The 57,699-nt window shown below is 41.4% G+C and overlaps 2 protein-coding genes across 4 annotated transcripts; one reads left to right on the top strand and one right to left on the bottom strand.

Annotated features, from left to right (window-relative positions):
- Positions 1 to 17,596: 17,596 nt before the first annotated feature.
- Positions 17,597 to 38,214, top strand: spata1 (spermatogenesis associated 1). Of its 3 annotated transcripts, none has more exons than XM_029677055.2 (12): positions 17,597 to 17,889; positions 18,098 to 18,204; positions 18,441 to 18,558; positions 18,666 to 18,719; positions 18,986 to 19,349; positions 19,576 to 19,702; positions 19,829 to 19,886; positions 20,309 to 20,411; positions 20,506 to 20,631; positions 36,722 to 36,900; positions 37,485 to 37,628; positions 37,888 to 38,214. In XM_029677055.2, the coding sequence occupies exons 1-12, from the start codon at positions 17,830 to 17,832 to the stop codon at positions 38,026 to 38,028; spliced, it is 1,581 nt and encodes a 526-aa protein (XP_029532915.1). In that variant the 5' UTR covers positions 17,597 to 17,829; the 3' UTR covers positions 38,029 to 38,214. The 3 variants fall into 3 exon arrangements, with proteins under 3 accessions (XP_029532915.1, XP_029532916.1, XP_029532917.1); XM_029677056.2 differs by having other exon boundaries at positions 18,666 to 18,695; XM_029677057.2 differs by having other exon boundaries at positions 18,137 to 18,204.
- ctbs (chitobiase, di-N-acetyl-) lies at positions 37,195 to 51,506 on the bottom strand. Its single transcript, XM_029677058.2, has 7 exons — positions 51,282 to 51,506; positions 49,570 to 49,708; positions 43,613 to 43,821; positions 42,875 to 43,046; positions 42,618 to 42,715; positions 39,272 to 39,433; positions 37,195 to 38,965 (listed from the first exon to the last, which is right to left on the bottom strand). The coding sequence occupies exons 1-7, from the start codon at positions 51,390 to 51,392 to the stop codon at positions 38,762 to 38,764; spliced, it is 1,095 nt and encodes a 364-aa protein (XP_029532918.1). The 5' UTR covers positions 51,393 to 51,506; the 3' UTR covers positions 37,195 to 38,761.
- Between the last annotated feature and the right edge of the window lie 6,193 nt (positions 51,507 to 57,699).

Raw genomic sequence — 57,699 nt, forward strand, 5'->3', positions numbered from 1 at the left:
CACTAGCTACTCTGTTGACAATTTGACAAGAACATGTGGTAGCAAACTAGCTCGTTTTGAAAGTTAAATCATCATATCCTTTGAGCCTTTAAAAGTGTTCTTATACTATGATTTTAAACATTCAAAGCAACTGGGAAACGTCCATGTCACCTGAGCTTGCAGCATAACTTCTGAGTGATAGGAAGCTCGAGCACCACCACCAATCAGCCTACACCACTGTACACACACCCACCATTTCTATAACAACTAGCATAGCCATGTCAGCAAATGACTGTTGTCTGAACACACACAAATCAGATTGTGTAACCTGTAACTTGCTGTTTGGACAGTCAGTAGTCCAAAACGGATTTGAAAAACAAAACTGATTTGCGCATTAAGGCCTTCAGTGTGAACAAGGTTTAAGAACTTCTTCATTCTTCAAGCTCTGTCAAATTAGTTGTTGATCATTGCTAGACAACCATTTGCAGGTATTACCATAGATTTCCAAGCAACATTCACTTTCTTCTTGGTAAGCAACTCCAGTGTAGATTTGGCCTTGTGTTTCAGGTTATGGTCCTGCTGAAAGGTGAATTCATCTCAGTGTCTGTGGGAAGCATACTGAACCAGGCTTTCCTCTATGATTTTGCCTGTGCTTAGCTCCATTCTGTTTCTTTTTTTTTGTCCAGAAAAACTTATGTTCTTAATGTGGTCTATTGGATTGGCCCCAAACATAACACGTTGTATTCAGCACAAAAAGTTAATTGCTTTAGTGCCTTTTTGCAAACAGGATGCATGTTTTGGAATATTTATATTCTGTACAGGCTTTTCACTCTGTCAATTAGGTTAGTATTGTGGAGTAACTAGAGTGTTATTGATCCATCTTCAGTTTTATCCTATCACAGCCATTAAACTCTAACTGTGAAATTCCTGAGCGGTTTCCTTCCTCTCTGCCAATTGAGTCAGGAAGGATGCCTGTATTTTTTTAGTGACTGATCCGAAGTGTAATTAATAACTTCACCCATCTACCAATAGGTGCCCCTCTTTGTGAGGCATTGGAAAACCTCCCTGGTCTTTGTGGTTGAATCAGTGTTTGAAACTCACTGTTCAACTGAGGGACTTTACAGATAAATGTGTGGGGTACAGAGACGAGGTAGTTATTCAAACTGCATTGTTGGTTAAAGGGCTTGTAAGTAAGCATTTCACTGTAAGTATTTGTATTTGGCATATGTGACAAATACAATTGGATTTGATTAAACACTTTTTGCACACAGTGGGATACCATGCAACTTGTACAAATGTGCTTATTTAGGCTAGCCATAACAAAGGGGTTGAACACTTATTGACACAAGACATTTCAGCTTTTCATTTTTAATTAATTTGTAAAAAAAAAAAAAAAAAAACATGATTCCACATGATTCCACCATTATTGGTATTGTGTGTAGGCCAGTGACATATCTCAATTTAATCTATTTTAAATTCTGGTTGTAACAAAATGTGTAAAAAGTTAAGGGGTGTGAATATTTTATGAAGGCACGGTATATACTGTATGTATAAGCTCTTTAGCCCTTTATTCCATTAAAATCATAGGTTCTAAAGACTCAATGAACTGCACATAACCATACTACATGCACTCAATGTGATTATTTTTAGAATAGTATAACATTCCCCCAAGAATATCACTGAATTAAGCTTGCCACAATGTTGTAAAACATTTTTCTTGAGAAAAATGTCTAGAACATTCTAATATCCACAGAGGTATTCCCTTTCCAGCAGATTCTTATCCAATCACTTCCCCCGGCTACTTGTAGGGATCCACACTGTCAAGTGACCCCAGTGATAGTGTCAAACTACTAGTGCTGAGCGATTTTATTTAAACAATTTAGTCATTTTTTTCTGTGAGCTCAATGCGCACATTGTGCTGCAGTTTCTCTAGAGATTAATCAATCATGCTCCAACTGTGTAATGTAGTAGGGAGTTGTGGTTTCCAACAGACCATGTTTTACATAGTTCAGCGCAGAAAACGCGATAATTAACTATGACTATAATCCATTGCACGGCTACTTGTCCAGTCTGTTTCTTTTATGCCTGCTACATAAGAGACAAGAATGTGCGAGCAGTTGCTTCTAGGTATAGAGCCCCACAGTGGAGGTGCTGTAATACCAATAAAACATAGCGGTCAAACAGGGAAATGGTCCCAATCATTTTTTACACCATTCATTTTTCTCATGGGGGATTTTAGAAACTCTTAAAATAAGGGCTGTGTTTCATGTAGGTTTACCCTGGTGTGACGTTTTGGTAACCATGTTCGAGTCAAATCAAATACAGTTTTATTTGTCACATGCACATTGTTAGCTGATGTTAATGCGAGTGTAGCGAAATGCTTGTGCTTCTAGTTCCGACAGTGCAGTAAAATCTAACAAGTCTAACAATTCCCCAGCAACTATCTAATACACACAAATCTAAAGGGGTGAAAGAGAATATGTACATGTAAGTATATGGACGAGCGATGGCCGAGCGGCATAGGCAAGGTGCAATAGATGGTATAAAATACAAGATTATTATTTTCCACCATAATTTGCCAATAAATTCATAAAAAATCATACAATGTGATTTTCTGGATTTTTTTTCTGCATTTTGTCTGTCATAGTTGAAATGTACCTATGATGAAAATTACAGGCCTCTCTCATCTTTTTAAGTGGGAGAACTTGCACAATTGGTGGCTGACTAAATACCTTTTTGCCCCACTATACATGTGATATGAGTAATGTAAGAAATGTAAACATTATTAAAGTGACATTATTTAGAGTGCATTGTATGAAGTGACTAGTGATCCATTTATTAAAGTGGCCAGTAATTGGGTCTCAATGTAGGCAGCAGCTTCCGTGAGTTAGTGATTGCTGTTTAGATGTCTAATGGCCTTGAGATAGAAGCTGTATTTCAGTCTCTCGGTCCCAGCTTTGATGCACCTGTACTGACCTCACCTTCTGGATGGTAGCGGTGTGAACAGGCAGTGGCTCGGGGGGTTGATGTCCTTGATGATCTTTTTGGCCTTCCTGTGACATCGGGTGCTGTAGGTTTCATGGAGGGCCGGTAGTATGCCCCCAGTAATGTGTTGTGCAAACAACACCATCATCTGGAGAGCCTTGCAGTTGAGGGCGGTGCAGTTGCCATACCAGGCTGTGATACAGCCCGACAGGTTGCTCTCAATCGTGCATCTGTAAAAGTTTGTCAAGGTTTGGGTGGCAAGCCAAATTTCTTCAGCCTACTGAGGTTTAAGAAGCGCTGTTGCTCCATCTTCACCACACTGTCATGCATCTAGATTACTGTCCGATAATATGGTCAGGTGCATCAAGAAAGACCTAGCAAAGCTGTGGCTGGCTCAAAACAAAGCAGCATGCCTTGCCCTTAACTGCACACACAGAACTAAGATCAACAACATGCATGCTAGTCTTTCATGGTTCAGGGTTGAGGATAAATTGACTCCTTCTCTTCTAGTCTTTTTAAGAAACATTTGTGTGTTGAAAATGCCTAACCACTTGTATAATATATTTGCATACTCTTCAAACAGACATGCATACCCCACCAGACACGCTACTATGGGTTTCTTCACTGAACCCAAACACAAAACAGATGAAATGCATCGCTCAGTTATTATAGAGCAATGTCATCATAGAATAACCAAAGGTTACTCGGGCAAAAAAACAAGTTTAGCTTTAAAAAAAACATATAGAAAAAACATATTGTATCACAGCGCCTCTCCTAATTCTAAAGATCTAATTAAACTTTACTGTACAGTGCCTTCAAAAAGTATTCACACCCCTTGACTTTTTCAATATTTTGTTGTGTTATAAAGTGGGATTAAAATTGATTTAATTGTCAACGATCTACACAAAATACTCTAATGTCAAAGTGAAAGAAAATTCTAACATTTGTCAAAGAAAATCATGAATAAAACACAAATAAATCTTGATTAGATAAGTATTCAACCCCCTGAGTCAATACATGTTAGAATCATCTTTGGCAGCGATTGCTGGGTAAGTCTCTAAGAGCTTTGTACACCTGGATTGTACAATATTTGCAAATTATCCTTTTTAAAATTCTTCAAGCTCTGTCAAGTTGGTTGTTCATCATTTCAAGACAGCCATTTTCAAGTCTAGCCATAGATTTACAAGCCGATTTAAGTCAAAAATGTAACTAGGCCACTCAGGAACATTCAATGTTGTCTTGGTAATCAACGGCAGTGTATATTTGGTCTTGTGTTTTAGGTTATTGTCCTGCTGAAAGGTGAATTTGTCTCTCAGTGTCTGTTGGAAAGCAGACAGAACCAGGTTTTCCTCTAGGATTTGCCTCTGCTTAGTTCTATTAGCTCTATTTTTATAATTAAAAAAATTCCCTAGCCCTTGCCGATGACAAGCATACCCATAAAACGATGCAACCACCACCACGCTTGAAAATATTAAGAGAGGTATGTGTTGTATTGGATTTGCCCCAAACATCACACTTTGTATTCAGGACATTAAGATAATTTCATTGACACATTTTTTGCAGATTTACTTTAGTGGCTTATTGCACACAGGATGCATGTTTTGGAATATGTTTATTCTGAACAGACTTCCTTCTTTTCACTCTAACAATTAGGTTAGTATTGTGGAGTAACTCCAATGTTGTTGATCCATCCTCAGTTTTCTCCTATTACAGCCATTAAACTCTAACTGTTTTAAAGTCACCATTGAACTCGGTGAAATCCCTGAGCGGTTTCCTTTTTAGTCCTAAACTTATTTAGTCTTGCCATGACAAAGGGGTTGAATACTTTTTGACTCAAGACATTTCAGCTTTACATTTTTTATTAATTTGTAAAACATTTGAAAAACATAATTACACTTTGACATTATTGTGTATTGTGTGTAGGCCAGTAACAAATCAAATCTATTTAATACATTTTAAATTCAGACTGTAACACAACAAAATGTGAAAAAAGTCAAGGGGTGTGAAAACTTTCTGAAGGCACTGTATATAAGAATATTAATCTATGAATAGCATTTACAGTAAATAGTTGTTTGTTGACTCTTATTCAATTGTTTTAGTTGCATTTAATGTAATATCTTATGTTGTTGTCTGTAACGGTTCTGTACATTGTCATGCATTTGTACGTTTTATGTGGACCCCAGGACTGGTGCAGTAGCTAATCAGGCTCCTAATAACCTAAACTGTACTTAAAGCTGGTATTTGGTATTGTGAAAAAAATGCACTCATTGACCTGTATATACAGTAGCATGTGTCCATTATTTGCCTTCTCTGTAGTCAACTGACAGTGCGCAACATGCGATGATTCTTCAGAAGTGAGCAGACCAATATGATTGTAGCATCAGGGGGAGTTGCGGGGCAAAGAGCATCCCTCTGATAGTATTGTTGACTCGGGATTGTTGACTGACTTTGGTAGGAAACAGACACTCAGGGAGTCTGGTTCAACCACAGTATCTGTTTCCCTGAGAGGGGCTACCTCCATCCCTCTGGCAAAGTGAACGGCCAGACTGCACTCTGCGTCACCTTTAACTAAGGACAGTTCCCCCAAAATAGGAGAGCAAACACAAGTCCTAAGGTCTTGGTACAAAGGTACTCAGCATGCAACAGAAAGACATCTGCTACCTGGCGAACCCTCCATTACCATCAGCATCTAATTTACATTTTACAAACGTTAAAGAGGCAAAACGGAATGTTTGCCTCTGAGTGTGTTCTTGAGCCAAAAGGGGTCCCCTAAAATCCTAAATTAATAGATATATTGTCTGGAAATGCCTTATTCGGACAGAAAGGGGCACACCTCCCCACGCCCATGTACAAAATAATATATTATTTGTCTCAAAGGATTTGTGAGTTTCGTGAGTTAAGAAATGAAATATATGCGAAGGGTTGGGGAGTAAGTGATTGCATGTAATCTGATTACCAAAACAAACCTAACTGTATTCAGTTACGTTACCGGAAAAAGTATTGTAATCAGATTACAGATAGTTTTGGAAAAGGATTACTTTGAAATTCAGAAAGGATTTTTGCAAAAATTAAAACATTGACACCTTTCTAGTTTTCTCAATTAAATTAAATTCAGCATTGAAAAATGGCGCAAGTTTAAGTTTGTTCCATCTGAGCGAGTCTAACCACAAGTCAGAGACACTATGATGACACACCAAATGCATTTAATTAACCCTTTTTTATTTATTCTAATATCTCTTAAGGGGGAAGTAATCAGATTACATTCCTGAGTTTGGGTAATCCAAAGGTTACTGTTTACAATTTTAAACATGTAACTAGTAGGGCCATTCCTAAAATGCGGCTTTTCTGTCCCCAAGAAATATTACTTCTTATTTAGTATAAAATATAAGGTCAGGTGTCCTTAAAAACACAAAAATATGGATTTTGAAAGGGAATTTAAAGCATTTATTTAAAAAAAAAATGTGTATGATTGTTATTACTCAACTTCTACAAGAAATGTATGCTATAAAATAATATAATATTGACAATCTTTCTGCCTTATTTATAGTCCTAGTTAAAATCTCTCTCATCAAATATGTTTTTTTCATGATTATTGTATTTATTATTATTGTGTTCAACATTTTCTGTGTGTCCCTGATATCACTTTCTACCCTGTTAATTTGTAGTAATTCCCCTTTAAGAAAGCAGCCCCTTCCCACAATGACTTCACATTCAGGAAGTGTCCAGTTTTTTGGTGGGAACAGTTGTGCAAAGCTAAATAACATAAACTCGGTTTTATCTATTTTTCCATGTTTCATGATGCTTGTCGGTTTGTCTCACTCATACATTTCCACCCTGTTAGGCTAAATTATAGAAATAATTTATCACATTTCAAAATGTTACTATGTATTTCATATAGAAAATAATCCCCTTCAAGCGTTTACCATTACCATTAGTTTAATCTCAATCACCCACAGAGCTATGGCTAATTTTCACCCTGTTAGGTTCAACCCTGTTAGGATTATGCAATGACTGTATGGGATTATGCACCTAACAGGGTTTTAAGTGCCTGAGTTTGACCAATATGTTTTTCTGAAGGTCAAACACATCCTTTTTTTGATAGAATAGAAAAAATATAAGAATACTTCAAAAGGCACCGGATTGTAGGAGTGAATGGATTACATTTAGAAAGTTACCCACCCAACCCTGTAATATGCATGTTAACAATTAGCAACTAAACTCTGGGCCGGTGGCGTGACGACCAGAAGTGGCTGTGTTAACAGCTCTGTGAGGGTTCCAAATCTCCTATCAGCCAAAAGGGGAGAGACCACAGCCCTTTATCAATGGAGAGGATGTTTGTTCTTCAAATTAGATTGTATACATGAGATTGTGTGAGATTAATAACGATAACACATTTCACTTTTTGTGAGACTGTAGGCCTGTTTTGGGTTACGTGCAACTTTTATATTTCTAAACTCAACAAAACATAATTCATTAATTTTGTCATTTTCTGTGCACATGCTGATCCTTACAGCATTTTCTTTCAGATATAAATGATCAATACAGCACAGAGCACTCCGCTAGGAGCGGCGGGGGTATGCTGTGCTCTCATAACCGAGTCATCTACAAGGCATTCCACCAAGCAGTGGCCTGGCTGCTAGAGTGAGAGTGGTAAGATATCACTCACTCCAGGGTTGAGTTCAATAGGGCATGTAGCGGAAAATATTTTGCAACGGAATACAAACATTAGTCCTGGTAGTCCCTCCCTGTTTTGGGTCTGTTTTATTCTGTTTGGTGTTTTAATGAACGCAACCTATTTTGTACATGCCCAGAGACAAAACACTTGAAATGTTTTAATTTGGTGTGATGTTGAATTTCCTCTTCAAGTATATTACAAATAGGTCAAATGTGATCTCTGCTTGTGCCTCGCTTTTGGTTATTTTGGTGTTACAGAGTCGCACACTCTATATACAGTTGAAGTCGGGAGTTTACATACACTTAGTTTGGAGTCATTAAAACTTTTTTTTTTAACAAATCCACAAATCTGTTGTTAACAAACTATAGTTTTGGTAAGTCGGTTAGGACATCTACTTTGTGCATGACACAAGTCATTTTTCCAACAATTGTTTACAGACAGATTATTTTTCTTATAATTCACTGTATCACAATTCCAGTTGGTCAAAACTTTACATACACTAAGTTGACTGTGCCTTTAAACAGCTTGGAAAATTCCAGAAAATGATGTTATGGCTTTAGAAGCTTCTGATAGTGTCACGTTCTGACCTTAGTTCCTTTTTTATGTTTTTATTTTAGTTGGTCAGGGCGTGAGTTGGGGTGGGCATTCTATGTTGTTTTTCTATGTTTTGTTCTGTTGTTATATTTCTATGTGTTTGGCCTAGTATGGTTCTCAATCAGAGGCAGGTGTCGGTCGTTGTCTCTGATTGGGAGCCATATTTAGGTAGCCTGTTTTCTATTGTGTTTTGTGGGTGGTTGTATCCTGTGTTAGTGTTTTCACCCTACGGGACTGTTTCGGTTGTTTGGTTGTATTTTTGTTCAGTGGTCTGTTGATTTATTAAATATATCATTATGGACACTTACCACGCTGCACATTGGTCTGATCCTTGCTACTCCTCCTCTGAAGAAGAGGAATTCCATCACAGATAGGCTAATTAACATCATTTGAGTCAATTGGAGGTGTACCTGTGGATGTATTTTAAGGCCTACCTACTGTATTTTAAGGCCTCTTTGCTTGACATCATGGGAAAATCAAAAGAAATCAGCCAAGTCCTCAGAAAAAAAATTGTAGACCTCTACAATCTAGTTCATCCTTGGGACCAATTTCCAAACGCCTGAAGGTACCACGTTCATCTGTAAAAACAATAGTACGCAAGTATAAACACCATGGGACCACGCAGCCATCATACCGCTCAGGAAGGAGACGCGTTCTGTCTCCTAGAGATGAACGTACTTTGGAGCGAAAAGTGTAAATCAATCCCAGAACAACAGCAAAGGACTTTGTGAAGATGCTGGATTAAAAACGGTACAAAATGATCTATATCCACAGTAAAACGAGTCCTATATCGACATAACCTGAAAGGCTGCTTGGCAAGGAAGAAGCCACTGCTCCAAAACTGCCATAAAAAAAAACGTACTTTTTGGAGAAATGTCCTCTGGTCTGATGAAACAAAAATAGAACTGTTTGGCCATAATGCCCATCGTTATGTTTGGAGGAACATCCCAACCGTGAAGCACGGGGTTGGCAGCATTATGTTGTGTGGGTGCTTTGCTGCAGGAGGTACTGGAGCACTTCACAAAATAGATGGCCTCATGATGGAGGAAAATTATGTGGATATATTGAAGCAACATCTCAAGACATCAGTCAGGAAGCTTGGTCGCAAATTGGTCTTCCAAATGGACAGGGACCCCAAGCATACTTCCAAAGTTGTGGCAAAATGGCTTAAGGACAACAGAGTCAAGGTATTGGAGTGGCCATCACAAAGCCCTGATCTCAATCCCATAGAACATTTTTGGGCAGAACTGAAAAAGCATGTGTGAGCAAGGAGGCCTACAAACCTGACTCAGTTACACCAGCTCTGACAGGAGGAATCGGCCAAAATTCACCCAACTTATTGTGGGAAGCTTGTGGAAGGCTACCCAAAAGGTTTGTCCCAAGTTAAACAATTTAAAGGCAATGCTGCCAAATACTAATTTAGTGTATGTAAACTTCTGACCCACTGGGAATGTGATGAAAGAAACAAAAGCTGAAATAAATCATTCTCTCTACTATTTTTCTGGCATTTCACATTCTTAAAATAAAGTGGTTATCCTAACTGACCTACAACAGGGAATGATTACTAGGATTAAATCTCAGGAATTGTGAAAAACTGAGTTTAGATGTTTTTGGCTAAGGTGTATGTAAACTTCCGACTTCAACTGTATGTAAATGTGATTTACATTTTTTATTTTATAAATCTGTTTTTTCTTTGTCATTATGGGGTATTGTGTGTATATTGATGGGGGGGGGACTAATCAATCAATGTTAGAAGAAGGCTGTAACATAAAACAATTGGAGGAAGTCAGGGGGTTTAAATACTTTCATTTCATTCCGAAGGCACTGTATGACTGCCCAGCATAGACACGGTTTATACAAAGTTTAGACATGTTTTGCTTAATGGCAAGACATCTTGCAGATTTATTTAGAATGCCTACATTCTACATTCTACAGTTACATCGTTTATATGTCGGCCAGACATCAACATTCTATTCTGTCTTGGCAATGTCTTCCCAATGAGCAAATGCTCTCCAAACTACAGTACCTTAAAGTATTCATGCCCCTTGACATATTCTGTATTTTTGTTGTTAGCCTGAATTCAAAATGGATTAAATAGATTTTTTTCTCACCCATTTACACACATTACCCCATAATGACAGTGAAAACATGTTTTTAGAATTTTTTGGCAAGTGCATTGAAAATTAAATGCAGAAATATCGAATTTACATAAGGATTCACACCTTTAAGAAGTCTGAGACTTCTTATGGCTGCGATCCCGTTAACCGGATTGATATGACAACAGCCAGTGAAAGTGCAGGGCGCCAAATTCAAAACAACAGAAATCTCATAATTAAAATTCCTCAAACATACATGTATCTTATGCCGTTTTAAAGGTAATCTTGTTGTTAATCCCACCACAGTGTCTGATTTCAAATAGGCTTTACAGCGAAAGCACCACAAACGATTATGTTAGGTCACCACCAACTCACAGAAAAACACAGCCATTTTTCCAGCTAAAGAGAGGAGTCACATAAAGCACAAATAGAGATAAAATTAATCACTAACCTTTGATGATCTTCATCAGATGACACTCATAGGACTTCATGTTACAAAATACATGCATGTTTTGTTTGATAAAGTTCACGTTTATATAAAAAAATATCAGTATACATTGGCGCGTTAAGTTCACTTGTTCCAAAAACATCCGGTGATGTTGCAAAGAGTCACATTATTTTACAGATATACTCATTGTAAATGTCGATGAAAATACAATTGTTAGACAGGGAAATATAGATATACCTTTCCTTAATGCAACCGCTGTGTCAGATTTTTAAAAACTTTACGGAAAAAGCAAACCATGCATTAATCTGAGAATGGCGCTCAGATTTTTTATTTTTTTAATCCGCCATGATTTTCAAGCAGATTTAAGTTAAAGCTGTAACTAGGCCACCCAGGAACATTCCATTTTGTCTTGGTAAGCAACTCCAGTGAATGTTTGGCCTTGTGTTTTCGGTTATTGTCCTGCTGAAAGGTGAATTTCTCTCCCAGTGTCTATTGGAAAGTCCACTGAACAGTTTTCCTCTCAGATTTTGTCAGTGCTTAGCTCTATTCCGTTTCTTTTTTATCAAAAAAATTCTCCCTAGTACTTGCCCATGACAAGCATACCCATAACATGATGCAGCCACTTCCACTCTTGAACTTATTTAGTGGTACTCCATGAGGTTTTGATGGATTTGCCCAAAGCATAACACTTTGTATTAAGGAGATTAGGTTCATTTCTTTGTCCATTTTTTTGTGTTTTTACTTTAGCGCCTCATTGCAAAGAGGATGCATGTTTTGGAATATGGTTTATTCTGTAAAGGCTTCCTTTTCACTCTGTCATTTAGGTTAGTATTCTGGAGTAACTATACTGAACAAAAATATAAACGCAACATGTAAAAGTTTGGTGCCATGATTCATGAGCTGAGAAAGATTCCATAAATGTTCTATACTCAAAAAAGCTTATTTCTCTACATCCCTGTTAGTGAGTATTTTTACTTTGCCAAGATAATCCATCCACCTGACAGGTGTGGCATATCAAGAGGCTGGTTAAACAGCATGATCATTACACAGGTGCACCTTGTGCGGGGGACAATAGAAGGTCACTCTAAAATGTGCAGCACAATGTCCAACAGAGCTGTTGCCAGAGAATGTAATTTTTATTTCTCTACCATAAGCGAATTTGACAGTATGTCCAACTGGCCTTAGAACTGCAGACCATGTGAACTACGCCAGCCCAGGACATTCACATCCGGCTTCTTCACCTGCAGGATTGTCTTGAGACCGGACAGCTGATAAAACTGTGGGTTTGCACAACCAAAAATGTTTTGCTTTAACTGTCTCAGGGAAGTTCATCTGCATGCTCACAAGGGTCTTGACCTAACTGCAGTTTGGCGTCTTAACTGACTTCAGTGGGCAAAAGCCTTTGATGGCCACTGGCACGTTGGAGAAGTGTGCACTTCACGGATGAATCTCGGTTTCAACTGTACCGGGCAGATGGCAGTCGGCGTGTATGGCGTCGTGTGGGCGAGCGGTTTGCTGATGTCAACGTTGTGAACCGAGTGCCACATGGTGACAGTGGGGTTATGGTATGGGCAGGCATAAGCTACGGATAATGAACACAATTGCATTTAGTCAATGGCAATTTGAATGCACAGCGATAGCGTGATGAGATCCTGAGGCCCATTGTCGTGCCATTCATCCACCGCTATCACCTCATGTTTCAGCATAATAATGCACAACCCCATGTCACAAGGATCTGTACTCAATTCCTGGAAGCTGGAAATGTCCCAGTTCTTCCAGGGCCTGCATACTCCCCAGACATGTCACCCATTAAACATGTTAGGGATGCTCTGGATCGAAGTTTTAGACAGCGTAATCCATTTCCCACCAATATCCAGCTACTTCTCACAGTCATTGAAGAGGAGTGTGAGAACATTCCACAGGCCACAATCAACAGCCTGATCAACTCTATGCAAAGGAGATGTCACGCTGCATGAGGATAAATACTGACTGGTTTTCTGATGTTTTTAAAGGTATCTGTGACCTACATATGCATATTTGTATTACGTCATGTGAAGTCCATAGATTAGGGCCTTATGAATTTATTTCAATTGACTGATTTCCTTATATTAACTGGAACTGTTGCATGTTGCCTTTATATTTTGTTCAGTGAACAATGTTTTCTCTTATCACAGCCATTAAACTCTAACCATTTTAAAGTCACCATTTGCCTCATGATCAAATTCCTGAGTGATTTCCTTCCTCTCTAGCAATGGAGTTAGGAAGGACTCTTATATTGTTTTAGTGACACCATCCAAAGTGTAAGTTCACCATTCTCAAAGGTATACTTAATTGAAAAAGATAATTGTATGTGTGGGGCGTAGAGAAGGTAGTCATTAACACTATTATTGAGTCCATGCAACTTGTGACTTGTTGAGAAATATTTCCTGAACTTATTTAGGCTTGCCATAACAAATGGGTTGAATACTTACTGAATCAAGACATTTCAGCTTTTCAATTTCTATTAATTTGTAAAATATTATAAACATATTTCCACTTTGACATTATGGAGTATTGTGTGAAGGCCCGTGACACAATCTGGCTGTAACAAAACAAAAGGTGTGAATACTTTCTGCGATGTGCTCTATCGTTTTTCAATCACTTGTTATGCTAGCTCATTAGTATAACATTCAAATTTAGTCAATTCTTAGCATTGTCTGTTTTAGGATTAAATGTTTTCTAGCCAACTCAATTTGTTTGAACGTCTCGGATGATAAGATCAATTTTTCAAAACAAGTAATTGGTTAGCTAATGGTCAACTGACAAGCAAACTAGCCGTTTGGCTTGCTAGCACACCCATAAATGTTTAAACATAGTAGCCAATTAGCTAGAACACAATCTTGTCAAACTGTTAAATTATTAGCAAGCAAGCTAAAAGTTATGCCAAATATCAGACAAATGTCTTCTACAGTGGCACTTGCTTTGCAATGTCCAGAATGCAAATGGTTCTGCGCTGAAAACTAACAAAACTTCAGGGGTGTAATTATCTATAAACAGCTGATCAGTGATACCTCTGTAACTAGCGCTGCAGTGCAGGGTTGATGCACAAGTTGTACGTCATTTTTAAGCTAGGAATCTCCTCTTTTCAACTATACTGTATATAGAACTCAAATTTATGTCAGGATCATTGCAACTGATAATGATGGAGCAAGTCATATTCCCTATGCAATTTGATACAGAAAAGCTACAACTCCATTCTGAAACCCCTATACAAAGAGGTGAAATAATTCTTCCAAAACCTGCTGGAGAGAGGCTGGATCAATAAATCCAGATCACCATACTCATCCCCGGTGGTCTGCATGCACAAAGTGGACAGCAACCTGCGGTTATGTCGACTTCAGAGAGCTGAATCGCAAGACCATCCTGACCGTCACCCGTTACTACGGATACAAGACATGCTAGACACCCTAGGGGATACACCTGGTTCTTGATACTCGACCAAGTCAGCGCTTACCATCAAGGCTTTGTGGATGAAAGCTCAGGACATGCAACAGCGTTCAGCACCCCCTGGGGGTTGTATGAGTGGGTTCGCATCCCCTTTGAGCTGAACAACACCCCAGGCCCTTTCCAGAGGTGAATGGAAGGAGTTTTAGAGGGCATGAGAGACTACTGCTGTTTACCATATCTGATTGACTTTCTCTACTGTTCTAAGACATCCAGTGAACATGCGGAAGACCTGAGACGAGTGCTTTGTCAATAAGGGGGCAAGGTATCAAACTGTGGCCGAAAAAGTGTGAAGTCTTCCGACGGCAAGTGCGGTTGGATGGTAATCCTGCAGGGGAGTCCAGGGGAGTCCAAATCGACCCCAAAGACTTGGAGGCAGTGCTGCTGCTAAAGGGGAAGGAGCCACTGACAATCGGAGAGGTCCGAACATTGCTGGGGTTCCTTGGGTACTACAGGTCATTCATCCAAGATTTCTCCCGGCTGGCCAAACCCCTGTTTGAGCTGCTACAAAGATCACAAAAAGCAAGGGGTAAAAATGACCTGTCCAGTGGACGTTTGTACACAGAGCCATCGTAGCCAAGTTTGTAGAAATGCTAATTCATCCACCCATACTCAGACTGTGACTTACATTTGTTACACACTAACACATCCAACAAGGGTCTAGGTGCTGTGCTTTACCAACATCAAAACGGGAAACTACGTGTAATAGAGTAAGGGTCCAGAACGCTAACTCCACCAAAGAAAAAGTGGGCAATCTGTGACAAATTTAGAGACTGTGTATACTATGCACCAACCTCTTAACATGTACACAGACAACAACCTGTTGACTCAACGCAGTGGGTCACTGTGGGGTCAGGGAGTTGGCTGTCTTCCACTTCAACCTGAAGTACAGATCTGGTAAGATGGATGCTGACACGCTGTCACGTTGCCCTGTCAATCTCCGCAGCCATGTGGGTGAGGACATGGAAAAAATGCCACCAGACGTTGTCTAAGCTGTATGGTAAGGAAGCAATGCAGCAAAAAATGACGATGTTCCATGGGTGGCTGCACTGCAACTCAACTCTACAGACAGTGGTCTGTCACCTGGAGGTGTGCCTGCTATTACACCGGAGAACATCAAAGCAGCACAGTACAAAGACACTACAATCAGACAAGTCTTCTCGCAGAAAAACAAAGGATGGAATCCAAATGAGAGAGAAAAAGCTCATGGGACCAGAAACAAGGAGACTTGTGCATGAGCGTTGGTAATGGACACAGGAATCCTGTACAGACAGGCTAGACAATGAAAGCAAATGGTGCTACCCAGTAAGCTGAAACCAGTGGTGGTGAAGAACTTACATGATGACATGGGTCACGTTGGAGCAGACAAAGTGATCCATCTAGTCAGGGAAATTATACTGGCCATTCATGCAGCTGGCCATTCATGCAGCATCAAGTAGATGACTATGTCATCAGACAGTGTGCATGCATCAAGCAGAAACATCCCTGGGTTCTGTCACCACTAGTGCACCCTTTGAGCTGCTCTCCATTGATGTACACGCACCTTGAGGCAAGCAAAGGAGGCTACAAATACATCCTTGTACTAGTCAATCACTTCACATACTTTCACAGGCCTACCCAACGAAGAGTAAGTCAGTAAAAACTACAACCGAGAAGATATTCCAAGATTTCATTCTCGTGTCGGCTATCCTACTAAGCTTCACCACGACCAAGGGAGAGAGTTCGAGAACAACCTGTTCCAGAGACTCCAACAGCTTGCAGGGATATCCCACTCCCAAACAACCCCATACCATCTGCAAGGAAACCTCGTGGAAAGGATAAACCGAACACTCCTGCAGATGCTCCATACTCTGCAATAAGAGAAGGCGGCGGAGTGGAAAGACCATCTACCAAACATTGTCCATGCCTACAACTGTACAAGGCACTAAGCAACAGGGTAATCCCCATTCTTTCTCCTGTATGGCAGAGCCCTGCGCCTTCCCATCGACCTACTGTTAACCAGAAGTTAAGACAAGATCCCAAAAGACATTTTCAGAGAAGCTGGCAACAAAGATGCAAGACGCATACAAAATTGCTTCTGAGAACAGTCAAAAGTCCTCGGTGAAAATGAAAGAAAAACTATGACAAGGGTGTCAAAGGTGCAACACTTCAACCAGGGGACAGTCCTTATAAGGAACCTTTCAGAGCGAGGTGGCCCCGGGAAACTCTGTGGCTACTGGGAGAAGACGGGCCACAGAGTTGTAGAGAGGAGAGGTTCCAATGTACCATCAACACCCAGTCGGAGTCTGGATACAAAGCCCTTTGTTTGCTGCACCGGAACCTCCTGCTCCCTGTAAATGACTTACCTATGGAACACGACACTCCCAACACTCCAACCAAAAGAAAAACACAAAGACAGAAACAGTCAAGATACGGTGACACAGTTGACCAATAATCTGACAGTTCAGATGAAGAGGAAATATACTACTCTAACTGGTCCTCGGCTTCACCAGAGCGATGTTAGGCCACAACCAAGTCAACCAGAGCGGCATTACAGACTGCAAGCTACTGTGTATGAGTTCTGTCCTACAGTGACAGAAGAACCAGGACAGAAGCAGGAATAGCCTAAAGAGCCTGACGTGGATGACAAAGTGCAGGAGGAAGTCCAAGACGTCATACCAGTGTAGCAGCAAGAGGTCATTAAAGAGAGACTTAGCTTTGAGAAGGTCCACGCGCACTGGGAGACCTCAATGTGCACCTAGATTAATCTCCCAGTGTCTGATGGAAAGCAGAATAAACAGGTTTTCCTCTACAATTTTGCCTGTGCTTAGCTCCATTCAGTTTATTTTTTTATCGTGATAAATACCCCAGTCCAAAACATGATGCAGCCACCACTATGCTTGAAAATAATTGTGCTACTCCGTAATGGGTTGTATTGTGTTTGACCGAAACGTAACACTTTGTATTCAGGACAAAAAGTGAATTGCTTTTCCACATTTTTTAAAATATTACTTTAGTGAAATGTTGCAAACAGGATGTATGTTTTGGAATGTTTTTATTCTGTTCAGGCTTCCTCCTTTTCACTCTGTCAATTAGGTTAGTATTGTGGAGTAACTACAATGTTGTTGATCCATCCTCAGTTTTCTCCTATCACAGCCATTAAACTCTCTAACTGTAATTTAAAAGATGTACCCAAATACACTTCATTATTTACATTTTTTCCAAAATGCTATTCTCAAATGCCACCGCTATTCAACAATGACCCTATTACAATCTCCACCTTATAGCGGGTAATGTTTTAACGTTTTTTTGGGGTGTCTTGCATCAGCAGCGGAGCAACAACCATTTGTGCCATCCATAAAGATAGATTGGCTCTGTTTGACTTCACAAGAGATTGTTACTTAGCAGTCCACTCCTCCACTCCGCAACCTGGACAAGCAAAGCGCAACACATCCACAAGCTTTTATGAGAAGAAAGAAAACAGCCCGTATCCTACTTCTTATTCTGTGAAAATAACACAATTTATCATGGAAAAACTTGATGCCTTCGTCAAACAGATTATTTCTTAGAATATGTGAGGCTTGTTGAAAATGGAATCCTCGTGCAAGTCTATTAGATATCCCGATGAGAGACGACTAACAAGTAGAAAGGTATGTAGGCTATACATTGCACCATTATGTCGTGGTTTTATTATTTTACATTTTATGTACTCAAGAAAAAAGATTATCACCATCTGTCTACCGCAATAACCTTTATATCCTCTTTCTTGGTGAACTTTGCTTTTTGGAAAACCAATCCCTGTTAGGGCAAAGTGTAAGAAGCTCCAATGCGTATTAATTTCGATTGCTTTCTTGTTAGTTTGTTGAGCTCCATGTGCTGTTTGTACCAAATGAACAGTGGAACTTAAAACTGAATAGAGTGCCGGTTGAAGCCACAAAGAGCTTCATATCTGCTGGATTCATCAGGTGAGATATTTATTAAATGTTTTCTATTCAGAAGTAGCATATGGTTACTGCAAATAATGAGACCAGTATAGCCTACAATCTGTAGTAATATTCATGTACAGAAGAGGTCAAGAAGACTGTTTAATCTGCAGTTAACAAGATACTTTGATGGTTGTCCTCTTCACCCATATTTCTTTGATGTGAAAATGTTTTTGAACATAGTGCCTCTTCACTGTAAATTGTTGTTTTCATGCCAGGGTGTATCCTGATATATCTCTCAGAACTCTCAGGAGTGAGCTTGGCATTCTCCTCGGAGCTGAGAGAGATATTGACAAGCTTTCCTTTTTAAAATGTGTGGGCCGAAGCTTGGCATTGGTGAGTATAGCGGGCCTGGTTCAGGGACACAGTTGCTTTTCGCTTGTGTTTTATTTGGTAAACTGGCATGAGGTGATTCATTGTTGCATTTGTATTTTTTTTAATAGGTCAAAGCCAAACAAGAAAGGGATTTGAAAGTGAAGTATTTTGCCCCTCCATATGTATGCACATTCCGCTTAAATGTTAAAATATGTTTTATATTGTGCCTTCAGAAAGTATTCATACCCCTTGACTTATTTGTTGTGTTACAACCTGAATTTACACACAATACCCCATAATGGCAAAATGTAGAATAGGTCAAGGGGTATGAATACTTTCTGAAGGCACTGTAGATAGTATAATATTTTTTTAAGTGAAAAAAAATACATCTATTTATAATAAGTTTGTTGCATGCCTTGTCCTTATGTCATGGTCTTCTACTCTCCAGGCCCCTCAGCCAGAGCTGTACCTGTTGCCCAGGGTGGAGAGCGACAACAGTGTCTGTTCACAGTCCCTCACCCCCAACACCCACTCCACAGACCCCCAGATTTACTACACTGCCAGAGTGCAAGGAATGCCAACAGGGACAAAAGAGCCTTTTAAATTCCCTCAGATCCCCCAGGGTCTCCAGCCACAGCCCCCTTCCTCCCCCAGCCCCGATGAGGAGGCGAAGGAAGAGGAGAGCTATTGCTCTACAGAGGAGAACGAGGAGGACCTTCTCTCCTCTCAGCAGTCTAGGTGCGCTGAGGATGAACTCCTCCTGTGGAAGGCCCAAGCCCAGGGGCCACCCCAGTGTGTCATAGAGGCTAAAGGTGAGCGTTAAAGGGATAGGTCACTACAAAATCCATTTTTTTTTCTTTTTTTGGTGTGTGGGGGGGGGGGGGGGGGTCGTACCTGAAAAGTGCTGGTATGAAATTGAAAAACTTAGATTTTGGAGTGTACTTTGAACTGACATTTCTGAAAAGCAAGTCAACCTTGTACTTGTTGTAACAGACAGAGATGTTGTTACAACCATTTACTTTCAATTCATTTTGACAGAATCAGTTGTGGGGAAGGTGGCACCTGCTAAGAAGAAACAGCGTTTCAAGAGAAACCGAGCCACCGATTCGGGGGTTCCAGAGTCACTGGAAGATAAGGATTCTGTGTTTTCTCCCACCCCACACAGGTAACACACAGAGGAACACTTTTGCCATAACAGAGAGGAAGAGCTCTACCACCATCAGAGCTATTTAAACCCTGGTTACAGTCATATAAAATTTGTAAACCCACATTTATTTTTCTCTCTTTGGAGGTTTAAGAAATCTAAAGATGCACAGACACTGAAGTATATCAGGAATAAACAAAATGAGGTAAGATATGCTTGCATGCTGCTAACATACTTACTGAAATGACATTATGCCAAAATCAGTTACAATTACCATGTTTTTATGTCATAGCCAGACTATTGAACATCTGCAAGCCCATTCAATTGTTTTTTTTAAAGGTGTAGTTCCATCAAGTCCTGCACACCAAGAGAGGTTGTTGAGTCAACTCAAGAGTAGTTGTACTGTAAATTACCCGCGCCTTGTAAAATACTGCGTGGCTTTGTTACTGCTTCAAAATTCCACAGCCAGCAGGTGGGTTTGAATTTAAAAGGGGGTCTAAGTCAGGGAAATAGGTCTAGAGAAGCAGCGAGGAGTACTTAAACTATTTTCTTGGCATGCACACCGAAATCAATTTGCTTCTACAAAATGTTTTAATTATGTTTTACCAATCATTTATTTTCATGTAGGTATCTGAACACCCAGTAACTATGCCTACACAGTACGCCTCTCCACACCCCGCCCCAACCCTGGGCACTCGTAAAACGTCTGCCTCGGTCTTCCTATCAAGTAGTAAGCAGGCATTTCTGTCATGTCTCAGTCATCCATATTGTTGTTGCTGAAATGTAAGGCGCAAATGACATGGTATGTTTCTTCCTTCCCTCAGGAGATGAACTGATAGAGGAAATTAAGATGGCAAAAGAGGAGAGAAAGCAACTAGAACAGACAAGACAAGAGTTACTGAGAAAAGGAAAAGACTTGCTGGCCCAGAACAGACACCGTCGAAATCAAGGTGGTGTATGTCTGGACTAGTTCTTTTGCACCCTTGTTTCAGGATATGACAAAAGCACACCTGACCCCCTTCTAATATATTAGCATCTCATTATGATCCAGATTAAATACCAACTAGCTTGTTTAACTATAAAATAATCTGTGCGACAGGGCACAGCAAAATAAGTTACTGACCTGCCCTACAACATAGACAATACTATTGTGATGCATAATTGTCATGGTCATAATAATAATAACTAGATTGAAACTTTACATTTAATGTTGTGAGGCTTGCTAATGCTCTTTGAAAGTATTGTTGTGGTAGTGAAAGTTTAAAAAGTTGTACTTTGATTATATTATTTGAATAGTGAAATAATTTTAAATTCCCACAGATAGTCACTACTGGTCAGTAGATTTGGTCAGTAGTTGTGTGGTTGTGTGTCATCAGTGCCATACAACTCTCCTTCCGTGGCCTCCAACTGCTCTTAAACGCAAGTAAAATTAAATGTATGCTATTCAATTGATCACTGCCCGCACCTGCTCGCCTGTCCAGCATCACTACTCTGGACGGCTCTGACTTAGAATACGTGGAAAACTACAAATACCCGGGTGTCTGGTTAGACTGTGAACTCTCCTTTCAGACTCACTTTAAGCATCTCCAATCCAAAATTAAATCTAGAATCGGCTTCCTATATCGCAACAAAGCATCCTTCACTCATGCTGCCAAACATACCCTCGTAAAATTGACCATCCTACCGATCCTCGACTTCGGCGATGTCATCTATAAAATAGCCTCCAACACTCTACTCAACAAACTGGATGCAGTCTATCACAGTGCCATCCGTTTTGTCACCAAAGCCCCATACACTACCCACCATTGCGACCTGTACGCTCTCGTTGGTTGGCCCTCGCTTCATACTCGTCGCCAAACCCACTGGCTACAGGTTATCTACAAGTCTCTGCTAGGTAAAGCCCCGCCTTATCTCAGCTCACTGGTCACCATAGCAGCACCCACTCGTAGCACGCGCTCCAGCAGGTATATCTCACTAGTCACCCCCAAGCCAATTCCTCCTTTGGTCGTCTTTCCTTCCAGTTCTTTGCTGCCCATGACTGGAACAAATTGCAAAAATATCTGAAGCTGGAGACTCACATCTCCCTCACTAGCTTTAAGCACCAGCTGTCAGAGCAGCTTACAGATCACTGCACCTTGTAATGCTCCGGGTGTCGTGGGTGTGGAGTCAAACGCAGGAGACAGAGAGTGCAATGCTGTGCGTCTTTAATAGCACCAACGCACCTCAGGGTGCTCACAATAGTAACGGCCCCAAACACAGGGAATGAAAATGTACAACGGAAAAGTCACGACCAGGCACTAACACGTACCTCTACAACAGAGCCGAAGGTTACACTGAAATAATCCCGCACAACAACCAGGCTGTCTAATAAAGACAAACTAATCATACATAAACAGGTGCTACCAATAAACATACAAGGAGGGGGAGGAAAGACAATCAGTGGCAGCTAATAGGCCGGTGACGACGACCGCCGAGCGCCACTCGTGACACACCTGTACATAGCCCATCTGTAAACAGCCCATCTATCTACCTACCTCATCCCCATACTGGTATTTATTTATTTATTTTGCTCCTTTGCACCCCAGTATCTCTACCTGCACATTCATCTTCTGCCGATCTACCATTCCAGCGTTTAATTGCCATATTGTAATTACTTCGCCACCATGGCCTATTTATTTCCTTAACTTACCTCATTTGCACTCACTGTATATAGACGTTTTGTTTTCTTTTGTTCTACTGTATTATTGACTGTATGTTTTATTCCATGTGTAACTCTGTGTTGTTGTATGTGTCAAATTCCTACGCTTTATCTTGGCCAGGTCGCAGTTGCAAATAAGAACTTGTTCTCAACTAGCCTACCTGGTTAAATAAATATAAATAAAAATGTGGTAAGCAGTTGTGTGGTTGTGGTCAGTAGTTGTGTGGTCAGTGGTTAGAAGTTGCGTGGCTAGTGGTCAGAAGTTGCGTGGTTGTAGTCAGTAGTTGTGTGGTTGAGGTCAGTAGTTGTGTGGTTGTGGTCAGAAGTTGTGTGGTTATGTTCAATACATGTGTCAGTGGTGGTGTGGTTGTGTTCACTAGATGTGTCAGTAGTTGTGTGGTTGTGTTCAATATATGTGTCAGTAGTGGTGTGGTTGTGTTCAGGTGTGTGGTTAAGGTCAGTAGTTGTGTGGTTGCGGTCAGAAGTTGTGTGGTTGTGTTCAATAGATCTGTCAGTAGTTGTGTGGTTGTATTCACTAGATGTCTCAGTAGTTGTGTGGATGTGTCAGTAGTGGTATAGTTGTGTTCACTAGATGTGTCAGTAGTTGTGTAGTTGTGTTCGCTAGATGTGTCAGTAGTTGTGTGGTTGTGGTCCGAAGGTGTGTGGTTGAGGTCAGTAGTTGTGTGGTTGTGGTCAGAAGGTGTGTCAGTAGTTGTGTGGTTGTGGTCAGAAGGTGTGTCAGTAGTTGTGTGGTTGTGGTCAGAAGGTGTGTCAGTAGTTGTGTGGTTGTGTTCAATAGATGTGTCAGTAGTGTTGTGTTCACTAGATGTGGTCAGCAGTAGTGTGGTTGTTGTGAGAAGTTGTGTGGTTGTTGTTAATAGTGTGGTTGTGTTCAATAGATGTGGTCAAGATTTGTGTGGTTGTGGTCAGCAATCGTGTGGTTGTGGTCAGCAGTTTGGTCGTGGTCAATAATTGTGGTAAGCAGTTGTGTGGTTGTGGTCAGTAACTGTGGTTGTTGTCACTAGATGTGGTCAGGCATTGTGTAGCTGTGGTCAGACGATGTGTGGATGTGGTCAGAAGTTGTGTGGCTGTGGTCAGACGTTGCGTGGTTGTTGGCAGTCACTGTGTGGTTGTTGTCACTACATGTGGTCAGAAGTTGTGCGATTGTGGTCAGACGTTGTGTGGTTGTGGTCACTAGATGTGATCAGAAGTTGTGTGGCTGTGGTCAGACGTTGTGTGGTTGTTGGCAGTAACTGTGTGGTTGTGGTCACTAGATGTGGTCAGAAGTTGTGTGGCTGTGGTCAGAAGTTTGTCAGCAGTTGAGTGGTTGAGATCAGTAGCTGTGTGGTTATGGTCAGAAGTCATGTGGTTGTGGTCAACAGTAGTTTCGTTGTGGTCAGTACTAGTGTGGTGGTGGTCAGTAGTGGTGGTGGTCAGTACTAATGTGGTTGTAGTCAGAAGTAGTGTGGTTGTTGCCAGTAGTTGTGTGTTTGTAGTCAGAAATGTGTGGTTGTAGTCAGTAGTTCTGTGGTTTAAGTCAGAAGTTGTGTGGTTGTGTTGTAGTCAGAAGTTGTGTGGTTGTGATGTAGTCAGAAGTTGTGTGGTTTTAGTCAGAAGTTGTGTGGTTGTAGTCAGAAGTTGTGTGGTTGTATAGCCAACTCAGAGTATTCTATTCTCTTCTTCTAGACTACATTTTCTTCATATCATTCTTTAGACCGGTCTAAAATAAATAACAAATTTATTGTGATGGTGTAGGCTCTATTACATGGATTTATTAGACTTATTAAAATGTAGATGTTCCAAAGGTCTGCATAAGTGGCTTGTAGGCTATGCGAGGAAGCCAGGAGATGCTAAATGTGTTTGTTAATGGTCAATTACCACGAGACCGACAGCTATTTGCTTGACAATCACCATCTGAAAAAAGAAAATTACCGCCACAGCCCTAGTTGTGGTCAGTAACTGTGGTCACTTCCTTCACCCTCGTCATCATTTTTGCCCTCTATGTCTGAGTATCCCATAGCAATGGCTCCGTTTAGGCTGCTCATTGATGACCCAGAGACCTGTTAGTAGACGTGAACTGGCAACTTTTTGTCACTCTTAACTCTGGCAAACAGCTGTAACTTTTTATTGGGTAGAAGATATTCCTAATCTACTCTATCTAGTTAGAGGTGTACAGCCCAGCCTTCTCTATATAGACAGGCAAACTAGCCAGTTAAGTTATTTAGAGCACTTAGCATGATCCGGGAAAAGGAGGACAAAGCTAGTAAGCATTAGAAATCTTCTCTTTATCATTCCAGGTCGTCCAGACCGGGAAAGTATTCTTAATCCTAACGCCAGCTCTTTGGTCTGAAACAAATTGACAAATCGTGGGAATTTGAAGAGCTAGGAAGACATTCATTCCAGTGAGTAAAGGATTCCTAGGCAACAGTAGCCTTGACAACACTGTTGCCTTTTAGTTAAAGTGTGAGAAACATGCTAAAATACAGTAAAGTTGTGCTTTAATATGAACTAAATACTGCACTCTGACCCACAAAACGCCTTTGCTAGATTGATGATAGTGTTTTCGACCAACACGGAAAGTAAACTTTAAAACGTTACGTACTTTTATTGCAATTTGCAGCAATTGTTGGTAAATAATGAATCTGCTAGTTTATGACATGATTTACAGCAGCTAGAAAGAGACCGGCTATGTGTTACTAAAACGGCTCTAGTTACAGATTGGCACGCACGATTTCGAATGCAGAATTGACAAGCAGACAATTAGATAACATGTTTATGTACCTTGTTGCGTTACTGATCCAAATGGCAGTTGTTTGGGAAAAGTTGGAAGAACGCATGGTAATGGAGTTACAAAAACAGCTATACTGTAAGTTCCATAGTGAATATTTTGATTCCGCAAACAGATATGAATAGCAGATTAGTAGACGATGATAGACAAAAAGTTAGTGTTCCTAAATTGTTGCAAAGTGGAATTATTAGCTAATTTGGGTCAAAAGTTAACTGATTTCACTTACAGAGAATGGCAGTTGGAAGGGATGTCACAATGGAGAGCCTTAGAATCTTGAGAAATCCAATGAAAGAGGATGGAGGAGAAAAAGAGGACAAGAAAGTGAATAATGTAAAAAGTATAACAGATATCAAAAAGTTGTATACAAGCAACTCAATTGAGACATACCTCAAATTATTATTATTATTATTTATTATTCAAATTGTGAAATCATTTTAAATTCCCATCGATAGTCATTAGATTTGGTCAGAATTTGTGGTCAGTAGTAGTAGTCAATAGTGGTTCAATAGTTGTGGTCTGTAGTTGTGTGGTTGTGGTTATAAGTTGTGAGAATACGGTCAGTAGATACTGTAGATGTTTGGTCAGAGGTTGTGTGGCTGTGCTCGATAGTTGTGTGGTTGTGGTCAAAAGTTGTGTGGTTGTGGTCACTAGATGTGGTAAGCTGTTGTGTGGTTGTGGTCATTAATTTAGCTGTTTAGGTCAGGAGTTGTGTGGTTGTGGTCACTAGATGTGGTCAGAAGTAGTGCGGTTGAGGTCAGAATTTGGGGTCAGTAGTTATGTGGTTCAGTAGTTGTGGTGGTGATTCAAATTGTGAAATCATTATTATTCAAATTGTGAAATCATATTTAATTCCCATTGGTGGTCAGTAGATTTGGCCAGACTTTGTGGTCAGTACTTATGTGGTTCAATAGTTGTGGTTGGTAGTTGTGTGGTTATGTTCAGAAGTTTGGTTGTGGTCAAAAGTTGTGTGGTTGTTTTCACTAGATGTGATAAGCAGTTGTGTGGTTATGGTCAGTAGTTGTGTGGTTGCAGTCAGAAGTTATGTGGTAAGCAGTTGGGTGGTTGTGGTCAGAAGTTGTGGTTGCGGTCAGGAGTTGAGTGGTTGTAGTCAAGAGTTGTGTGGATATGGTCAGAAGTTGAGTGGTTGTGGTGTGTAATTTTTAGAGGTCGACCGATTATGATTTTTCAACACTGATACCGATTATTGGAGGACCAAAAAAGTCAGATACCGATTAATCAGACGATTTTGATTCATTTATTTGTAATAATGACAATTACAACAATACTGAATGAACACTTATTTTAACTTAATATAAAACAACAATAAAAATCCATTTAGCCTCAAATAAATAATGAAACATGTTCAATTTGGTTTAAATAATGCAAAAACAAAGTGTTGGAGAAGAAAGTAAAAGTGCAATTATGTGCCATGTTAAAAAGCTAACGTTTAAGTTCCTTGCTCAGAACATGAGAACATATGAAAGCTGGTGGTTCTTTTTAACATGAGACTTCAATATTCCAAGGTAAGAGGTTTTAGGTTGTAGTTCATATAGTATTTATAGGACTATTTCTCTCTATACCATTTGTATTCCATATACCTTTGACTATTGGATGCTCTTTTAGATACTTTAGTATTGCCAGTTTAACAGTATAGCTTACGTTCCTCTCCTCGCTCCTACCTGGGCTTGAACGAGGAACACATCGACAACAGCCACCCTCGAAACAGCGTTAGCCATGCAGAGCAAGGGGAACAACTACTCATTTACATTTACATTTAAGTCATTTAGCAGACGCTCTTATCCAGAGCGACTTACAAATTGGTGCATTCACCTTATGACATCCAGTGGAGCAGCCACTTTACAATAGTGCATCTAAAACTTTTAAGGGGGGGGTGAGAAGGATTACTTTATCCTATCCTAGGTATTCCTTAAAGAGGTGGGGTTTCAGGTGTCTCCGGAAGGTGGTGATTGACTCCGCTGTCCTGGCGTCGTGAGGGAGTTTGTTCCACCATTGGGGGGCCAGAGCAGCGAACAGTTTTGACTGGGCTGAGCGGGAACTGTACTTCCTCAGTGGTAGGGAGGCGAGCAGGCCAGAGGTGGATGAACGCAGTGCCCTTGTTTGGGTGTAGGGCCTGATCAGAGCCTGGAGGTACTGAGGTGCCGTTCCCCTCACAGCTCCGTAGGCAAGCACCATGGTCTTGTAACGGATGCGAGCTTCAACTGGAAGCCAGTGGAGAGAGCGGAGGAGCGGGGTGACGTGAGAGAACTTGGGAAGGTTGAACACCAGACGGGCTGCGGCGTTCTGGATGAGTTGTAGGGGTTTAATGGCACAGGCAGGGAGCCCAGCCAACAGCGAGTTGCAGTAATCCAGACGGGAGATGACAAGTGCCTGGATTAGGACCTGCGCCGCTTCCTGTGTGAGGCAGGGTCGTACTCTGCGGATGTTGTAGAGCATGAACCTACAGGAACGGGCCACCGCCTTGATGTTAGTTGAGAACGACAGGGTGTTGTCCAGGATCACGCCAAGGTTCTTAGCGCTCTGGGAGGAGGACACAGTGGAGTTGTCAACCGTGATGGCGAGATCATGGAACGGGCAGTCCTTCCCCGGGAGGAAGAGCAGCTCCGTCTTGCCGAGGTTCAGCTTGAGGTGGTCATCAGAAGGGGGAAAGGAGAAGATTAATTGTGTGTCGTCTGCATAACAATGATAGGAGAGACCATGTGAGGTTATGACAGAGCCAAGTGACTTGGTGTATAGCGAGAATAGGAGAGGGCCTAGAACAGAGCCCTGGGGGACACCAGTGGTGAGAGCACGTGGTGAGGAGACGGATTCTCGCCACGCCAACTGGTAGGAGCGACCTGTCAGGTAGGACGCAATCCAAGCGTGGGCTGCGCCGGAGATGCCCAACTCGGAGAGGGTGGAGAGGAGGATCTGATGGTTCACAGTATCGAAGGCAGCCGATAGGTCTAGAAGGATGAGAGCAGAGGAGAGAGAGTTAGCTTTGGCAGTGCGGAGCGCCTCCGTGATACAGAGAAGAGCAGTCTCAGTTGAATGACTAGTCTTGAAACCTGACTGATTTGGATCAAGAAGGTCATTCTGAGAGAGATAGCGGGAGAGCTGGCCAAGGACGGCACGTTCAAGGGTTTTGGAGAGAAAAGAAAGAAGGGATACTGGTCTGTAGTTGTTGACATCGGAGGGATCGAGTGTAGGTTTTTTCAGAAGGGGTGCAACTCTCGCTCTCTTGAAGACGGAAGGGACGTAGCCAGCGGTCGGGGATGAGTTGATGAGCGAGGTGAGGTAAGGGAGAAGGTCTCCGGAAATGGTCTGGAGAAGAGAGGAGGGGATAGGGTCAAGCGGGCAGGTTGTTGGGCGGCCGGCCGTCACAAGACGCGAGATTTCATCTGGAGAGAGAGGGGAGAAAGAGGTCAGAGCACAGGGTAGGGCAGTGTGAGCAGAACCAGCGGTGTCGTTTGACTTAGCAAACGAGGATCGGATGTCGTCGACCTTCTTTTCAAAATGGTTGACGAAGTCATCTGCAGAGAGGAGGAGGGGGATTCAGGAGGGAGGAGAAGGTGGCAAAGAGCTTCCTAGGGTTAGAGGCAGATGCTTGGAATTTAGAGTGGTAGAAAGTGGCTTTAGCAGCAGCAACAGAAGAGGAAAATGTAGAGAGGAGGGAGTGAAAGGATGCCAGGTCCGCAGGGAGGCGGAGTTTTCCTCCATTTCCGCTCGGCTGCCCGGAGCCCTGTTCTGTGAGCTCGCAATGAGTCGTCGAGCCACGGAGCGGGAGGGGAGGACCGAGCCGGCCTGGAGGATAGGGGACATAGAGAGTCAAAGGATGCAGAAAGGGAGGAGAGGAGGGTTGAGGAGGCAGAATCAGGAGATAGGTTGAGAAGGTTTGAGCAGAGGGAAGAGATGATAGGATGGAAGAGGAGAGAGTAGCGGGGGAGAGAGAGCGAAGGTTGGGACGGCGCGATACCATCCGAGTAGGGGCAGTGTGGGAAGTGTTGGATGAGAGCGAGAGGGAAAAGGATACAAGGTAGTGGTCGGAGACTTGGAGGGAGTTGCAATGAGGTTAGTGGAAGAACAGCATCTAGTAAAGATGAGGTCGAGCGTATTGCCTGCCTTGTGAGTAGGGGGAAGGTGAGAGGGAGAGGTCAAAAGAGGAGAGGAGTGGAAAGAAGGAGGCAGAGAGGAAAGAGTCAAAGGTAGACGTGGGGAGGTTAAAGTCGCCCAGAACTGTGAGAGGTGAGCCGTCCTCAGGAAAGGAGCTTATCAAGGCATCAAGCTCATTGATGAACTCTCCGAGGAACCTGGAGGGCGATAAATGATAAGGATGTTAAGCTTGAAAGGGCTGGTAACTGTGACAGCATGGAATTCAAAGGAGGCGATAGACAGATGGGTAAGGGGAGAAAGAGAGAATGACCACTTGGGAGAGATGAGGATCCCGGTGCCACCACCCCGCTGACCAGAAGCTCTCGGGGTGTGCGAGAACACGTGGGCGGACGAAGAGAGAGCAGTAGGAGTAGCAGTGTTATCTGTGGTGATCCATGTTTCCGTCAGTGCCAAGAAGTCGAGGGACTGGAGGGAGGCATAGGCTGAGATGAACTCGGCCTTGTTGGCCGCAGATCGGCAGTTCCAGAGGCTACCGGAGACCTGGAACTCCACGTGGGTCGTGCGCGCTGGGACCACCAGATTAGGGTGGCCGCGCGGTTGGAGCGTTTGTATGGTCTGTGCAGAGAGGAAAGAACAGGGATAGACAGACACATAGTTGACAGGCTACAGAAGAGGCTACGCTAATGCAAAGGAGTGAGTCCAAGTCTCAGAGTGAGTGACGTTTGAAACGCTATTAGCACGCACCCCGCTAACTAGCTAGCCATTTCACATCGGTTACACCAGCCTAATCTCGGGAGTTGATAGGCTTGAAGTCATAAACAGCGCAATGCTCGAAGCACAGTGAAGAGCTGCTGGCAAAACGCACAAAAGTGCTGTTTGAATGAATGCTAACGAGCCTGCTGCTGCCTAGCATCGCTCAGTCAGACTGCTTTATCAAATATCAAATCATAGGCTTAATTATAACATAATAACACACAGAAATACGAGCCTTTGGTCATTAATATGGTCGAATCCTGAAACTATCATTTCGAAAACAAAACGTTTATTGTTATCGCATATACCCTGACTGAGTGCAATGAACGCAAGTGAAGTGACACAATTTCACCTGGTTAATATTGCCTGCTAACCTGGATTTCTTTTAGCTAAATATGCAGGTTTAAAAATATATACTTCTGTGTATTGATTTTAAGAAAGCATTGATGTTTATGGTTAGGTACACGTTGGAGCAACTACGGTCCTTTTTCCGTGAATGTGCACCGCATCGATTATATGCAACGCAGGACACGCTAGATAAACTAGTAATATCATCAACCATGTGTAGTTAACTAGTGATTATGATTGATTGATTGTTTTTCATAAGATAAGTTTAATGCTAGCTAGCAACTTACCTTGGCTTCTTACTGCATTCGCGAAACAGGCAGGCTCCTTGTGAGGCAGGTGGTTAGAGCGTTGGACTAGTTAACCGTAAGGTTGCAAGATTGAATCCCCGAGCTGACAAGGTAAAAATCTGTCGTTCTGCCCCTGAACAAGGCAATTAACCCAACGTTCCTAGGCCATCATTGAAAATAAGAATGTGTTCTTATCTGACTTGCCTAGTTAAATAAAGGTGTAAAATGTATCTTTTAAATTATAAATTGGCCAAATCGGTGCCCAAAAATATAGATTTCCGATTGTTATGAAAACTTGAAATCGGCCCTAATTAATCGGCCATTCCGATTAATCGGTCGACCTCTAGTAATTTTGTGGTGACTAGATGTGGTCGGAAGTTGTGTGATTGTGGTCAAAGGTTGTGGTCAATATATGTGGTCTAAAGTTGTGTGATTGTAGTCAATATATGCGGTTCAGTAGTTATGTGCTTCAGTAGTTGTGTGGTTGTGGTCAATAGTTGTGGTTGTGGTCACTAGGTGTGGTAAGCAGTTGTGTGGTTGAGGTCAGAAGTTGTGGTCAGTAGTCATGTGGTTGTGGTCAAAAGTTGCATGGATATGGTCAGTATTTAAATGTGTGATCAGAAGTTGTGTGGTCGCGATATGTAAATGTGTGGTTGTGGTTAATAGATGTGGTGAGAAGTTGTGCGGTTGAGGTCAGAAGTTTGGGTGAGTAGTTGTGTGGTTACTAGATGTGGTAAGCACTAGTGTGGTTGTGTTCAGAAGTTGTATGGTTGTTGTCAGTAATGTAATTGTGTGGTTGTGGTAAGCAGTAGTGTGGTTGTGGTCATTAGATGTGGTCAGAAGTTGTGGTAAGCGCTTGTGTGGTTGTGTTCTAAAGTTCTGTGGTTGTGGTCACTAGATGTGGTATGTAGTTATGTGGTTGCAGTCAGAAGTTATGTGGTTGACGTCAGGAGCCGTGTGGTTGTGTTCACTAGATTTCAGAATTTGTGATGTTGAGGTCAATAGTTGTGTGGTTGTTCAAAAGTTGTGTGGATATTGTCAGTAGTTAAATGTGTGATCAGAAGTTGTGTGGTCAGAAGTTGTGTGGTTGTGATCACTAGATGTGGTCAGAAGTTGTGTGGTTGTGGTAAGCGGTTGTGGTCACTAGATATGGTCTGAAGTTGTGTGGTTGTGGTCTCTAGATGTGGTAAGAAGTTATGTGGTTGTGGTCACTAGATATGGTAAGCAGTTGTGTTTTTGCGGTAAATTGTTGTAGATGTGGTTACTTGTTTTGATAAGTAGTTGTGTTCAGTAGTTGTGTGGTTGTGGTCTGTAGTTGTGTGGTTCAATTGTAATATGGTCAATAATTGTGGTCACTTCTCCTCTTAATTTTGGTCCTCTGTGTCTGAGTATCCTAGCAACATTTCTGTTTTGCAATCTCAAAGATGACAGAGCTGTGGCTAGAAGATAGCGGGCGATGGGTTACTAAAACGGCTTTACCTAGAGATTGGTACATACGATTTCGTATGTACCAATTTCTAACACGCTTTCGGGTTTGACAAGCAGAGAAGTAGGGGAAGATTTAATACCTTTGAAAATGTTTCTCTAACTTGTTGCGTTAGTGGTCAAAATGGAAGTTTGGGAGAAGTTGGAAGAGCATGTGGTAAAATGGAGTTACTAAATTGGCAAAGTGGAATAATTAGCTGATTTCTGTCAAAAGTTGCATGATTTCATTTACAGAGAATGGCACAATGGGGAGCAGTAGAATCTTGAGAAATCACATGATAGTGGATTTGGGCAAAGAAAACTGACTAAAAGTTTAATAACTTTAAAAGTATAACATATCAAAAAGTTTCTACATTTCTAGCTTAAACGGTGTAGCAGTAACGTGCGGAAGAATAATAATAACTAGATGGTAACTTTACAAGTAAAGTTGTGGGGCTTGCTAAAGCTCTAAACGTTTGAGGTTGTGAAAAAAATGTTTAAGAAGTTGTACATTGATTATATTATTCAAATCTTTTTTTTTTTCCATAATCAGTAGATTTGGGCAAAAGTTGTGGTCAGTAGTGTTGGTCAGTAGTTATGTGGTTGAGTCGTTGTGGTCAGTTGTTGGTGTGGTTGTGGTGAGTTGTTTTGGTCAATATGTGGCCAATATTTGTGTGGTTGTGGTCAGTAATTGTGGTCACACTTCACTCTCATCATTTTTGCCCTCTCTGTGTCTGAGTATCCTAGCAAAAGCTCAGTTTTGGAATCTCAATAACACAGAGAGCTGTGGCTAGAAAGAGACAGGCAATGGGATTTGACAAGCAGAAAAATAGAGGAAGATTTAATACCTTTGAATATTTTTTGAAGTTACTTAACCTGCTGTAACTTTCTCAGAATAGTATTTTTTGTCCTAATGCCATATTTGAGCAGCAGAGAAGTAGATGAAGACAGGAACACTTTAACTTTGTCTAAGATGTTGCAAAGTGGAATAATTAGCTGATTTGGGTCAAAAGCTGCATGATTTCACTCCGAGAATGGCCGTTGGAAGTGATTATGTCACAATGGGGAGCTTTAGAATCTTGAGGAAATGTCATGAAAGCGGATGGGGGGGGGGGGGGACAAAAAAGTTAGACCGTTACACACGTTTTGAACTTGGAATGGCGTTTCTATCTTAAATGGTGTAAAAGGCGTAGCATGCATAAGAATAAGAAGTAGTATGTTGAATACCTAAGACGGGGCTCTTGCGGCGCAAGCCTCACAATAAGAAGCATGTCGAATATCTAAAGGTGGGGCTTTTACTGTGCAAGGCCAAAAATAATTATAGTTTCTAAATTGACCTACAAATGCATACACCATATGCATTGTGACAGCATGGTATACCAGGGATACCGGACACCACAAAACACACAAAAAAAAGGGAAAATAAACTACAAAGAAATTAAAAACACAGTGGAATATAGTGGCCAGTTGCATGCAACATTTACGACTGGCTTCTTTTGAGCATAAAATGTAATCGCTGCAAAATTGTAGATTATACACTGAGTGGCATAACATTATGAGCCTTATTATACTGAACAAAGATATAAACGCAACATGTAAAGTGTTGGTCCCATTTTTCATGAGCTGAAATACAAGATCCCAGCACAAAAAGCTAATTTCTCTCATTTTGTACACAAATTTGTTTACATCCCTGTTAGTGAGCATTTATCCTTTGCCAAGATAATCTAGCCACCTGGCAGGTGTGGCATATCAAGAAGCTGATTAAATAATTACACAGGTGTCACCTTGTGCTGGGGACAATAAAAGGCCACTCTAAGATGTGCAGTTTTAGCACACAATGCCACAGATGCCTCAAGTTTTGAGGGAGCGTGCAATTGGCATGCTGAGTGCAGGAATGTCCACCAAAACTGTTACCAGAGAATTTCATGTTAATTTCTCTACCATAAGCCACCTACCTATGTTGTTTTAGAGAATTTGGCAGTACGTCCAACCGGCCTCACAACCACAAACCAGGACCTCCACATCCGGCTTCTTCAGCGGCGGGATGGTCTGAGACATGCCACCCAGACAGCTGATGAAACTGTGGGTTCACACAACTGAAGAAGTTCTGCACAAACTGTCAGAAACCATCTCAGGGAAGCTCATCTGCATACTAATTGTCTTCACCAGTGGTGGTCAGTGCAGTTTAACATGAGGGAGGATGATCTTTTTTTAATGAACATGGCTTTATTTCTATTACAGCATATTGGATGACTGTCATTCATATTCCATTCACCCAGCTCAATGTATAAATATAGGTTTAGGCTACTACATGATACTCTAATTTCCCTGTACCCATCGTGAGGTTGCTACAATCTAGCCTATGAATGAAAGTTTAAAACGTAGGTGTGCAGGTCGAGAGAATTGAGTAGTCAAGGTGACAGACAGAGACATATTCAATGCCGCCTTGCACACTTTTGCCTGCATCTAGCTGATCTAGGGTGTAATCATTAGTCCAACAGTTACAAAAGGGTTTCTATTGGACAAATTCAGGTATGTTTATCGCTGTTTCATTCCGTTTAAGAAATGTTTTTCAACAGAATCGGCACAATGAATACACCCCTGATTAGACGCAAACACAGTTCACTTTCATAGCAGCCACATACAAACAGCTCGTTGTCTATCTACTATGCACTCTCCTCCTCTCACCTTTTCCCTTCGCATGTGGACTTCAGTACACAACACATCAGCTGTCTGTGACCAGTTGAAAAAACCTTTCCAAGCCAAACCTTCATGTCATGACCGCTAACCACTACACACAGTCCCTTCATTGTTGTCATGTCATAGTCAACATAGCTACAAGAATTAACACATTAGTAAACCTGCTACAAACATGCAGTACAGTGTAGTCAGCAGCAAGCAGTTTAGTAGTTACACCCACAGGCGGCAATAAATTAATAAAACCAAAAGCTTACCTTGACTTGGAAGAGTTCCAGTGTTGGACAGCCAGCTAGCTAACATATCATCCCTCTCTGTTTGAGCCGGGTGTTTGAGTAGGCTAAACTAGCTAGCTGCATTCGATGCTAGCAAGTAAAAGTGAAAAAATATATACTACAAAATCTCTCTAGAAATGTATTTGTTCAAAACTGTTCAACTATTGTCTTTTTGAGTCAACTACTCACCACATGTTATGCACTGCAGTGCTAGAAAGCTGTAGCTTATGCTTTCAGTACTATATTCATTCTCTGATCCTTTGAATGGGTGTCAGTTCATGCTGCAAGAGCTCTGATAGGTTGGAGAATGTCCTCCGGAAGTGGTCATAATTACTCTGTAAGTCTTTGGAAGAGGGTGAGAACCATGAGTCTCCTAGGTTTGGTATTGAAGTCAATGTACTCAGAGGACAGAAGCTAGATGTCCTCCGGCTCATTACATAGTGCTGCTGAGGCTACTGTAGAACTTCATTGCAAAACAGTGTTTTTTAATCAATTAGTTGGTGACGTGAATATATTTAGTGTAGTTTTAGCTAAAACGTTAAACTTTAATGTTTCACTTTAAATTTTTCTGAAATTCCCTGAGGATGGTCCTCCCCTGAAGCGCTTCAACTGGTCTTGACCTGACTACAACTGACTTGTGGACAAATGCTCACCTTAGCTGGCCACTTGCACGCTGGAGAGGTGTGCTCTTTACCGATGAATCCCGGTTTCAACTGTAGTGGGCAGATGGCAGACAGCGTGTATGGCGTCATGTGCGTGAGCGGTTTGCGGTTGTCAATGTTGTGAACAGAGTGGCCCATGGTGGTACTGGGGTTATGTTATGGGTAGGCATAAACTACGGACAACAAACACAATTGCATTTCATCAATGGCAATTTGAATGCAGAGATACCGTGACGAGATCCTGAGGCCCATTGTCGTGCCATTCATCCACTGCCATCATAATGCACAGCCCCATGTCGCAAGGATCTGTACACAATTCCTGGAAGCTGAAAATGTCCATGTTCTTCCATGGCCTGTATACTCCCCACACATGTCACCAATTGAGCATGTTTGGAATGCTCTGGATCGACATGTACGACAGCATGTTCCAGTTCCTGCCAATATCCAGGAGTGGGACAACATTCCACCGGCCACAATCAACAGCCTGATCAACTCCATGCGAAGAAGATGCCGTGCTGCATGAGGCAAATGGTGGTCACACCAGATACTGACTGGTTTTCTGATCCATGTCCCCCCCAAGGTATCTGTGACCAACAAATGCATATCTGTATTCCCAGTCATGTGAAATCCATAGATTAGGGCCTAATACATTTCAATTGACTGATTTCCTTATATGAACTGTAACTCAGTAAAATCTTTGAAATTGTTGCATGTCGCGTTTATATTTTTGTTTACTGTAGAAAACAAACATCTCATACATGCTTTTAACAACGTATAAAGCATTATAGCTACAGCTTTTAAGAGTTACAGAAAAAACAAATAAATCATGTTTTCCTTCCTCAATTTAACCTTCATCTTGTTTTTTCAAAACTCTTTCTGGAAATAAATGGGTTCAGAACTGACACTGCAGCAAAAGCAAGTCAATTTTGCCCTGAGAGCTTTTGTTGTTGTTTTCCAGCTCGTGATAGTTGGAAGAGGAGTTATTTTGATACCAAGAAGGCCACAGCCCCTTTGGAGGTCACACTGAGAAGTCTTCGTCAAGAGCTGGAGATATTCTACAATAACATCCTACACCAGCTAAAGGCGAGGGATGGAGGAGGAAAGCCCAGATGGCGGGCAAGATTGTCGAGCACCAAAGTAACAATCAGTCCTTCAACTGAAGTGTGCTCCCCTCCCCAAACATTGGATAGTTTCCACCACATTTATTTAATGATTTTTTTGCTTTTAAATCTGTGAAGGAAGTGATTATTGGGATGCAAAGTTGATTCAGGTTTGATGGTTCAGTAAGGCCATAGCAACAATGTCAGTTTGACTGTGCCACAACATCCACTAGAGGGAATCAGTTCATATTGTGGTCAATACAGACCATGACATTATTATAGACAGTGGTGTAAAGTACTTAAGTAAAAATACTTTGACGTACTACTTAAGTAGTGTTTGTGTGGATCTGTACTTTATTTATATTTGGGACAACTTTTACTTTACTACATTCCTAAATTAAAGAATGTGCTTTTTACTCTATACATTTGGCTTAACACCCAAGTACTCGTTACATTTTGAATTGCTTAGCAGGACAGGAAAATGGTCCAATTTACACACTTATCAAATGAACATCCCTGGTCATCTCTACTGCCTCTGATCTGGTGGACTCACTAAACACAAATGCTTTGTTGGTAAATTATGTCATAATGTTTTTTTTTACATTTACATTTTCTATTAAGGAATCTTCAAGTATGACAATTGGGTACTCTTCCCACCATGTTCAGAATGAGCTCATTATCCAGATAATGACAGAGAGCCATGAGATTGACAACCTAAGGAGGAAGGTGGATGATGCCAAGATGAGGCTCATCACAGAGATCAAGGTATTAAAATCTTAATTGCAATTTGACTCCCTCATAACTCTACAAATGTAAATACAATTATCTATTTTTCCATTCCTGTTTATATCACTGGGAAAAACTACAGTATGTTAAGGGCTCAGTTTAAAAATATTTCATATGAGAAGCAGACATTTCAGTTATCAACTTTTACATGGGACTTGGGCAGGAGGTGGAGAGCTTTGCTGGACAGACAGTGCTCAATGGTTTTCATTGATGTACTTCCTTGTTTATTTCCTCCCAGCTCGGGAAGCAGGCTGCCACAGAGCTGAGAGCCTTGAAGGCTGAGCTGGCCCAGAAGAATACCCAGACATTTCTCTCTGGCTCCATGGGCTTTGGAGCAGGAGCAAGGGACAGACCACAGGCTCAAAGCATCCCTAACTGAGCCACTTCTACCAATACCACAGTGGCCTTATTCCAGAAGACAATGATTCCAAATTATATATTTTATAAAAGGTCACATTTAAATTGTTATGTCTATTTGCAATGCATATCAAGTGAAAGCCATGACTTCAGTTTACCAAACAACAATTGTTCGTATTAAACTGTCGTGTCCCTGTTGCAGCAAGAACACTCTCTCATTTGATCATTTACCTGTGTTGATACTACCATCTTAAAATCTTAAGTATGAAAACAAATATTTGTACAGTATCAAAGCAACAGTATCTGCCATGACTAAGATTTCGTAACTGTTTACATTTACATTTAAGTCATTTAGCAGACGCTCTTATCCAGAGTTTCATGATGGAATTTTCTTCAAAGTCACAGCGGTTTTAGGATTGACTTTCTGAAGCGTAAACATTTACATCATATTTTAATCTCTTATTGAAAGTGACTGCATTCACCTAAAGTAGGTAAAACAACCACATATCCCAAGATTCAGACAGTGGCACAATGCTGTGTTTGACAATCATCTGTGTTGGCATGATTCTAAAGTGGCTCATGTTTTTACAATTGCAATAAAAAAAAAACTACTATGAAATAGAAGTGCAAGTACGCATCCCTGAGATCAAGAGGAATACACGTTACGGTTCCTCTGTCCCACTTCTGTCCTCGAACAAAAGCATCTATTGACTAGCAACAAATAGCTGTGAGGATCCAATGGAAAGGCAGTCTTCTCAGCACTGAGCGTCTTGGCAACCCATGAGGGCGTTCCACATGTCTCGACTCTGTTCCTGGGCAACTGAGTTGTTGCTGTAGTCCAGGAGGTTGCCGCACCACATTCCCGTGCCCTTCAGGCCCAGCTCTCGTACATTTGCCACCTTCAGGGCAATGCTTTCTGGGTCGTCGTACCACACCTGATGGATCTGTCCCCTTTGGTCCTGTGGATGATAGTTCAGTTCACAAACTCTGTAATGGGGCAACAGCGGCAATGGCACCCTCTTTGCAAACGAGGATAATGCAGCCTTGGCGAGAGTTCAACTTGAGCCAGAGTGTTTTATTGGATTTGGAGGAAGCGATTTGTTGTGAGGTGACTGTGTTAGTTCAATCTAACAGCACTTCAGTCAAATAGCCTTTCCCCCAAAATGGCTGCAGCTTGTGTTGAGTTGTCATTTGCCACCAGCAGCCCAGACAAATGGGCTTAGGCTACTTGTTCAACAAACTTTCTATACAATGTGTCTCCATACCTTGTAGTTGTAGTAGGGAGCCAGCTGGACTTCGTCCCACAGCCTGCCAGACAGAGAGCCGTTGATCTGTTTCATCATAAAGCTGTAAGGGATCTGACGGCCAGCTGCATCGCTACAAGGTGCACCCCGGAACGGAACCTTGGCTAAGGAGCACACTCCTTCCTAATTAGAGAAAAAGACACATAGTTGAGACAGCAGGACGATGTTCTAATTTTTTCCTGGTACAGTGCCTGCTACAGAAAGTATTGGGATTCAAATTCATAGAATATTCATTTTTATGTCAACGATCTACACAAAATACTCTGTCAAAGTGGAAAATAATTAAATATATACATCTCTTGATTAGATAAGTATTCAACCCCCTGAGTTAGAATCACTTTTGGCAGCGTTTACAGCTGTGAGTCTTTGTGAGTAAGTCTAAGAGCTTTGCACACCTGGATTGCACAATAGTTCCACATTATTTTTAAAATAGGCTGCCAAAATTGGTTGTTGATTATTGCTAAACAGCCATTTAAGTCTTGCCATAGATTTAAGTCAAAACTGCAACCAGGTCACTCAGGAACATTCAATGTCGTCTTGGTAAGCAGATTGGTAAGGTTATTGTTCTGCTGAAAAGTGAGTTTGTCTCCCAGTGTTGGAAAGCAGATTGATATACCCTGATGAAGACAGCGACAAGCTGGACATTACATTTTTGCATCTGAGCTCCTAGGAAAGGAAAGCAGATTGAACCAGGTTTTCCTCTAGGATTTTGCCTGTGCTTAGCTCTACTGTAAAAAACAAGAAAGCATACCCATAACATGCAGCCACCACCATTCTTGAAAATATGATGAGTGGTACTCCATGATGTGTATAGTATGTTGGATTTGCATGAAAAATAACACTTTGTATCTAGTACAAAGTTAATTTTTGCAGTTTTATGGTAGTGCCTTACTGGAAACAGGATGCATATTTTGGAATATTTTTCTTCTGTACATGCTTCCTTTCCACTCTGTCAATGAGGTTAATATTGTGGAGTGAGTAACTACAACACTGTTGATCCATCCTAAGTTCTCCTATTACAGCCATTGAAAACTCTGTTGGAAACCCCGTGTGGTTTCATTCCTCTCCAGCAACTGTCGACGTATTAATAAACCATCCAAAGCGTTATTAATGCCTTCATTTGATATTTTACCTATCTACCAATAGGTACCCATCTTTGCGAGGAATTGGAAAACCTCCGTGGTATTTGTTGTTGAATCAGTGTTTGAAATTCAATGTGACTTGTTAAGCCAATTTTTACTCCTGAACATACAGTGCGTTCGGAAAATGTTCAGACCCCTTGACTTTTTCCACTTTGTTACATTACAGCCTTATTCTAAAATCGATAGTTTTATCCATCCATCTACACACAATACCCCATAATTGTGACAAAATTCATTACTAATATATAGTCAGACCCTTTACTCAGTACTTTGTTGAAACCCCATTGGCAGTGATTACACCCTCGAGTCTCCTTGGGTATGGCGCTGCAAGCTTGGCACACCTATATTTGGGGAGTTTCTCCCATTCTTGTCTGCAGATCCTCTCAAGCTCTGTCAGGTTGTGTGCTTAAGGTCATTGTCCCGTTGGAAGGTGAACATTTGCCCCAGTCTGAGGTCCTGAGTGGTCTGGAGCAGGTTTTCATCAAGGATCACTTCTGTACTTTGCTCCGTTCCTCTTTCCCTCGATCCTGACTAGTCTCCCAGTCCCCGCCGCTGAAAAACATCCTCACAGCATGATGCTGCCACCACCATGCATCACCGTAGGGATGGTGCCAATGTTTATTTCAGGTTAGAAGGGTTTAATCTTGGTTTCATCAAACCAGAGAATGTTTCTCATGGCCAGAGTCATGTGCATTTTACTGAGGAGTGGCTTCTGTCTGGCCACTACCATAAAGGCCTGATTGGTGGAGTGCTGCAGAGATGGTTGTCCTTCTGGAAGGTTCTCCCATCTCCACAGAGGAACTCTGGAGCTCTGTCAGAGTAACCAGCTCCCCCGACTGCTCAGTTTGGCCTGGTGGCCAGCTCTAGGAAGAGGCTTGGTGGTTCCGAAACATCTTCCATTTAAGAATGATAGACAGGTGTGCGCCTTTCCAAATCATGTCCAATCAATTGAATTTACCACAGGTGGACACCAATCAAGTTGTAAAAACATCTCAAGGATGATCAATGGTAACAGGATGCACTGGAGCTCAATTTTAAGTCTCATAACAAAGTGTCTGAATACCTATATTAGCTAACACTTCTAAAACATGTTTTGATTTGTCATTATGAGGTATTGTGTGTAGATTGATGAGGGATTTCGTTTATTTAATCCATTTTAGAATAAGGCTGTAACCTAACAATGTGGAAAAAGGGAAGGGGTCTGAATACTTTTCGAATGCACTAATTCCACTTTGACATTAAGGGGTATTGTGTAGCCAGTGACAAAAAAAACCTCTAAATGGAATTATTTTTAAATTCAGGCTGTAACAAAATGTGGAAAAAGCCAAGGGGTGTGAATACTTTGAGGGCACTAAGCGCAAACTTGAAAGTACATTCTGTGCAACTTCTGGCACGTGTTTACTGTGAACACTAAGGCTGTACCTGCTTTAAGTTAAACGTTTTAACAGTGGCCAAGAAGGCTACTGTGGCTATTTGATCATAATGTAGGCCTACCAGAGTAGCCTAACATCAAAAACAGAGAAAATGCATCCTGTAATATTTTAACATGAAAATAGCTATTGAAATAAACTGTTCCATGATACAGCCTACAGTAAGTAGCATCCAACGTGTTCAATGTAGGTCTACAATCCATGAGACTTTAGAGAACATCCTGACAAAATGTATGCTACCCTCTACCTATCGGCTTCTTAGATTATTCAAGTTTGTCTCAAAATATAACACTGCCTCTTTAAGACATAAAAAAGCTATTTACCTGACTCGATTTCCAAAGATGGCTAGAAATGTACATGTTTTGTGCTCTTGTAGGAAGCAATCACTCCCCATTGCTGACCAGAAATAAGGTATAACTGGGCTAATAACCTCACTAACTAGCAAAGAATATGAATAAATGTGCACACGTGGCTACATGAGGCCCTGATCTCAAAAACAAGCGCATCTACTTGCGATCGCTCGTGCCTGTGAATGCAATAGCATCCTCAGATGATGCGCTCTGCCAAAATCACAGACTGTCTTGCATAGTTAGATTTGTTACGGTATTGTGCATTGAAAAGTGGCTAATATGTTGATTTGATCATAATCCCCACAGTAGAGGAAAACATTGATAGTGTAAACTAACAGGGCATACACTCCAGTAAAGTTGAGAAGTTCAATTTTGGAGTATTTACCTGGGAGAAGTCGAGACAAGGGTAATCATAGCCATACCATGGTACTCCCATCACAAGCTTCTTTGGATCTATCTTCATCGCCAAATATTGGTCATACGCTGGAATAAAAGACAGAAGGCCATAGCAGGTTAGGATTAGTCTGTTCAGCATGACAAGTAGTGGCTAGGGATCCGTAGTTTTTAGCTTTAAGTCAAATAACTGCAATAAAATGGCTTCTGGTTTGGGCTTCTAGAGGTCCTTCTCCACAAATTACTTACCTGACTGTGTCTGATTGAATGGAGCATTTGCCATCGCAACACAATCGCCCCATATTTGACTCTGCTCATCATATGACATCACAAATAGCAGGTCGCAGGACTCGGCAATGGCGGCGTAGTCGTAGCAGCGCCCGTCTATACACTTGGGCGACCAGGCAACATCAAATGACACCTGAGAACGAGTCAGGAGAAGAGGGTAAGTTAAGGGCACGGAGGAAGCTGGGTCCTATTCCTTAGGGCAGTGGTTTTGAAATATCTCATCTGGTACCCCCAGACAATCCACACTATTGTTGTAGCCCTGAACTAGATCATCTGATGAACCTAATCAAAGTTTTGATAATTAGTTGACAAGTTGAATAAGGTGTGCTAGCTCTGGAATAGTTCAAATACATGGAATGGCTGGGGGTCCCCAAGGAGAGGTTTGAAAACCCCTGCATTAGGGCACATCGTAGTAAAACGAAAACAAGCGTTTCTTATTGGAGAATTTCATGTAGTCCCTTCCTGTTTCAGTTCATTTTCTTCTGTTTGGTGCCTAAATGAGTGTTTTCAGTTGTGACACCCAAAAAAGCTTAAGTATGCAGATTGTAAGGTTGGATTAATCAATTTACTTTTAAACCAAAATTGTGAATGTGGCCCGCTTTCATTCGTGAATCAGAGCGTAATTAGCCTACACGGCAACATATCTCCTACACCCCAAGTTATTGGTCTGGCATGACTAGGATACACTATTGTATTCACCTGGGAACCTGGGATCTCTCTATGAAAGGCCTCAGTGGTCTCTTTGACGAGTGCTGTCAAGGTGTAGTACTCTGGGGAGGAGTCGGCCACCTCTTGCTCAATGTCTATGTTGATGCCATCCATAAACTGCCTCTTTGCCAAGTCCACTTTGCTTGTGATCCATGCTGTCCTGTTGGCAGGGTCCACCATTTCAGGGATAGACACATCACCTACAGTAAAGAAATATACAACACTGACAAATGCATTTAGGATTAGTGCACATGGAAGGCTCATCTAGGGCTAGGCGATATATAGAAATATTTTGATGAATTCAAATGTCAATTTTACCACAATGTTCCAAATGACTATTGCAAGAAGCAATTTTTTTTAAAGGCAAAAGCAATTTTTTTGTAGTAATAATTTTTTTCCCAATATGGCTAATTTTGTAGTTGAGGGACATCACTCAATTCTGATTAGGCCTGGCTCGCAGAAGGCATTCCAATTCATCACAAAAGGTGTTCGATGGGGTTAAGGTCAGGGCTCTTCCCCAAACTGTTGCCACAAAGTTGGAAGCACAGAATCGTGTAGAATGTACAGAACCACTCACAAGTTTGGACACACCTACTAATTAAAGTGTTTCTCTATTTTTACTATTTTCTACATTGTAGAATAATAGTGAAGAGATCAACACTATGAAATAACACATACTGAATCATGTGGTAACCAAAAAAGGTGTTAAACAAATCAAAATACACTGCTCAAAAAAATAAAGGGAACACTTAAACACAATGTAACTCCAAGTCAATCACACTTCTGTGAAATCAAACTGTCCACTTAGGAAGCAACACTGATTGACAATAAATTTCACACGCTGTTGTGCAAATGGAATAGACAACAGGTGGAAATTATAGGCAATGAGCAAGACACCCCCAATAAAGGAGTGGTTCTGCAGGTTCTCAGTTCCTATGCTTCCTGGCTGATGTTTTGGTCACTTTTGAATGCTGGCGGTGCTTTCACTCTAGTGGTAGCATGAGACGGAGTCTACAACCCACACAAGTGGCTCGGGTAATGCAGCTCATCCAGGATGGAACATCAATGCGAGCGGTGGCAAGAAGGTTTGCGGTGTCTGTCAGCGTAGTGTCCAGAGCATGGAGGCGCTACCAGGAGACAGGCCAGTACATCAGGAGACGTGGAGGAGGCCGTAGGAGGGCAACAACCCAGCAGCAGGACCGCTACCTCCGCCTTTGTGCAAGGAGGAGCAGGAGGAGCACTGCCAGAGCCCTGCAAAATGACCTCCAGCAGGCCACAAATGTGCATGTGTCTGCTCAAATGGTCAGAAACAGACTCCATGAGGGTGGTATGAGGGCCCAATGTCCACAGGTGGGGGTTGTGCTTACAGCCCAACACCGTGCAGGACTTTTGGCATTTGCCAGAGAACACCAAGATTGGCAAATTCGCCACTGGTGCCCTGTGCTCTTCACAGATGAAAGCAGGTTCACACTGAGCACATGTGACAGCCGTGACAGTCTGGAGACGCCGTGGAGAACGTTCTGCTGCCTGCAACATCCTCCAGCATGACCGGTTTGGCGGTGGGTCAGTAATGGTGTGGGGTGGCATTTCTTTGGGGGGCAGCACAGCCCTCCATGTGCTCGCCAGAGGTAGCCTGACTGCCATTAGGTACCGAGATGAGATCCTCAGACCCCTTGTGAGACCATATGCTGGTGTGGTTGGCCCTGGGTTCCTCCTAATGAAAGACAATGCTAGACCTCATGTGGCTGGAGTGTGTCAGCAGTTCCTGCAAGAGGAAGGCATTGATGCTATGGACTGGCCTGCCCGTTCCCCAGACCTGAATCCAATTGAGCACATCTGGGACATCATGTCTCGCTCCATCCACCAACGCCACGTTGCACCACAGACTGTCCAGGAGTTGGCGGACGCTTTAGTCCAGGTCTGAGAGGAGATCCCTCAGGAGACCATCTGCCTCCTCATCAGGAGCATGCCCAGGCGTTGTAGGGAGGTCATACAGGCACGTGGAGGCCACACACACTACTGAGCCTCATTTTGACTTGTTTTAAGGACATTACATCAAAGTTGGCTCAGCCTGTAGTGTGGTTTTCCACTTTAATTTTGAGTGTGACTCCAAATCCAGACCTCCATGGGTTGATAAATTTGATTTCCATTGATAATTTTTGTGTGATTTTGTTGTCAGCACGTTCAACTATGTAAAGAAAAAAGTATTTAATAAGAATATTTCATTCATTCAGATCTAGGATGTGTTATTTTAGTGTTCCCTTTATTTTTTTGAGCAGTGTATATTTATATTTGAGATTCTTCAAAGTGGCCACCCTTTGCCTTGATGATGGCTTTGCACACTCTTGGCATTCTCTCAAGGTTCACATATGCTGAGCACTTGTTGGCTGCTTTTCCTTCACTCCCCGGTCCAACTCATCCCAAACCATCTCAATTGGGTTGAGGTCAGGTGATTGTGGAGTCCAGGTCATCTGATGCAGCACTCCATCGCTCTCCTTCTTGGTTAAATAGCCCTTACACAGCTTGGAGGGAGAGGGGGGGGGGGGGTCATTGTCCTGTTGATAATCCCACTAAGCGCAAACTGGATGGAATGGCGTATCGCTGCAGAATGCTGTGGTATCCATGCTGGTCAAGTGTGTCTTGAATTCAAAATAGACATTGTCACCAGCAAAGCACCCCCACCTCCATGCTTCACGGTGGGAACGCAGAGATAATCTGTTCACCTGCTCTCTGTCACAAAGACACAACGGTTGGAACCAACCAGCAGAGGTAACTCTTGGTCTTCCATTCCTGTGGCGGTCCTCATGAGAGACAGTTTCATCGCAGCGTTTGATGGTTTTATCGACTGCACTTGAAGAAACTTTCAAAGTTCTTGAAATTTTCGGATTGACTGACCTTCATGTCTTACAGTAATGATGGACTGCTGTTTCTCTTTGCTTATTTGAGCTGTTCTTGCCATAATATGGACTTGGTCTTTAACCAAATAGGGCAATGTTCTGTATACCACCCCTACCTAGTCACAACACAACTGATTGGCACAAACGCATTAAGAAAATAAATTCCACAAATTAACTTCACAAGGCACACCTGTTAATTTAAATGCATTCCAGGTGACTACCTCATGGAGCTGGTTGAGAGAATGCAAAGAGTGTACAAAGCTGTGTTGTGGAAAATTATAATTATTCATGCTAGCCCATGTTTTACTGTTTAAAGAATTGTCTTGTTATACATGTTTTTTCTAACCTGATACAAACTTGTCTTTGTGGGACTTAGTAATAAGACTGCGCGTATAGCCACGGTCCGTTTGTGTGCGACCGCAAGATGGGACATCCCGTGGGTTTACCATCTACAGAAACTTGCAGAAAGGAGCACAATATAGTATTTGTTGTTGTGAATGCAGTTATACGGTTGAGCCCTCGGGCTATCAACCTCATGCCATCTTAAATCTGCACAGACTAATTGCCTTTCACAGTATCTGCTGACTGCCACCTATACAACAATGATGTGCTTCTCTATAAAAGCATTGAACCGGCACTGTTCGTTGAGCTCTTCAACTATGCACTGTTGAGTGGATAGTTGATTCTCCATTTTTGCAAATCTTATAATAAAGTGTTTTTTTGAAAGAATCTGCATTCTCTCTTCCTATAGAATTGCTACCACAGCTGTCAAGTCAAATGGTGGCTACTTTGAAGAATCTCAAATATAAGAAAAGTGAAACACTTTTTTGGTTACTACATGATTCCATGTATTATTTCATAGTTGATGTCTTCACTATTATTCTACAATGTAGAAAAAACGCTTGAATGAGTAGGTGTATCCAAACTTTGGACTGGTACTGTAACTAATGCTATTTGGAGAGGATTGGATTTGATATTCTAAGAAGAAAATTCTAGTAACATGAAGATACTAGCTAATGCTAAAACAATAGCTAAATGCTAGCAGCACTTTGGAGGGACCCTAAAAGTTGTCAAGGGACAACCTTTATTTCACTAGGCAAGTCAGTTAATTAAGAACAAATGATTATTTACAATGACGGCCTACCCCGGACGACGCTGGGCACCGCCCTATGGGACTCCAAATCACGGCCGAATGTGATACAGCCTGGATTCGAACTAGGGACTGTAGTGACGCCTCTTGCACTGAAATGCAGTGCCTTGGACCGCTGCGCCACTCTGGAGCTCCCAAATTAATGTTTGTAGTGACTAAGAGAAGAACATTCTCATTAGAGGACAGACATTGTTAATAGCCATAAAGTGATCAAGTGGGCTTGAGGTGACATTGACAGTTTTGGTGCTCACAAGTTTTGCTGTGACAAGTCTGTACTGTCTAAAAGGAGTTCATTTGTAGTATTTTTTTTCTTAACAAATGTTTGTTTATGTGGATTAAGGTCTTAAAGAGGGAATTTTACTGTCATAAAGTTATTTTCTATATTTCGTCTGTAAAGGAAAGAGCTTTAAATTATTTTTGCGAAAGCAAAATTATAATTTTTTTTTGTATGGTTTACGGAACCGGTTCTATAGGTTAAGTCACACTCGGTGTAGAGGATTTTGGTTAAATATTTTCTTGGTGACTATTTTCTGTGCTATACAAAAAGTATGCATATTTGTATACAATAAAACATTCATTTGGTTGCAATTTTGAATTGTAAAAATATGTTTTTTTGTGTAAAAAGGGACCCACAGTATTGTGATTACAATTATTACCAACTCAAAATGTTTTATTCATAAAACAAAGCTTAACAACAGAGTTCATGAAAACTGAAGAGTCAATAAACCAAGATACTGTGAGAACTCCAAAACCCTGGTTCCCTTTTATTGATGTACTCCAATAATTAAATCCTTACACTTAGGTCTATTCCGTTTCTTTTTATCCTATAAAACTCTAGTCCTTGCCGATGACAAGCATACACATAACGATGCAGCCACCACTATGTTTGAAAATATGAAGTGTGGTACACTCAGTAATGTGTTGTGATTTTCCCCAAACATAAGACTTTGTATTTAAGACATTAATTTCTTTGCCAGTTCTACATTAGTGCCTTATTGCAAACAGGATGCATGTTTTTGAATATTTTTATTCTGTACCGGCTTCCTTCTTTTCACTCTGTCATTTCACTCTGTAGTTATGACTAGAGTCAAATGACTCTGTCATAACTACAATGTTAGTGATCCATCCTCACTTCTCTCCTATCACAGCCATTCAACTCTTTACCCGTTTTAAAGTCACCATTGGCCTCATGGTGAAATCCCTGAGTGGTAACAAAGGCAACAAAATGTGGGAAAAGGGGTCTGAATACTTTCCGAATGCACTGTATATGAATTGGAGCTTTGCTGGTGTTTTCACTGTATTATGTCCAACAATAAAAATTACACATTTTTTTGCCCAGAAAACTTGGGGAACCAAATAAAATCTGCCAGTTGAGGAAGCCTGGGCTAGGTTGTTTTCAAATACCAGTAATATCCTTTCAAATCCATGTATGGAGGTGATCAAGTGCACACTGGCATATGGTTGAGATGCGAGGTCGGCCGATTATGATTTTTCAACACCGATACCGATTATTGGCGGGCCAAAAATGCTGACACCGATTAAATCGGCCGATTTTTTTTTTTGTTGTAATAATGACAATTACAACAATACTGAATTAACACTTATTTTAACTTAATATAATACATAAATAAAATCAATTTAGCCTCAAATAAATAATGAAACATGTTCAATTTGGTTTAAACCGTTCCTAGGCAAGTGACTTGACGAGTTAAATAAAGATTAAATAAAAAGGTGTTAATAAAAAATAAAATATATATATATATATATATATATATATACATATTTTTTAAATGGGCTAAATCGGTGTCCAAAAATACCGATTTCAAGTTTTCAAAGCAGTCCAAATTAAATCGGCCATTTCGATTAATCGGTCGACCTCTAGTTGAGATGCCTAACCTTACCTTTCAGGACTAGCCGTGCTCCTTTTGAATGGGCGTGGCACATGAGTTCAGCATCATATTTCCCAAATGCAGCAACAGTTGTCACTTTTCCCCAATCATATGACTTCCATGCTTTCTTGCCCACATCAAACACAAACACCTGAAAACAAAGAGACCAGTGGCAGGTGATGAATTCTAAAGCCTCTTGTCGTGTCAACTACTTTTTTTTTTTACTGAATCTAGGCTAGACAAACATATTTTCACGATTTCATTCATATCAAATGAATCAATACTGGTCACTAAAAACAGAACACTGGTCACTTTAATAATAATGTTTTTCTGATTTCAGAAAACGTTTGACCTCTGTCATTGCCAACAAAGGGTATATAACAAAGTATTGAGAGAAACTTTTGTTATTGACCAAATACTTATTTTCCACCATAATTTGCAAATAAAATCATAAGAAATCCTACAATGTGATTTTCTGGATTTTTTTTCTCATTTTGTCTGTCATAGTTGAAGTGTACCTATGATAAAAATTACAGGCCTCTCTCATCTTTTTTAGTGGGAGAACTTGCACAATTGGTGGCTGACTAAATACTTTTTTGCCCCACTGTAGTGTATTCTAGTCAAGGCCATCCTATTCAACTATTGCTGTATATATACACAATATTCTATCCACAGTGTCCATAATGTCTATACATCCCATCACATTTACATACCGTATTTATACTCCAGACTCCGACATTCCTCGTCCTAATATTATATATTAATTAATTCCATTCTTGTGAATTGTTAAATATTACTACAATGTTGGAGATAGGAACACAAGCATTTCGCTACACCCGCAATAAAATCTGCTAAATATGTTTATGCAACCAATAACATTTGACTTATTGCAGACATATTGGATTTTAGACACAATATTGGATTTGAAGCTAAATCCATGGTGGTCTCAAAAATAATCTGTGGTGGACCTGACTTTATTACAACAGTAGGGCTAAAGATACAACATCCCTCAAGGAAACTTGGACCCCAAAAAAATCTAATTCCAATGTCTAAACCCATTTAGAGCAGATTACACAAGCCACAACATTAAAAACATTTTCAACATTATGCATTTGTCAGGCAGGACGATTCAGCACTGAATGAGAGCAAGTGTGGCTTGTGACTACGGCTATTAATCAGCTACAAAAACAAAAAAAAGCTTACATTTATCATCCATATTCATAGTTGTCGTGTCCACCTATTGTATCTGTGTTTACAATTCTATATTTCCAAGATGCATTACGATACAAACAAACAGCATTAGGGTATGTAAAACTGACAACGGACTACTTGTATTACAAATTGTAACAATAGCAGAGCTTGCAATATTGGATTACACAAATGTATGCGGCCCATCCCTCCAGCCAGTCGTTATTCTGCACTTTTTGCGTTTAGGGTGTATGTCACAATATCTATCAATTTAACCACTTGCAGTAAAATATGTGTACACAACCATCCACTTTATGTTTTGTAAGAGCCATCTCAAAAATGTCGGGGCCTTGCCATTAGCCTAGTTTGTCAGTGTACGCTCACCCACGACTTCACCCAAATGTCAGGGTTTAGTGTCACATTTTATGGGGCTGTCAGCCTAAACTCTCAAGTAATTCCATCGTTTATTATGCTACCCTGTTTTAACAGCAGCATGGCGGGCTACATTTCTGCTAAACCGGTCATGCTAACGTTACCTCAAAGTCCTTCTCATCGCGAATTTGTTGACAGAGTTCCTGGATCTCGCATGGACAATCTTCTGCCTTGCAACATACGCTAACCAGCGTCAGAAACAAAAACTGCCACATTGTTGACAACAGTTGGGTAAGGTTTCGCACAAAATAGTTTTTTGGTTTGATATCCGGAGTTTGCGCGTCAATATCTCTTCGACGGAAGGTCTTACGTTGCTTAGCGTGATATATCTAATATCACATGACGATAGCGCCAGGCACCGCCTTTTAGTGTGTGTCATGGCTAAATGCTATGCGTACATGGAGTGTCTCTGAAAGTGGGCGCATGTCAAGCGAATCAGCTAATTGGGCACATTTGTTGTCACACAAGGACGTTTTGCGTGGCTTTTATTTGATGTATTTTTTAACTTAACCTTTAGTTAGCTAGGCAAGTCAGTTCAGAACAAATTCTTATTTACAATGAAGGCCTACCAAAAGGCAAAAGGCCTCCTGCGGGAATGGGGGCTGGGATTAAAAATGTAAATATAGGACAAAACACACATCATGACAAGAGAGACAGAACAACACTACACAAAGAGAGACCTAAGACAACAACATAGCATGGCAGCACCACATGAAAAGATGGTAGTAGCACAGAACATGGTGCAAACATTATTGGGCACAGACAACAGCACAAAGGAGGTAGAGACAACAATACATCACACAAAGCAGCCACAACTGTCAGTAAGAGTGTCCATGATTGAGTCTTTGAATGAAGAGATGAGGATAAAACTGTCCAATTTGAGTGTTTTTTTGCAGCTCGTTCCAGTCTGGCATTCCCTGGATTTATGGTGCTTTCAAGACAACTGGGAACTCGGAAAAACAACAACAATTCCAAATCGGATGACCATTCAAAATGTATTTTCCCAGTCGGAGCTAGTTTTTTCCTGAGTTCCCAGTTGTTTTGAACTCACTGAAGTCAGATTTCCCAGTTCCAGGTTAACAGTTGTATTGAGCATGAGAGAAATAATGCTAGATTGGCCAATGTTGAATTAAAAAATATATATATTTAACCTTTATTTAACTAGGCAAGTCAGTTAAGAACAAAGTCTTATTTACAATGACGGCTAACCCCAGACGATGCAGGGCCAATTGTGCGCTGCCCTATGGGACTCCCAATCACGGCCGGTTGTGATACAGCCTGGAATCATTTGTATAATTTTAAGCTTGAAAAAGAGACCCCTAAACTGAGACTTGGGACCACACAGCCACTCCACTGAATAGCAGGCTAGTGATTGCTTTGCAGTGCTTGCAGTTAGCCACTGCTTACTTCATTGTTGAATTTGCGATATCCAACGTGTTGTGTAATCTTTATGTCCAATGGCCAATGAGCACCGATAAGTTTTATCTATAATTTCTCGTCATTATTTCTCTTCAAATGACAAGGGTTTAAAAAGGATTTGCCAGTAGATTTTCGACTTCATGATGATGACTGCCAGCTAAGATTTTGAAAGTATAATGTTGACATGATCAGTCTAATCAAATCTACTGTAGATATAACATGATTTGATGTTATTTTATCTATGGCCAATAACTTTGAACCTTCTAGGATGGGCACTTCTAATGTAACTCTATGGCAGCACCCAAGGGGGTTGAATTCTCGAGCTCTACCCGTAGATTTGGCGGTGACGTAGTGTCTCCATGAATGACAGAACACTGAGCCAATCACGGCACAACAAGAGAACATTACCAACCCTTATGCTCCGTATTTTTCCACTGGCTGCCCAACCACCAAAGAATGCACCAAGCTAGGCTGTAGCACCTGCATTTTGGAGCTGCCTTACTCAAGAAAGCAAAAAAGAGACCATGTTTGTATGTGGATTTGTTTGCAAACTGATATGTGACACATATTAATGCCAAAATAACATGCAAAACAGGCAACCCCCCCACAATTAAAAAAAAATGTGTATCTATTTTTAGCTTCAAATGTGGGGCTCTGCCCCACAATGACGGGTCGCCACTGTTTGGGGACGTTCAACAGAATGTGACTGGCAGAACGGGTGTTATATGTGGAGGATGAGGGCTGCTGTAGGTATCTCAGATAGGGGGGAGTGAGGCCTAAGAGAGTTTTATAAATAAGCATAAACCAGTAGGTCTTGTGACAGGTATACAGAGATGACCAGTTTACAGAGAAGTATAAAGTGCAGTGATGTGTCATATAAGGAGCATTGGTGGCAAATCTGATAGCCAAATGGTAAAGAGCATCTAGACGCTCGAGAGCACCCTTACTTGCCGATCTCTAAATTACATCTCCGTAATCTAGCATGGGTAGGATGGTCATCTGAATCAGGGTTAGTTTGGCAGCTGGGGTGAAAGAGGAGTGATTGCGGTAGAGGAAACCATCTAGATTTAATCTTAGGCTGCAGCATTGATATGTGCTGAGAGAAGGACAGTGTACCGTCTAGCCATACTCCCAAGTACTTGTATGAGGTGACTACCTCAAGCGCCAAACCCTCACAGGTAGTAATCATACCGGTGGGGAGAACAACATTCTTCTTACCAAACCACATGACCTTTGTTTTGGAGGTGTTCAGTACAAGGTTAAGGGCAGAGAACGCTTGTTGAATACTAAGAAAGCTTTGTTGTAGGACGTTTAACACAAAATCCGGGGCTGCTTGGTATGCTGTGTTTCACACTTTCAGTGCGGCTTTGTCATGGTCTTGGTTAGTAGAGATGACAGTAAAGAATTTCAGTTAAGCAAAACATTTTGCCATTCACTTTTATCTGTGTCTTTGGTGTACTTAATACTAGCTCTTTATTGCTATCTAACATTAACATGACTTTAATTTACCAAGCTAATGTTCGCTAAGCAGTTGCCATACCAGGCAGTGATGCAACCCGTCAGGATGCACTCGATGGTGCAGCTTGAAAACTTTTGAGGCTCTGAGGACCCATGCCAAATCTTTTCAGTCTCCCGAGGGGCAATAGGTTTTCTCGTGCCCTCTTCACGGCTGTCTTGGTGTGCTTGGACCATGTTAGTTTGTTGGTGATGCGTACGCCAAGAAACGTGAAGCTCTTAACCTGCTCCATTACAGCCACGCCGATGCCACGCCGATGAGAATGGGGGCGTGCTCGGTCAAGTGTGTTTAGTATGACTGAAGCTTACACACCATGATATGTTTAAGATACTTCATTACAATGGAGGTCAGAGGAACAGATCTACAGTCTTTGTTTTCTTTGGGAGAAGGTTTTTGGGGAAGAGGGGTGATGATCACTTTCTTCTAGAGGTGGAAGTGTGTGGGAATATACAGACCTCTGAAAGACAGAGACCCAGGCTGGTGTAAGTTCCTCTGCACAAAGCAGAGACGCCATCAGGCCTGTTGCCTGTATGCTTAAAGACTTGTGTGGCCTCTCTAGCGTTAAATTCTAACTTGAGGTCACAGCCATTGCGCATGTTAACACCTTTGGCAGATAAGTAATCTCAGTCAAACTATGTAGAAGTCATTAAGTTAATTTGCCATTTTATTTTCGTCTGTCGTGTACAGTGGTTTTATGATGGGAGTCATATTAGTGATGTATTTTATTGCTAACAGTTTTTCTAGAATACACTTCATTCTAAGCTGGTTTGCTGCCCAATTCTACAAGAATAATTCAATTGAGCCAAACACAATTTTATTGGCATCATCTGATGGCACACCCTGATCTGTTTCACCTGTCCTCATTATTGTCTCCACCCCCTCTAGGTGTCTTGTTTTCCCCAGTGTATTTATCTCTGTGTTTCCTGTCTTTCTGTGCCAATTTGTCTTGTATGTTTCCAAGTCAACCAGTGTTTTTTAATGATTAATGAACATTGCAAGACTCCAACCATCTGCATTTGGGTCTTGCCTTGATGCCTGATAATAGTTAAATAGATGCCATGAGTTAAAATAATCAAACATAGATTTATTGGTATGTGAAAAATCAGTAGGCTGTTTGATGCCCAATAGTAATTATGAGCTTTATTCACAAAACACAATTGTATTGTCATCAGATAGCTGAAGAGACTTCATGAGTTAGAGGCCCAATAATGAAGATTTACTGGTAATAAATGAAAAACTGGTAGACCAATAAGTGATATTTGTGTTTCTTGTGTTAACATTCAAATGGCCCAGTATGATTCTCTATCAAGAATAGGGCATTTTTGGTCTCCCAGTCTTGTTGGGAACTGACCAATAAAAACATGTTAAGAAACTAAAAACAACACGCTCCATCAAAACCATCTAACCAATTACAGAGCTTACAGAACGCAGGTGAATCTCCTATCGCTGTTGATCCTCCCACTTCAGTTGATACGCCCACTTTCAAACAATCAAATACAGAGCACTGATGTGACGCCTATCGCTGTTGATCCTCTCACTTTCAGATACACTCCACTTATGCAGTAAAAGGTGTTGCATGGTCAATCCACCGTCTGCATATACGGGGATATTGTCTCTGCAGAAGTCAGGGCATTCATACTTATTGCGCTTCGCCGAGCAGCATAAAGCTGTTGTGAAGGAAGAGAGTTTGTGTTTATACAGGACCTGCCCTCACCTACCGTCAACAAATAATGTCAATGCGGAGCTATACTGAACCCTCCGCATTATTACAACATTTGAGAGGCGCATGGCGACGCGGTACTGATCTCAATTTGGCCACTGCGTGCCTCCGGAGGCTTCACAATTGCGTCACAACATCCATACGACGCCTCCGACCACATTTTCGGATCAAGCACAAGTAAAGGGCTCTTACCCATACTTGCTTTTTTTCTCTGTTCTGTTCTGTTCTGTTCCGTTCCTCCTCCTTATTCTTCTTCTTGTTCTTATATGGTATTATGGTAGTCTGCAAACAATGTTATAGGTGCATGCTGCCACCTACTGGATGGGGTGAAGACTTTAGTAAAATAATAGGGGAAAGTGAAAAATATACTTATACTATTCAAAGGTAAACTAAAACTAAAACTGCACTCATTCAGGCTGATTTAAATCTCTATTCAGATCCCTACACACGTTCAGGAACCTGGGACAGGGGAACCTCTTCATTCAGTATTCCTTGTAACATTGTCCGCTGTAAAGTCCTGGAGATACAGAATTTTGCCGCCTTCACAATGATGCCTAGCTTCTTAGATTTTGTATAAGTTTGACTAGTGCAATTGATCAGTTATGCTATAAACACCTTCTTCACTCCGTGTCGGGATCCTTCTTTTTTATTTAACTTTCATTTAACTAGAAAAGTCAAGTTAAGAACAAATTCTTATTTACAATGACGGCCATCCCCTCCCCTAACCTGGACGACACTGGGCCAATTGTGCGCCACCCTATGGGACACCCGATCACGGCCAGTTGTGAAACAGCCGGGTCTGTAGTGACGCCTCTAGCATGAGAGATGCAGTGCCTTAGACCGCTGTGCCACTCGGGAGCCTTCTCCTGAATGGCATTCACTGCAGGCAGTGAGACATCCACTACCATCTCAACTCTACTCACTCATTCACCTATTTTCATTGGCTCCACATAGGAGACTTGCTGGATAGGTCTGATTTACTGACACCTCCTTCATCCTTACAGTGCGCTCTGGAAACGTGATTTCCATCACAATTACAGCGACTCTTCAACTACGACCTAGTTATTCCTTCGACAAACACTTGCCATGTGTCCTAACTTTTTACAATTGTAACACTATACATACGGCTTCTGTTCATACGGTCTCACCCCATATCTCACATACCCAAGTTTTACACAAATCGGGAGAACCACTTAATCAAAACAACAATACTACCGATAGGCTTTCTTCCTTCTTTCCGTTTTCCTCCTTTCAGTATATAATTTGGGTCAAGCAACGTGCGTCTACCACTCATGGCATGTTATCCCTAAACCACACAGCCTCTATGTGCAACGAGACGCTAGAGATGACACCTTTAACCAGTGCCCTACTCTGAAAATCATAGCTTTCCAAATCAAATGTCACATACACATGTTTAGCAGATGTTAATGCGAGTGTAGGGAAATGCTTGTGCTTCTAGGTCCGACAATGCAGTAATAACCAACGAGTAATCTAACTAACAATTCCAAAACTACTGTAATGCTCCGGGTGTCGTGGGTGTGGAGTCAAATGCAGGAGACAGAGTTCAATGCTGTGCGTCTTTTAATAGCACCAACGCACCACAGGGTGCTCACAAAAGTTACGTTCCCAACCACAGGGAATCAAAATGTACAATGGAAAAAATCACGACCAGGCACTAACACGTACCTCTAACACAGAGCCGAAGGTTACATAGAAATAATCCCGCACAACAACCAGGCGGGCCAGCTGTCTAATAAAGACAAACTAATTAAACATGAACAGGTGCTACCACTAAACATACAAGGAGGGGGAGGAAAAACAATCAGTGGCAGCTAATAGGCAGGTGACGACGACCGCCGAGCGCCAC

This window comes from Oncorhynchus nerka, linkage group LG13, assembly GCF_034236695.1.
Source record: "Oncorhynchus nerka isolate Pitt River linkage group LG13, Oner_Uvic_2.0, whole genome shotgun sequence".
In the NCBI taxonomy this organism is placed as follows: Eukaryota; Metazoa; Chordata; class Actinopteri; order Salmoniformes; family Salmonidae; genus Oncorhynchus; species Oncorhynchus nerka.

What these genes read in the sequence shown, in the direction of transcription:
- ctbs (XM_029677058.2), bottom strand. Translation starts at nt 51,392, where the DNA reads ATGTGGCAGTTTTTGTTTCTGACGCTGGTTAGCGTATGTTGCAAGGCA. An exon ending in GAGAGATCCCAGGTTCCCAG is followed by an intron (nt 43,047 to 43,612) that starts GTGAATACAATA and finishes ACTCGTTCTCAG; the next exon opens with GTGTCATTTGATGTTGCCTG. An exon ending in CTCCCTACTACAACTACAAG is followed by an intron (nt 38,966 to 39,271) that starts GTATGGAGACAC and finishes TATCATCCACAG; the next exon opens with GACCAAAGGGGACAGATCCA.
- spata1 (XM_029677055.2), top strand. Translation starts at nt 17,830, where the DNA reads ATGGAATCCTCGTGCAAGTCTATTAGATATCCCGATGAGAGACGACTA. An exon ending in GTGTGTCATAGAGGCTAAAG is followed by an intron (nt 19,350 to 19,575) that starts GTGAGCGTTAAA and finishes TCATTTTGACAG; the next exon opens with AATCAGTTGTGGGGAAGGTG. An exon ending in GGCTCATCACAGAGATCAAG is followed by an intron (nt 37,629 to 37,887) that starts GTATTAAAATCT and finishes ATTTCCTCCCAG; the next exon opens with CTCGGGAAGCAGGCTGCCAC.